The sequence below is a fragment of the Saccopteryx leptura genome, chromosome 1 (assembly GCF_036850995.1).
Source record: "Saccopteryx leptura isolate mSacLep1 chromosome 1, mSacLep1_pri_phased_curated, whole genome shotgun sequence".
Classification (NCBI taxonomy): Eukaryota; Metazoa; Chordata; class Mammalia; order Chiroptera; family Emballonuridae; genus Saccopteryx; species Saccopteryx leptura.
Window position 1 is genome coordinate 340,797,578 of NC_089503.1, and position 72,089 is coordinate 340,869,666.

The window sequence follows — 72,089 nt, forward strand, 5'->3', positions numbered from 1 at the left end:
GGCCCATGCAAGTTCACATTGGATTTGGACAGTCGGTAAAGAAACAACAGAGCCAAAAACTGGGGGGCCATCATCTTTAATCCTAGCTTGCACCCAGCGGGCAAGTAAAAACACACACTGGGCTCCAAAACCCACTCACATTCAGTGCTCACAAAGCTACTGACTTATCTGAGTTTCCTAGAATCAAAGATTTCTAGCTCACCAGACTTATTCACCTCTGTTTCCCATCTCCTTCCTTCTCCCTGCACAAACTCTGCACAAACTGGCTTCTCACTCAACACTCCACCATCTTGGCTGCTTCTCCTGGCCTCCTTCACGTGGCCTCTCTGCTCTCCTTTCTGCTCTCTCCTCTAATATTAATCTCAGGAACCAAGAGAGCAAGCTGCCGTTCTGCCCCCATTTTATAGTGTAGAAATCAAAACCTTTAATCCAATATGCAAAGTAGGGAAGTCTCTAATACAAAGTCACTTATCTGAGGCATGATGGGATTGTACCACCCCACATCAAAAAGGGTGGGAAAGGCTTAGTCCTAAAACCAAGCCCCAGGCTACAAGGATCCTGCCTGCCCACAACCAGCCCCCAACACACATTAATAACACCTGGGCGACAGGCTTCCATGTGGGCAGCACCATCTTTAGCAAAGTGAGCATAATGTATTTTATCTGCCCAACAGTTGACTAGAGTTTTGTGGACAGAATAGGGATCACATATTAAACCTGACAAGCTCAGGAAAAGCCTGCATGGTGGCTTTGTAAACTCAGAGACCTAAAGTAACCACACAGGATGGTCTAAAATAAGAACTTTCTAACTAAAAGAAGTTCATGGTGGGCCCTGGCCGGTTGGCTCAACGGTAGAGCGTCGGCCTGGCGTGCGGGGGACCCGGGTTCGATTCCCGGCCAGGGCACACAGGAGAAGCGCCCATTTGCTTCTCCACACCCCCCCTCCTTCCTCTTTGTCTCTCTCTTCCCCTCCCGCAGCCAAGGCTCCATTGGAGCAAAGATGGCCCAGGCGCTGGGGATGGCTCCTTGGCCTCTGCCCCAGGCACTAAAGTGGCTCTGGTCGCGGCAGAGTGATGCCCCGAAGGGGCAGAGCATCGCCCCCTGGTGGGTGTACCAGGTGGATCCTGGTCGGGCACATGCGGGAGTCTGTCCGACTGTCTCTCCCCGTTTCCAGCTTCAGAAAAATACAAAAAAAGAAGTTCATGGTGGGTAGTCCTGTCCTCGGGGAGGTATTTTTCTTTAACAAAGGTCAATACTTATTACCTTAATTGAGCCTGTTTGTTGTCTTTTGCATCTACAATAACTTATCTGGTAACAAGTCTTTGAAATACAAGGGTAATCTTTTCCGGCCACCCTCAGGGCAGGTATCTCACTAGAGCAGAAACCAACAAACCCTCTCATTGTTATTGTTATCATGTTAATTGTTAACTGTGTTAACTGTTAAATATCTTACTCTCACCTATGTAAAAGAAGTTTCAATATATACATTTTTACTTTTTATCCAATTTGAGAGATCTTCCCAATTTTCTTTCTCCTCCATTTCTAATCGATCACCAATCAATTTCATGGAACCTCCTTACATCTTTCCCTTTAATTCTAATATTAGCATGAAGTGGTAAAACTGGCATTTTCTCAATTCATTGAGATTTTGCTTTCTGCTAATTGTTGACAGTTTGACTCAAATAAACTCATAAAACATTCTTACATGTTTGGCAGTTTTTTACGTTGACAGTTTTAAATATTTCTGCTAGATTATGTAAGATGAGAATTGAAAAATGCCCTTTGGATTTAGTGATACAGAGGTCAATGGTGACCCCATGGAGAGGTTTTAATGAATGGAAGAATGAGAAGGAAGCCAGATGAGAGTTGGTTGAGAGGTGATGTTGGGCAAATGAGTTTGTAAAATTTGTATTTTTTTAGTTTGCTCACTTTTATTGTTACAAAATGGCACTGGGTAGCCACATGTGTGCTTGCCCTCAGAGCAGGGCAGTTGACTGCAAAATGTGGATTGATTTTCTGCTTGGGAGGGGCCATTGTTCTGCTAATGTTTGCTGGAGCAGGGGTTTTTGTGGGCCCAGCCAGTTTTGCAGAGAGAGTAGAGAGAATGCAGAATGCTGAAGAAGCCAGTTTGTGCAGAGAGAGAGAAGGTGAGCAGATGGAGAACCAGAGCTGAGGGGCTTTGGGAGCCCTACTGAGGCTGGTGGGAGCCTTTGATTCCAGGAGGAACTGGAGAAGATTCTCCAGGTTGTGGAACCGGAATGCATCAGGGCTTTGGGAGCTCTGAATGAGGACGAAGTGTTTTCCCTGTGTGTTCGCTTGTCCGCTGATGCAAGACTTTAATAAAGGAATGGCCCACCATCTTTTGGCTCCACTGTTTCTTTACCATCTGTCCAAATTCAATGAAAACCTGCATATGCATAGCCACAATGGCAGTGGCCTCTGGCCCTACAGGTGGCAAGTAAAAAAATTAGAGCACTTTTTAAAGAAGTTTTGCTTTTTGTAGGGAAAGAGACAGATAATTTGGGAGCTGGAGATGAGTATGTGTGTATGATTGTATGTATGTGTCTGTTAATGGGCAGCACCTCACCAATTTATCTGTTCTCATAAAAGGAAATTTTTGACTATACAGAAAAGCAACAGGGTAATTAGCAGTTTAAGGCAAAAAGTGTTTGACTCTAAAGCATTGTTAGAGAAATTAGATGGGTGGGTAGACAGAAGGATGTATAATAAATGGATGGAGTACAACATGCAAGAGGTAAGAGTAATGATAGAGATGAAGTCAGAGGCAGATGTTTGGTAAATGATTTGAGGGAATTTCCCCATGTAATGATTTCATTTTATTTTTTCTTTAAAGAGAGAGGGAGCTGTGGTCTGAGACTGAGTAAAATATAAAATCAGGGAGGTAAGAATGTTCAGAATATAAAATTGGGGGGATAGGAATTTTAGGTGATAATTTATAGCAAAGATAACTTTATTTCAGAGGGATTATTTCATTGTGTTATTTGAGTTTGTGAAATATCCAGAGTTTTGCTGAGTGTTTTGGTAGGAAGACCACAGAATTAAAGTGCAATTCTCATTACATCATATCCAGGGCAGGGCACATACTGTATGTAAGGTATTTTTCCCCGCCGAGGAAGAAGGAAGGGGCTGGAGCCACGAAGTGTGGAATAATAAAAGATTTTATTGAGTACAGCAAGCATCCTGCCCAACGAGGTTCCCTAGCCCTGGGGGCAGAGGCTAGGCAAGTTGCAAGGGGTGACCACGTGAAGAATATTTAAAGGGTCCCCAAGTGGGGTCGAGCTAATATGATGTGGTGAAATCTCACTGGCTGACGGAGGTGTTGCTTTTTTCCAAATGGTTCCTGGGAAGTTTCTTTTGGCTCGCCTGGTTGTGGGCGGTCCTAGCCAAAGTTCCTGGGTCTGACCTTTCCCCCATTATCCATCAACCTTACATTCTGACCTTTTGTGTTAAATAGAATAGGGGCACCATTTATTCATCTGGCTACTTCCTGCTGATTAGGGTTGTCGTGGGGAGGGGGAGATTCGAAGGTGGTGGCTTTGAGGGGTGTCAGGAGGAACACCTGTTTGGCCGTCAGTTGAGAAATTTCACAGATGTGGTCCTGTAAGGATTTTTTTAAAAAGAGGAGTAATAGGGGGATTTGTAGGGTCCAGCCTTTTGGTGAGCTGGAGATGGATGGAGTTCAGTGCTTCTAATTGCCAGTGGTCCGGTATGGAGGCAAGCTTGAGGCAAAACTGCACGTCAGGAGTGGTGTAAAAAGGGGAAAAGAAGGGTCACATCCATTCGCATAACCGAGACCCGTGAGGGAACTAGAGGTCCAGAGTGTGATGGCAAAACAGAGAAGGTAGCCTCTGTGTCCATAAGAAATGAGATGGACTTACCCACTAGTTGCAGCATACCCTGGGTTCTCCAAATCCAAGCCGTGTCCTAGGAGTTCGAGCGATGAGCCCACCTGGCTGGCTTGGCCTCCCATTTGGGTGGCTTGTCCTCCACATAGAGGCGCTGAGGAAAAGCCTGTTGCCCAAAGGGGCAATTGCTCCACCAGTGACCAAGCTGCTTGCAGTCAGGGCAGGGCTCAGTGTGCAACTGCGGGTAGGGGTCCTGCCAGGACCAGTGACCCTGCTTGCCACACTTAAAAAAAGCTGCTAGTGGCCCTGGTCGGTTGGCTCAGTGGTAGAGCGTCAGCCTGGCGTGCAGAAGTCCCAGGTTCGATTCCAGGCCAGGGCACACAGGAGAAGCGCCCATCTGCTTCTCCACCCCTCCCCCTCTCCTTCCTCTCTGTCTCTCTCTTCCCCTCCCGCAGCCGAGGCTCCATTGGAGCAAAGATGGCCCGGGCGCTGGGGATGGCTCCTTGGCCTCTGCCCCAGGCGCTAGAGTGGCTCTGGTCGTGACAGAGCGATGCCCCGGATGGGCAGAGCATTGCCCCCTGGTGGGCGTGCTGGGTGGATCCCGGTCGGGCGCATGCGGGAGTCTGTCTGACTGCCTCCCCGTTTCCAGCTTCAGAAAAATACAAAAAAAAAAAAAAAAAAAAAAAAGCTGCTAGTGAAATTTCTCTTTGTGGCTTGGACTTGGGTCGGGCACTTCTTGTGCCTTGCCTCTTGCTGTGCCGGCCTCAGGGCTCCTACAAGAGTCTGGGTTTGGAGCATTACCTTCTGCTGCATACGGGCCTGGCGAACAGCCTTGGCCTGTTTCTACTAGTTGGGACCATTAAAAATTTTAAATGCATGTTCACAGGTTCTGGATAGGGGTTTAGTGGTTGAGAATAAGAGGAGGGGGGCTCGTGGGAAGCCCAGCACCCTGATCCGGCAGGAAACGCTGGAGCCAGAGGCAGGACAGGCCAGAACTTCCTGCAAGCAGACTGGGGTTGGGTGTCCTGCAAACCAGTGTAAGAGCCAAAGATAGGCGGAGAATGGCCTGATGGAGGAGGGGTTTAAGAACACAGTGGAGAAGGGAGGGGCCCCTGGCCAGCAGGGGAGGAGAAAGAGACTGGTAGTGGTGAATAAGAAACAGGATTTTGCGAAGGGAGGGGAGGGGGCTCTTGGAGGGAAGAGACCCGAGCAAAAGAGGTCCACAGAAGGACCAGAGAGAAGTCCTGAGAGAGGGGCGCCCCTGGAGGTCAGGCAGGAGGGGGGGAGAGAGTTGGGAGTCTGCAGAGAAGGAAAGATCAGGAGTGGAGGTTTTAGGTAAGGTTTCTCTGGCCAGAAAAAGGGCCTGCATGGTGGAACAGGCAGCACAGAAATTAAGGACGGGTGTGCAAATAATTAGAAGCCATAAATGTAAGGGATCTCCTACCAGCTCCCAGCTTTTTTGGCGATAGTTAAATTGGTGAGGGTGTTAAAACCGAAAGTCCCTTCAGGAGGCTAATTCCATGGGTTCTGTAGCCTGGCCACAGCAGAGAAGAACAGTTTCTTCTTCTTTAGAGAGGGAGATTCCTGTGCCCCCATGGCCACCCTCAGTCCTCAGAGTGGTCAGAATTGAGAACTGGCGTCCCAAAACTCAAGCTCTGGCCACGAATGGATAAGGTAAAGTAGATGTGCTCGGGACATCTCCACGGGCACACATGCACTCAGACGGAAAGATGTCCCTGATGTAGCTACAATTTCAGACAGGGAGTCTCAGAGGAAAGAGCTGAGGGGAGGCTGGAGGCAGGGGACTTATCGCACTGTGCGCCAAAGTGGGTGGAAGGTCGGAGATCCTGGTTCTCTCTTGGAGGGGAAGGGAAGAGGAGCAGTCCTTGCAGTCTTCTAACTCCTCTCAGGTTTCAGCACCAAAATGTAAGGTTTCTTTCTCTCTGAGAAAGAAGGAAGGGGCCGGAGCCACGAAGTGTGGAATAATAAAAGGCTTTATTGAGTACAGTGTGCAACCTGCCTGACGAGGTTCTCTAGCCCCGGGGACAGAGGCTAGGCAAGTCGCAAGGGGTGATCTGCGTGAGAGATATTTAAAGGGTCCCTAGGGTGGTCGAGCTAATATGATGTGGTGAAATCTTACTGGCTGACGGAGGTGTCGTTTTTTTCCAAAGAGTTCCTGGGAAGTTTCTTTTGGCATGCTTGGTTGTGGGCGGTCCTAGCCAAAGTTCCTGGGTCTGACCTTTCCCCCATTATCCACCGACCTTACACTGTATACATGCCTTATCAATATTGATGTCACCCTTGATCACCTGGCTAGGATAGTATTTCTCAGGTTTCTCCACTGTTAAGTTACTGTCCCCCTGCCTTCCTACTTACACCTTTTGAAAGAAGTCAGTCACTATGTGCAGCCCACACTGAAGGAGTTGGGAGTCCTTCACTTTCTGGAAGAGGCAATATCTACATAGATTATTTAGAATTATGTTGTCTATTCCCCAACTTATTTGCATGTTTGCCAAATTTTTAGTGTCAGTGTGGGTACATGGTTATTTATTTTATACTTTCTGTTATAATCCAATACTGCTTCACTTAATTTTTGCTCAAATTGTTGTATTGATAGTATTGCCCACTGGGACCTTCTTCATTGATTCCTGTGTCCCTTGGATATCCTCATCACTGTAGATCGTTTTTTTGTTTTGTTTTGTTTTTTGAGTACTTCCTTACTTCTTGGCACTCCAGATGCTCCAGGTTTATCATGTACCTGTATATTCCCAAGCTAATTTTCCTCCCACTTTTCCACAACACTAATATTGTATTTTTTATATAATACTACATATATCTTAAAAGACTTTAAATGAGATACCCAAATAAGGCTTTTATTCAAATTTCCAAGAAAATTTTAACTTCATATTTGGTAACTAATAAAATAAATAAAAAACAACAAAAATCATAAACATACTCCAAAGATAAGCCAAGAATTGTGCAAGTATCCAGAAGATGTGAGATACAGGGAGCATCCTTTCTAAAAAATGGATCCTGGAAATTCTGCCTCCATATGGTTGACTAGTGATCCTGACAGACCTTTCTCTAAAAATAATTTTAAATGCTTGGTTCTTTTAAAAGCATCTTTTTCAATGCATCTGTAATTTGTTAGAAAGTAACAAATTTTCACACTCCAATAACTAGAAATAGCTCCTGTTCTGAAAGCTGACCCCAGGTTAACTTAAGCTTTAGTTTGCAAGGCTTATCAAGCTTTTGAGATTCAAAGTCCAGGATCCCCTTCCATATATATAGTTGATGCACTAAAGGCATAATCTCTATTACGATGAGCTGCAAATAAACACATCCTTCCCTCTTCCCCAAGGACATTGTCTTGGGTTTTAATGCTGGGAGAGAAGAGAAAATAAACTCCCTTGAAAATTTGTAACCATAGTTTGCTTTACATGGTTTATAAGCAATTTTGTCTACTTTGAAAATATGAAGAACCTGAAATTCAGATTTCAAAGTGATTCCAAGTTGGTGGTATTCACAGTTGACTAACAGAACAAGTACAAATCATCCCTAGAGAAATCCACCTTCAAACAAGTTTTCAAAGAATTTACTCAGGTGAAATTCCAAGGAACTGGAATTCATGATTTAATAAAATCCCCAATAGAAGCTAGGAAATAAGATACAAAAAACAACTTAAAAACCAACCAGCTATTGGTATCATCAAGCAAATTATAAATTAAGCGTGTCCTATATCAGTGGTCCCCAACCCCCAGGCCGTGGACCAGTACCAGTCCATGGGCCATTTGGTACCGGTCCACAGGGAAAGAATAAATAACTTACAGTATTTCTATTTTATTTATATTTAAGTCTGAACAATGTTTTATTTTTTTTTAAATGACCAGATTCCCTCTGTTATATCTGTCTAAGACTCACTCTTGACGCTTGTCTTGGTGACGTGATACATTTATCCGTCCCACCCTAAAGGCCAGTCCGTGAAAATATTTTCTGACATTAAACCTGTCCATGGCCCAAAAAAGGTTGGGGACCACTGTCCTATATGTTTAACAAAATAAAGTGGGAGGTTTAAAAATTATGTATGAGGAGAAAGAGCCTTTAAAATGGTGTAAAAATAGATGTAAAACACAGTAGAACTTCAAGAAAAAAAATATAATTACTAAAATTAAAACATAATGGAAAAGTTCCATAGAGCTGAAGAATAAATGAACAGAAAGACAAATGTAAAAAAGAAAATGAAATTACAGCACATAATGACAGAGTCAAAAGGAGAAAGTCAGAGAGACAGTTCAACAGTTCCCAAACGGAAGCAAGTAAACACGGGGAACAAACTACAATGTAACAGATAATGGCTGAGAATTTTCCATAGTTGATCTTATTCAATCTTCTTAGTCAACTGGCCTAAAAGTCCAAAACAGGATGACTATAAAGAAACCCAAACTTAGAGGCATCATGAGAGTATACAATACTTGAGTATAAGAGTAGCCAGAGAAAAAAGTCATTTCACCTAAAATGAAATGACAATTAGCCTATGAAATGACTGCCTAAAAAACAACTGAAGGAAAACGTGGAATTGTATCTTCAATATGTTGAGAAAAAACAAGTATATACCTTGAGTAGTCGCTGAACAAAATATATTTCAAGAATAACACATCAAAAAGTTTTCAGAGAAAAATTGAAAGAGTTTACTACCAACAGACACTCAACAGGGAATTTCTAAATGGTGTCACAGAGAGAAAGTAATCATAAATGGAAGATCTGAGATGCAAGAGAAAGGAATGATGTGCAAACAGAATGGTAACTAGGTGGATAAATCATCAGGTGCTGAGTAATAATCTCTTGCAATGAGGTGAAAAATAGATCTATAATACATGCCATCAATAGCATATATGTCTTTAATCTGGTGATTGGAGTTCCATCATTTTAAAGGACCTGGTAGTGTTCAGATGTAGATATAACTATTGGTTAAAGGTAGACTTTAATGTGTTAGGTATTCATGCTAAAATTACTGAAGTAACTAATCAGAATACAATATCACATTTAATTTCCCAATAAATATAAAACATAGAATGAAAAATGATATTATATCAATCCAAAAGAAATTTTTAAAAAAAATTACAGAAGAAACAAAGAAAACTTGGGGGAAAAAATAACACTTACTGTTATTACTTACAAATTTGGACAAGTAGTATCATACAAAATAAGTACAAAAAGACTAATTGATCCAGATAATTCAAATTAAAAAAAAGATTTAAAATATAATAGCATCAAAAATATAAATTTCCTAGGAATAAACCTATCAAAATACATTTATAAAAGCTTCATGGAGAGATTCATAAAATTTTATTGAAATACACTATATAAATGGAGAGATATGCCTTGTTCACAGAAATAAATTGGGAAAACAAGTATGGAATGCTATAGAACAGCTAAAAGCAACAATTTTTAATTCCATACAACACCATAGGTGAATCTCAGGACACAAGTTCAATAAAACACACAATTTACAGATATGTAATATATTGATCGGGAATACAAAATTACATTTAAATACAAAGAAAACTGAGAAGGAAAAGAAAGCCCTGAAAACTTCAGGCTGATGCCAACCCTGTGGAAGGGATGTATGAAGGTAGATGGAGAGGGTACGTGGGGAACTCCAACATGGTAGCATTCTCTGCCTTAATCTGGGAGAGAGTGTACAAGTTTTCAGTGTATCATTCCCATTCACACCCCACACATATTTTATTAACATTCTTTTTTCTTCTCAGTTGTTCAATTAAACAATAAAACAATCTTCTAAACACACACACACACACACACACACACACACACACACACACACACACACACATACACACACACACTCTAATCCTGAGGGTAGTTTACCCCTATTGCCCATATCCAACTCTTGAGCTGCAGCACCACCACCAAAGTTTATTGCCGAAGTCCAGATTAGTATGAGGATTTGAGAAAACTGGTAAAAGTTGTTACAGACCAGCCTTTGTAATCCACTGTCTCTATTATGTTTGGTGCTACTTATAATACCATTTTGTCAAAATCGTATTTTCTAACTTACATTGGAAGTGCTGTTCTTTTTAAATAACAGTCTTATATAATGTCCTATATCAGTAATGTACATTGTATTTTTTGTCCTCCCATTACTATAATTTAAAAATGCTTTTTAATGTCTGGTAGTGTAAGGGCAGTCACATCAGCCTTAGCTTTTCTTGACTATTACTTTATAAGTTATATATATAACATACAATGTTTCCAACAAGAATCAAGAAATAATTCATCATTTCTTATTATATCGTTCTGTAAAGTTTGCTACTTTCTTTCTATAGCCCCCAAAATTCTTTTGGAAGCTACTTCAATGTTTTCTCTCTGATTTTTTTGTTTGTTTGGTTTTGATTTTTTAGCTATTTAGAATGTTATATTTTTAATATCTTCTAACTGATTGTTTTGCAATATGAGAAATATGATTTATTTGTATTTATTTTGTCTAATAATTTTATTTAATATTGTTATTATTTCTCAGAGTTTCTCATTCATTTTTTTGTTTTTGCCAAGTATATAATCATATGGTCTTACATAAAGATGTAATCACTTCTCCAGTTATAATATTTCATTTAACTTTTCATTTCTAATTTTGTTGATTGGATATTTAGGAAAAAAATTAAATAGCAATGATCATGAACATTAAATTTCTCATGCTAACAGAAATGCCTCTACTACTTCACCATTAAATATGGTGATATTACCTGCTGAATTAAGCCAGATGCTCTGCATCAAGAAAATACCCTGCTTTGCCAACATTTTTTAACATTTAAATCAGAAATGGATATTAAATGATATCAAAAGCCTTCTTAAAAATCTATTGAAATTATCTAAAGTATATTCTTATTAGCCTATTGATGTAATGTATTAATAATTTTTCTAATGTTAAATCACTGTGCATTTCTAGGGAAAAACTTGATGGGTTGGCATAACCGAATCTTTAATATATAAATTTTAACATTTTCCACTCTTTTTAAGTAACTATTTTTTTCAGGCAAACAGGCCTGAGCCTGGCTGGATAGCTTGGTTAGTTAGAGCATTGTCCTTATATGCATAAGTTGCAGGTTTGATCCCCAGTCAGGGGACATAGAGGAACAGATCAATGTTTCTCTTTCTTACCTTATCTTTTCTTCTTTAGGTGAGAGAAGGGGAGATAGACTCCTGCATGCACCCCAATCATCTAGGGCTAATGCTCAAGTACCGAGCTATTTTTTAGTACCTGAGGCTGATGTGCTGGGACCAACCAAGCCATTCTCAGTGTCCAGGGCCACACTCAAACCAATCAAGCCACTGGTGTGGGAGGAGAAGAGTGAGAGAAGGGGGAGAGGCAAGAAGGGAGAAGCAGATAGTTGTTTCTCCCTTGTGCCCTGATCAGCAATTGAACCCAGGACATCCTCCATATGTTAGGCTGACTCTCTATCCACTGAGCCACTGGCCAGGGAATCTCTCTTGCCTTTTCTTTTTCTCAAATTAATAAGTAAAAAAAAAATGTTTAAAAGATAAACTGCCTATAATTTTCTTTTGAAGTTTAATTTATCAAATTTTGTTATCAGGATTTTGCTAGGATCACAGAATTAAAAATATAGGTCTATCCTTTTATATCCATTACAGCCGATTAAATAATATTAAATTATTTTATTCAATAGTTTAAAATAATAGCACATAGTTGAAAAATTCTGTGTCTGCTACTTTTTTGAGGTAGTTTTCTACTAATTAGAATTTTATTTCATATTTGAATGTCTATTCAAATATTATGTATAATTTAGTGTTTTAGAATAAGAACTTGATAAAACACAAAAGCATTTAATGTTTTCAATATTTTCAAATTCCTAATTATATCAAAGAAGAAGGTATAGTATACTCTTATTTTGTAAGTATTATATTTGCTTATCTCTTATTCCTCGATTATATTTATCAGGTATTTTTATATGTTATTTCTGGTTTGTTTGTCTTTTGCAGAAAAAACAAACAAACAATAAAAACCAAAAAAACATTATCTAGGCTTTTCAACAGTTAGCCCATGTGGAAATCAGTTTTTCTGAATTTTTCTACCGTGAAGTATTTTATAGTGTCTGGATAGTTAACAGCTCAGGGTGGTAAATTTGATGTGATCTTGTAACTGCGCAACTGGTATAACTTGTTGTTGACCTAAGTTTACAAAGTTATAACAAACCAATTTAGACAAGCTATACTCTTTAGAACAGTAAACCACTGCCCTTTAAAAGCAACATATCCATTAACTTTGTAACAACCTATCGATCAACTAAACTGTCAGATCTCATAGAGCAACTTTAGGAAATGTTGAAAAGAAAAGCTACAGTTAGAAACACTGATAGAAAAACAGGCAGTGGGAATTTTGGTATCATTTAAAAACAATCGGAATTCTTCTCTAAGTAAACCAAGTACATATACAAAATGTCAGGTTTGAAATTACCTTCTAGTCACAAATTTCTCTGAAAAAGGCCACAGGTGGCACAGACCCAGCAACCACGAGCAGCTAATATTTGTAAGTGCTCACTATGTGCTAAGCACTATTTAACTGCAACAAAATCTCTATGAAAAAGGTACTAGTATTATAGATCAAGGCTTTGGTTAATTAACTTATTAAAGGCAGAAAGTTCTAAGTGATAGAATTTGTATTTGAACATCAATTGATAGTTCAGTAATATTAATTGAGTACCTACTGTATGTCAAAATTTGTACTAGGCATGGGGGATCCAGAGGGACATAAGACAAACAAGGATCGAGGTGACGTCACGGAAATGGCGCCGTGAGCAGCGCGTCCGACAGATCTCCCCCAAATCACAACAAATTTATCAACTAGAAACAGGAAAATTTATCTTCGGAGCAAACTGAAAGCAAAAGGACTGTTATCACTCGAATCTGAGAGACGAGGGTGTGGAGGAAGCTACCGCAGGGACGTTCATTCAAGCCGCGAGAAAGTGCGCCTGTGGTAAGTCATCCCGCACTCGGAAGCCGCCGCCAGCCGCCACTAGCAGCGCCCAGGTCGGTTGCAGGGCGAGCGGCAAGCAGCCGCTGGCGCGCTCCCGGTCCGGTTGCAGACCGAGCATTGCAGACCGAGCACCGCTAACGTTCCCAGCGGCCCGCGCACGGGGAGCGGGAGAGGCCCCAGGGCAGTATTCCCTACTTGGGAGATTCTCTCCGCGGGCGGGGCACCTCACCCAGCCATTCAAGCTAACAATCAAGCGTTGGGGGAGGGGCGCGCGCAGGCAGCCTGAAATACCTTCGGGAGCACAGCTGCAACCCAATTACTAAAATTAACTTAACCCGTGAAATCTGCGCACCCTCGGTTCTAATTGATAAGATCTCTCTCAGTTCACCGACCCAAGACAAGAGGCGTGATATTTTTTGGTGCCTCTCGCTAAAGGGGCGGGGGCAACTTCTGATTGATAGAGCCTCCATATTCAGGGATAAACGCTAACAAGAAGGACTTGGCAGATAATAAGATCTATACTACACTAGTCGCAAGCAGAGACTAGTGCCTCTTCTTACCGGACAAAACAGGCTACAAAGAGTGGAAAGCCTGGGTTGAGAGGTCCAACGGAATGCTAGGCGCTGAACAATCACCTCGACAACAATTGACTCCCACCCCCGCCTGATTACACTGGAGGCCCTGACTGTCAGAGCCCTTCCCAGAGCCTTGCACTGAGTGGGGATAGAGTGGGGATTTCCCAGCTCTTTGAGTCTCTTACTCCCCAGGCAGAAGCAGTGGCAGCCTTGTGGCTGGATCGCCAGGCTGCTGGTTCGGGAGGGGGGGACTGGGAGATAGAATCCACGAAGGCGAACTCTCTCGTCGTTAGACCCTGCAGACGTCGGCAGGCCTTGACTACCAACAAGACTAAAGCCAATTGTGTGACAAGGCCATAGAACCCCATCAACTGCAAGTCCCTGCCTGGGTGTGGCGCAGGGGCAGGGCCTGGGGTGCAGAGCCGCCGACCGGGAAGAGGGAGAGAGGAGAAGGAGGAAGAGGTTGACATCTCAAAATCAGGAAAAATCCACAGACTTTGCAGCTTGTTCCACTGTTTGTTGGTTTTTTTTTTGTTGTTGTTGTTTTTTTTTTGTTGTTGTTGTTGTTGTTTGTTCCTTCTATGTTATTGCCTTTATTTCCTCCACCTCAGTCCTTCTATTCTCTGCCCATCTTATGCTTCCCTTTTCTTGAACTACACTACCCATAAGTGTTACATTTTATTTCTCTTCTTCATCCTCACCCTCCTTTGGGGTTATACTCCAGGACACTTAATTCTCACTCTCTCCTCTTTTGTTTTTTTTGCCTTATTTTGTCTTTTTCTCTTCCTTTTTTATTTCTTCCTTCGTTTTTCTCTTTTTCTTATTTTTTCCTTTCTATTCGTTTTTTCTTTTCTCGTTTTACTTTCCTCCCATTTAATCCTCAATCACGAACAAATTAGTTAATTTGGGACTCAAGGTTTTTTTTTGGCTTTGTTTTTCTTTTTCGGTTTTGTTTTTGTTTTTTTCTGGTTGGTTTGTTTTTGTGGCATTTTGGGTCCTCCCAACCCAAGGTCTCCATTGTATTTGGTCTTTGCTCCACTTAATACAACGTATTTTTACTTATTATTTTTATTTTTTCTTATTGATTATTCCTTTTTTTGTCCTTTTTTCTGGTTCCCTCTTGTCCCTCTCATTATATCTCTTGGTTGACCGTCACCCGCAGGGAGATCAACTTATGCTTGTCTAAGATTTTCTTCCTTTTTTTTTTTTTTTTTTTATTTATTTTTTTATTTTTTGCCCCCTTGAACTCTTCACCGCAAACCAGGCCCTCCATTATAGGCACGATATTTCCCTGAGGAGGGGAGAGGAGGGAAGGAGAACAAAGAAAAAAAAAAGGGGGGGAAATAATAAATTATTACTGCTTTTTTTTGTGTGGTGTTTTACCCTTTTTTTTTTTTTTTTTTTTTTGTTTGTTTGTTTTTTTGTTTTTTTTTGTTTTTTACTTTTTACTCTTTATTAATTCTAATTAGTGCTATCAACAAGACCACCCTCAGATGCCAATAAGAAAGAGGAAATCGAATATTATGGATACAAAAGAAAGAGAGGTAACACAAATAGATGTGGAAAAATCTATGGAGAAAAGACTTAACATATTGGAAGCCTTGGAGCTAAATGACAGAGAATTTAAAATAGAAATCTTAAAAATACTCAGAGATATACAAGAAAACATGGAAAGGCAATATAGGGAGATCAGAAAACAACTCAATGAACACAAAGAATATATTACCAAGGAAATTGAAACTATAAAAACAAATCAAACAGAAATGAAAAACTCAATTCACGAACTGAAAAACGAGGTAACAAGCTTAGCTAGCAGAACAACCCAGATTGAAGATAGGATTAGTGAAATAGAAGACAAACAACTTGAGGCACAACAGAGAGAAGAAGAAAGAGACTCAAAAATAATAAAAAACGAGAAAGCCCTACAGGAATTATCTGACTCCATCAGAAAGAATAACATAAGAATAATAGGTATATCAGAGGGAGAAGAGAAAGAAAATGGAATGGAGAATATACTCAAACAAATAATAGACGAGAACTTCCCAAGCCTGTGGAAAGAACTAAAGCCTCAAATTCAAGAAGCAAACAGAACACCGAGTTTTCTTAACCCCAACAAACCCACTCCAAGGCACATCATAATAAAGATGACACAAACCAATGACAAAGAAAAAATTCTCAAGGCAGCCAGGGAAAAGAAGAGTACAACATATAAAGGAAGGCCTATTAGATTATCATCAGATTTCTCAGCAGAAACTCTACAAGCTAGAAGAGAGTGGACCCCAATATTTAAAGCCCTGAAAGAGAGGAACTTTCAGCCAAGAATACTATACCCATCAAAGCTATCCTTCAAGTATGAAGGAGATATAAAAACATTCACAAATACAGAAAAAATGAGAGAATTTATCAACAGAAAGCCCCCACTCCAGGAAATACTAAAGGGGGTTTTCCAACCAGATTCAAAGAACAAAAGAAAACAACACCACAAGTAACAGCTCCACCAAGAACACAATAAAACCAAACTTAAACTGTGACAACAAAGGAAAAAAAAAAGGGGGGGGAGAGAATGGAGATTAACAGTAGCAAAGGACGATGAAGTGCAGAAATACTTATAAGATAGGGTACTACAATGAATATGGTAGGTACCCTTTTCATTACTTAATGGTAACCACCCTAGAAAAAACCACCACAAAAAAACATGACTTAAAAAAGGTAGCAACAGAGGAAAGAAGTATGGAACACAAACAAACAGAAACAAATGATAGAAAAACAAAAGAGAAGAATCAAACTAGATACAAAACTAACAGAAAGCAATTTATAAAATGGCAGTAGGGAACCCACAAGTGTCAATAATTACACTAAATGTAAATGGATTAAACTTACCAATAAAAAGACACAGAGTAGCAGAATGGATTAAAAAAGAAAATCCAACTATATGCTGCCTACAAGAAACACATCTAAGCAACAAGGATAAAAACAAATTCAAAGTGAAAGGCTGGAAAACAATACTCCAAGCAAACAACACCCAAAAAAAAGCAGGTGTAGCAATACTCATATCTGATAATGCTGACTACAAGACAGAAAAAGTACTCAGAGACAAAAATGGTCACTTCATAATGATTAAGGGGACACTGAATCAAGAAGACATAACAATCCTTAATATATATGCACCAAACCAAGGAGCACCAAAATATATAAGACAGCTACCTATTGACCTTAAAACAAAAACTAACAAAAATACAATCATACTTGGAGACCTCAATACTCCACTGACGGCTCTAGATCGGTCATCCAAACAGAGAATCAATAAAGATATAGTGGACTTGAACGAAATACTAGAACACCTGGATATGATAGACATCTACAGGACACTTCATCCCAAAGCGACAGAGTATACATTTTTCTCTAGTGTACATGGAACATTCTCAAGAATTGACCATATGTTGGGCCACAAAGACAATATCAGCAAATTTAGAAAAATTGAAATTGTACCAAGCATATTTTCTGATCATAAAGCCTTGAAACTAGAATTCAACTGCAAAAAAGAGGGGGAAAAACCCACAAAAATGTGGAAACTAAACAACATACTTCTAAAAAATGAATGGGTCAAAGAAGAAATAAGCGCAGAGATCAAAAGATACATACAGACAAATGAAAATGAAAATACGACATATCAGAATCTCTGGGATGCAGCAAAAGCAGTAATAAGAGGAAAGTTCATATCACTTCAGGCCTATATGAACAAACAAGAGAGAGCCGAAGTAAACCACTTAACTTCACACCTTAAGGAACTAGAAAAAGAAGAACAAAGACAACCCAAAACCAGCCAAAGAAAGGAGATAATAAAAATCAGAGCAGAAATAAATGAAATAGAGAACAGAAAAACTATAGAAAAAATCAATAAAACAAGGAGCTGGTTCTTTGAAAAGGTCAACAAAATTGACAAACCCTTGGCAAGACTCACCAAGGAAAAAAGGCACAGGACTCAAATAAATAAAATCCAAAATGAAAGAGGAGAGACCACCACAGACATCATAGATATACAAAGAATTATTGTAGAATACTATGAAAAATTATATGCCACCAAATACAACAATCTAGATGAAATGGATAAATTCCTAGAACAATACAACCTTCCTAGACTGAGTCATGAAGAAGCAGAAAGCTTAAACAGACCAATCAGCAGGGAGGAAATAGAAAAAACTATTAAAAACCTCCCCAAAAATAAAAGTCCAGGCCCAGACGGTTATACTAGTGAATTCTATCAAACATTCAAAGAAGACTTGGTTCCTATTCTACTCAAAGTCTTCCAAAAAATTGAAGAAGAAGCAATACTTCCGAACACATTTTATGAGGCCAACATAACCCTCATACCAAAACCTGGCAAGGATGGCACAAAGAAAGAAAACTACAGACCAATATCTCTAATGAATACAGATGCTAAAATTCTAAACAAAATACTGGCAAACCGAATACAACAACATATTAAAAAAATAATACATCATGATCAAGTGGGATTCATCCCAGAATCTCAAGGATGGTTCAACATACGCAAAACGGTTAACGTAATACACCATATCAACAAAACAAAGAACAAAAACCACATGATCTTATCAATAGATGCAGAAAAGGCTTTTGATAAAATACAACACAATTTTATGTTTAAGACTCTCAACAAAATGGGTATAGAAGGAAAATATCTCAACATGATAAAGGCCATATATGATAAACCATCAGCTAACATCATATTAAATGGCACTAAACTGAAGGCTTTCCCCCTTAAATCAGGAACAAGACAGGGTTGTCCACTCTCTCCACTCTTATTTAACGTGGTGCTAGAAGTTCTGGCCAGAGCAATCAGACAAGACAAAGAAATAAAAGGCATCCATATTGGAAAAGAAGAAGTAAAGGTATCACTTTTTGCTGATGATATGATCCTATACATCGAAAACCCGAAGGACTCCACAAAAAGATTATTAGAAACAATAAACCAATACAGTAAGGTCGCAGGATACAAAATTAACATACAGAAGTCTATAGCCTTTCTCTATGCCAACAATGAAATATTAGAAAACGAACTCAAAAAAATAATCCCCTTCACGATTGCAACAAAAAAAATAAAATACCTAGGAATAAACATAACAAAGAATGTAAAGGACCTATATAATGAAAATTACAAAGCATTGTTAAGGGAAATCGAAAAAGATACAATGAGATGGAAAAATATTCCTTGTTCTTGGATAGGAAGAATAAATATAATCAAAATGGCCATATTACCCAAAGCAATATACAAATTTAATGCAATTCCCATCAAAATTCCTATGAGATTTTTTAAAGAAATGGAACAAAAAATCATCAGATTTATATGGAACTATAAAAAACCCCGAATAGCCAAAACAATCCTAAAGAAAAAGAATGAAGCTGGGGGCATTACAATACCTGACTTTAAACTATATTATAGGGCCACAATAATCAAAACAGCATGGTATTGGCAGAAAAATAGACACTCAGACCAATGGAACAGAATAGAAAGCCCAGAAATAAAACCACATATATATGGTCAAATAATCTTTGATAAAGGGGCCAACAACACACAATGGAGAAAAGAAAGCCTCTTCAACAAATGGTGTTGGGAAAACTGGAAAGCCACATGCAAAAGAATGAAACTCAACTACAGCCTGTCCCCGTGTACTAAAATTAATTCAAAATGGATCAAAGACCTAAATATAAGACCTGAAACAATAAAGTACATAGAAGAAGACATAGGTACTAAACTCATGGACCTGGGTTTTAAAGAACATTTTATGAACTTGGCATAAAGAAGTGAAGATGGCAAGAGAAGTGAAGGCAAAGATAAATGAATGGGACTACATCAGAATAAAAAGTTTTTGCTCAGCAAGAGAAACTGATATAAAAATAAACAGACAGCCAACTAAATGGGAAATGATATTTTCAAACAACAGCTCAGATAAGGGCCTAATTTCCAAAATTTACAAAGAACTCATAAAACTCAACAACAAACAAACAAACAATCCAATAAAAAAATGGGAAGAAGACATGAATAGACACTTCTCCCAGGAAGAGATACAAATGGCCAACAGATATATGAAAAAATGCTCAGCTTCATTAGTTATTAGGGAAATGCAAATCAAAACTACAATGAGATACCACCTCACCCCTGTTAGATTAGCTATGATCAACAAGACGGGTAATAGCAAATGTTGGAGAGGCTGTGGAGAAAAAGGAACCCTCATTCACTGTTGGTGGGACTGTAAAGTAGTACAACCATTATGGAGGAAAGTATGGTGTTTCCTCAAAAAACTGCAAATAGAACTACCTTATGACCCAGCAATCCCTCTACTGGGTATATACCCCAAAACCTCAGAAACATTGATACGTGAAGACACATGTAGCCCCATGTTCATTGCAGCACTGTTCACAGTGGCCAAGACATGGAAACAACCAAAAAGCCCTTCAATAGAAGACTGGATAAAGAAGATGTGGCACATATACACTATGGAATACTACTCAGCCATAAGAAACGATGACATCAGATCATTTACAGCAAAATGGTGGGATCTTGATAACATTATAAGGAGTGAAATAAGTAAATCAGAAAAAAACAAGAACTACATGATTCCATACATTGGTGGAACATAAAAATGAGACTAAGAGACATGGACAAGAGTGTGGTGGTTACCAGGGGTGGGGGGAGGGAGGACAGGGGGAGAGTTAGGGGGAGGGGGAGGGGCACAGAGAACTAGATAGAGGGTGGCGAAGGACAATCTGACTTTGGGCGAGGGGTATGCAACATAATTTAATGACAAAATAACCTAGACATGTTTTCTTTGAATATATGTACCCTGATTTATTAATGTCATCCCATTACCATTAATAAAAATTTATTTAAAAAAAAAAAAAAAAGACAAACAAGGATCTTATTTTTATGCTTTTTGTTCTAGCAGAGGGAAACCGATACTAAGTAACTGGTAAATATTTATATGTGGTTATACACAGGCACATATACAGCAATTATTTCAGAAAATGAGAGAGCTAGGAATATCCAGACATATTCATTTCAAATGTAAGAGTGAACAAAAATGCAAATCCTTAATTAAACTAACCTTTTTGAAAAATTCAAAGAAACAGAGCTACTGAGAACAGAGGTTTTGTTGCTTAAAATAGAGACTGAAAATATTTTAAGGGAGCAATATTAGTTTAAATTACCTCCTAAGAAACAGTTAACATCACTCTGAAAGAAAAAAAGAAAAAGATGAAAAAGATACTGGGATGGCATTCTATATAGACCCAAGGCCTTAAGTAGCTTAGCAAAACCTCTGTAGTCTGTTCTGCTCATTTGGGGCTACATTTCCCCTCCCCCCGCTGCTCCCTGTCCCTACACCCCATTCATCACTTCACAATAGTTCATCCAAGAGATGATGAGCGCAAAGATGGTTCTGGCAGACTTTCCTGGCAAGGTGAGGTTGGAAAAATAATTTAGCCATTGATGTCAAAGGAAGTCAGGAGTTCGGAATGACTCTGGTTAGAACTTAAGGAATTTAAGATTTCCATCTCAGCCTCATAATTTGGAGGTAAACTTTCTCAATTCACAATGAAGTCCTAGTTCTTGCCAGTCATTGAAGTTCTTTCCCCTGTCAATCAGCATCACTTTGGTTGAATGTAAGCCATGTGGATTTCATCAGGACCTCTATTTTAAACAGAATATCAAGGAAACTGCTCTGTTTGGGTTTAGAACATATGTATACTGTATGCTCTTGTAAAAAGTAACCCTATGATAGAGGCATGTATAAGAAGGGAAATTTGTTTTATGATCTCTAGCTCTTCCACTGTTAAAAGTTAAATGGTACAAATGCAGTAATAAACTTTGCATTTATGTAAAAAACAATTTCTAATTGAGCTGCTCCTTTCACAACATGAAGACAGATGCCACTGCTGGCACTCCTGCAAGAAGTGTTTGCTGTCCCCTCAAAGCAGCTTGGTTTCTGGTGAAAAGTAATGAGTTTTACCATATAGTATTTGGTTTTGAGACTCTTTTCCTGACATACAGGATGCCAGAATGCCTTCCATCGCTCCTTCAGCAGCCCAGTACCTCAGTGAACAGATTTTATGAGAGGACACTAATTAGGCCTTTTATTAATCTTTGCACAATCCTGAGGTGACACCAATTTCCTAATTCAAGGATTTGTTAGTCTGTCTAGATAAATACTGACAAATAAACGTTAGCATATACACACATTTATTTATTTGTTCCTTGTCTATTTCCAAAACTGATTTAAGGCAGCCTGAAATAAAAGGAAAAGCAAACAATGTGACGCTGGCCTTGAGATCCTCCCAGGGCACTTTTATTCAATTCATGGTACTGCATTTCATAGAATTAGCAGTTTCATTGTTTCTGAGTGATGTCAGTTTTTTCTTCTTAAGTTTGATTATTTACTTAATTTATCCAATGTGTATTACTTTAACATCCTTCAGAAATAAAATAAAAAGTAAGAGGTCATACAATGAAGTTCGATCTCTGTCTCTATTCCATATTCACCTAGTTTCCTTTTCTTACTCTCAACTCAATGCAACAGGAGCCACTCTTAGGAATTTTCTGATGTGTCCTTTGTGAGTTTCCTTATGCATATTCAATATATATGTATATGTATATCTGTGTATGTATACACACACATACGCATTCATACATAAAATCTTTTTACGCTGTGCATCCAATGTCATGTCTCACTTTTTTTTTCATGTTAAGTATCTTGGAGGTACCCTCTCGCAGTACATAACAGTGACATAATTCTTTTTTTAGCTGAACAGTATCCCATTATATGTGCATCCTCTAATTTACTGACTTAGTCTCCTTTAAATAAACATTAGGTTACCAGGTCCAGTTCATAATTTTATATTTTCATGTGTTTTATGTGATTTATGCGTGTGTAATTTTGATAAGTGGCTCTTGATGAGTTGTTTCCTGTAAATGTTTATCAGTTTATACTCCCACCAAGGGTGAGAATGCCTATTTCCTCTTGATGATTTCTATGAACTTTTTTTTTCTTTGTATTTTTCTGAAGTGAGAAGCAGGGAGGCAGAGAGACAGACTCCCGCATGTGCCCGACCAGGATCCACCCAGCAAGCCCACTAGGGGGCAATGCTCTGCCCATCTGTGGTGTTGCTCCATTTCAACAGAGTCATTCTAGCCCCTGAGGTGGAGGCCACGGAGCCATCCTCAGTGCCTGGGCCGACTTTGATCCCATGGAGCCTTGGCTGCAGGAGGGGAAGAGAGAGAGATAGAAAGAAAAGAGAGGGGTAAGGGTGGAGAAGCAGATAGGCACTTCTCCTGTGTGCCCCAGCCTGGAATTGAACCCTAGAGTTCCACATGCCGGGCCGATGCTCTACCACTGAGCCAGCCAGCCATGGCTGAACTCTTTCTTTTTTTTAATTTACAGAATTAATTTTAACAGAGTGACATTGATCAATACGTGTACATAGATTTCAGGCAAATATCACTCCATCATTTGAATAGTCAATTATGTTGTATATCCATCACCTAGAGCCAAATCATTTTCTGTCACCTTATATTTGTCTCTCTTTACACCCTTCCCCTAATGCTACCTCCCCTTCCCCTACATCCTACTCCCATTGGTCACCACTGCACTCTTATCTATGTCCATGAGTCTCAGCTTTGTATCCCACCTATGTGTGAAATCAAACAGTTGTTAGCTTTTTCTGATTTACTTATTTCACTCACTATAATGTTCTCAAGGTCCATCCATGTTCTCCTAAGTGACCCTATGTCATTATTTCTTATGGCTGAGAGTATTTCATTGTATATATGTATCATATTTTCTTTATCCAATTATGTCTTGGCCAGTGTGAATAATGCTGTGATGAACATGGGGGTGCGTGTGTCTTTATGTAACAATGTTTTTGAGTGTTGGGGGTAGATACCCAGTAGAGGGATTGCTGGGTCATTAGGTAGTTCTATTCTTAATTTTTTGAGGAACCACCATACTTTCTTCCATAATGATTGTACTAATTTACATTACCACCAGCAGTGAACAAGAGTTCCTTTTTCTCCACTGCCTCTCCAACACTTGTTATTACCTGTCTTGTGATAATAGCCAATCTAACAGGTATCTTATTGTAGTTTGGATTTGCATTTCTTTTTTTTTTTTAATTTTTTTTTATTTATTTATTTTATTTTTATTTTTATTTTTTTTAATTTTTTATTCATTTTAGAAAGGAGAGAGAGAGAGAGAGAAGGGGGGAGGAGCAGGAAGCATCAACTCCCATATGTGCCTTGACCAGGCAAGCCCAGGGTTTTGAACCGGCAACCTCAGCATTTCCAGGTTGACACTTTATCCACTGCGCCACCACAGGTCAGGCCAAGGATTTGCATTTCTTGAAGAGCTAGTGAAGATGAGCTTTTTTCATATATCTGTTGGCCATTTGTATGTCTTCTTGGGAGAAGTGTCTGTTCATGTACTTTCCCCAGTTTTAATTGGTTAGCTTGCTTGTTTGCTGTTGAGCTTTGTGAGTTCTTTGTATATTTTGGATATTAACCCCTTATCGGAGCTGTTATTTGCAGTTATTTTGCTGTCAGTTTCTTTTGCTGTGCAAAACTTTTTAGTTTGATAAAGTTCCATTCATTTATTTTTGCCTTTACTTCCCTTGCCTTTGGGGTCAAATTCACAAACATTGTTCTCTACTGCCAAGGTCCATGAGTTTAGTGCCTATGTTTTCTTCTATGTAATTTGTTTTAGATCTTATATTTAGGTCTATGGTTCATTTTGAATTGATTTTTGTTCAGGGGGACAAATTGTAGTCAAGTTTCATTCTTTTATATATGGCTTTTCAATTTTTCCAGCACCATTTAATGAAAAGGCTTTCTTTTCTCCATTGTGTGTTTTTTGCTGCTTTGTCAAAGATGATTTGACTATATATATGTGGTTTTATTTCTGGGCTCTCAGTTCCGTTCCATTGGTCTATGTGTCTATTTTTCTTTCAATACCATGCTATTTTGATTATCACGGCTCTGTAGTATGATTTGAAGTCAGAATATTGGAATACCTCCAGCTTTGTTCTTTTTTCTCAGGGCTTTGGCTATTTGAGGTTTTTTTGTGGTTCCATACAAACCTGGTAATTTTTTTTCCATTTCTTTAAAAAATGAAATTAAAATTTTGGTCAGAATTGCGTTAAATTTGTATATTGTTTTGGGTAATACACCCATTTTAACTAGGTTGAGTTTTCCAATCCATGAACATGGAATATATTCCCATTTCATTGTGTCTTTTTCAATTTCTTTTAATAATGCTTTGTAGTTTTCAGTATACAGGTCCTTTTCATTCTTTGTTAAGAGTATCCCCAGGTATTTTATTTTATTTTTCTTTGTTGCAATTGTTAAAGGTACTATTATTTTGAGTTCATTTTCCAAAGTTTTTTGCTTGCTTATATGAAAGCAATAGACTTCTGTATGTTAATTTTGTATCCTGTGTCCTTACTATATTGGTTTATTGTTTCTATGAGTCTTTCCGTGGAGTCTTTGGGGTTTTCTATATACAAGATTATGTAATCTGCAAAAAGTAAATGTTTACTTCTTCTTTTCCAATCTGAATACCTTTTTTTTCTTTCTCTTGTCTGATCACTCTGGCTAAAACTTCCAGCACTATGTTGAATAGGAATGGAGAGAGTGGATAGCCTTGTGTTGTTTCTGATTTTAGAGAAAAAACCTTCATTTTTTTCACCATTTAGTATGTTATTAGCTGATGGTTTGTCATATATGGCCTTTATTATGTTGAGGTATTATCCTTCTATTCCCATTTCATTGAGTGTTTTAAACATGAAATGATGTTGTATCTTATCAAATGCCTTTTCTGTGTCTATTGATAGGATTATATGATTTTTGTTCTTTGTTTTGTTGATATGGTATATAATGTTAATAGACTTATATATTGATATATTGAACCATCCTTGTGCTCCTGGAATGAATCTTACTTGATCATGATGTATTATTTTTTAATGCATTGTATTTGATTTGCTAGTATTTTGTTTAGGATGTTTGCATCTGTATTCATTAGAGATATTGGCCTGTACTTTTCTTTTTTGTGTGTTGTCCTTACCAGTTTTTGGTATGAGGGTTATGTTGGCCTCATAAAATGTGTTAGAGAGTATTGCTTCTTCTTCTATTTTTTTTGAAGACTTTGAGAAGAATAAGAACCAACTTTTCTATGAATGTTTGGTAAAATTCACTAGTGTAGCTGTCTGGCCCCAAACTTTTATTTTGGGGGTGGTTTTTGATAGTTGTTTCTATTTCCTCCCTGTTTATGGGTCTATTTAGGCTTTCCACTTCTTGATGACTCCATCTAGGAAGATTGTGTAGTTCTAGGAATTTATCCATTTCTTCTACATTGTTGAATTTAGTGCCATATAATTTTTCATAGTATTATACAATGATACTTTGTATATTCATGATATCTGTTGTAATTTCTCATCTTTCATTTTGGATTTTATTTATGAGTCCTTTTTCTTTTATTCTTAGTGAGTCTAGCCAGGGGTTTATCAATTTTATTGATCTTTTCAAAGAACCTGTTCTTTGTTGTATTAATTTTTTCTATAGTTTTTCTGTCCTCTATTTCATTTATTTCTGCTCTAATTTTTACTATTTCTTTCTTCTGCTAATTTTGGGTGGCCTTCGTTCTTCTTTTTCTAGTTCCTTAAGATATAATGTAAAGCTATTTATTTGGAATCTTTCTTGTTTCTTGATATAAGCCCATAATGAAATAAACTTCCCTCTTATTACTGCTTTTGCTGTATCCCAGAAATTTTGATAGGTAATATTGTCATTTTTGTTAGTCTGTGTATATCTTTTGATCTCTGCTTTTATTTCTTCTTTGACCCTGTCATTTTTTAGAAGTATGTTGTTTAACTTCCACATTTTTTATGGGTTTTATTACTTCTTTTTTGAAGTTGAATTTTAATTTTAAAGCCTTATGGTCAGAGAATATGCTTAGTATAATAGCAATATTCCTGAGTTTATTGATGTTAGTTTTGTGAACCAACATATGGTCTATTCTTGAGAATGTTCCATCTACACTAGAGAAAAATGTGTACTCTGAAGTCCTGTGATAAAATGCCCTATAATTGTCTATTATGTCCATTTGGTCTAGTTTGTCATTTAAGGCTGATATTTCTTTATGGATTTTCTGTTTGGATGATTTATCTAGAGCTGTTGATGGTGTATTGGGATCTCCAAGTATAAATATGTTTTTGTCTGATAATTTAGTAGATGTCTTACATATTTTGGTACTCCCTGACTTCATGCATATATATATAATATTTATATTAAGAAGTGTTATGTTGGCCCTGGCTGAGTGGCACAGCAGTAGAGCGTCGGCCCAGAGTGTGGAAGTCCCAGGTTCAATTCCCAGTCAGGGCACACAGAAGAAGCACCATCTATTTCTCCATGCTTCCCCTCTCCTTTCTTTCTGTCTCTCTCTTCCCTTCCCACAGCCTCGGCTCTGTTGAAGCAAAGTTGTCCTAGCCCTTGAGGATGGCTTCATTGCCCCTGCCTCAGGCACTAGAATGGTTCTGGCTGCAACAGAACAATGCCCCAGATAGAGCATTGCGCCCTGGTGGGCATGCCTGGTGGACCCCCATCAGGTGCATGCGGGAGTCTGGCTGACTACCTCCCTGCTTCTAACTTTGCAAAAATACAAAAAAAAAGAAGAAGAAGAAGAAATGTTATGTCTGCTTGATACATTGTCCCCTTTATGATTATGAAATAACCATCTTTGTCCCTGGTTATCTTTATTTTCTTGAAGTCAGCATTGTCAGAAGTGAGTATGGCTACACCTGCTTTCCTTTGGATATCATTTGCTTGGAGAATCATTTTCCAACCTTTCATTTTGAGTCTACTTTTGTCCTTGCAGCTTAGATGTGTCTCTTGAAGGCAGCATATGGTTGGGTTTTTCTTTGTGATCCAATCTGCTACTCTGTGTCTCTTCATTGGTGAGTCCCATCCATTTACATTTAGGGTAATTATTGACATTTGACTGTTTCTTATAGCCATTATATGTATTGTTTTCTGATAGGTCTGTGTCTAGTCTGGTTCTTCCCTTTTGTTTTTCTGTCAATTGTTTTTGTTTGGTGGTATTCTGTACTTTTCTTTCATTTCTTCTTTTTTTTAAGCTATATGTTTCTTAAAACATTTTTTGGCATTTTTGTGGATGGTTACCTTTAGGCTATTAAAAGAAAAATTGTCATATTTACATGAGTCCATTATCACATGAGTACTTCTTCTCACAATCCTCCTTTGCTACTGCAGATCTTTATCCTCTCCCCTTTTATGTTATTGTTGTCATAGATTATCTTGGTTTTATTGTGATCTTTTTGGAGCTTTTACTTGTAGTTTTTTTTTTCTTTTTATCTGATTGAATAACCCCCTTTAATATTTCTTGCAGTGAGGGTTTTCTGGTGATAAATTTTGTCAGCTTCTGTTTGTCTGTAAAAGTTTTTATTTCTCCTTCATATTTGAAGGATAGCTTTGATGGATATAGTAGTATTCTTGGCTGGTAATTTCTCTCTTTCAGTACTTTGGATGTTTGGGTCCTACTCTCTTCTAGTTTGTAGGGTTTCCTTTGAGAAATCTGATGATAAACTAATGAGTTTTTATTTATATGTTATATTTTTCTTTTCCCTAGCTGCCTTGTGGATTCTTTCTTTGTCATTGATTTGTGACAATTTCATTATGTTGTGCCTTGGAGTAGGTTTGTTTGGGTTGAGATAACTCAGTGCTCTGTTTGCTTCTTCAATTTAAAACTCTAACTCTTTCCACAGCTTTGGGAAGTACTCATCAATTATTTGTTTAAATAGGTTTTCCATTCCCTTTTCCCTCTCTTCTTCTTCTGATATACCCGTTATTCTTATATTGCTCTCTCTAATAGAGTCAGACAGTTCTTGTAGAATTCTCTCATTTTTATAATTTTTGAGTCTTTCTTGTCTTTTTCTGTAGTATCTCTACTTGCCTGTCTTTGATGTCACTGATTCTTTCCTCTATCTGGCCTGTTCTATTAGCTAAACTTGTTACCTAATTTTTCAGTTTATGTATTGAGTTTTTCGTCTCTGTTTGGTTCTTTTTTATAAAGTTTCAATCTTCTCGGTGAAGTACTCTTTTTGCTCATTAATTTGTTTTTTGAACTCATTAAATTGCCTATCAGTGTTTTCTCACAACTCAATGAGTTTTTTTAGAACTTCAAACTTGAATTCTCTGTCATTTAACTCCAAAGTTTCCATGTAATTGAGTTGTTTATTTTTTCTGAAGATTTTTCATTATTTATCTGAACTATGTCTCTGTATTGTGTTTCTATAATGTATGATTTCTTCCTCCTTGATGGCATTTGGCAGTGGTATTGTTAAGAACCCTAACAAGAAGCAATTTTTTTTTCCAGTAGCTATTACTATACTACAAGTTTTGGCTCTGTGAAATTCTTGGGCAGACCTCCACTATTGTAATGATGTAGGCAGGGTTGCAGTTGCATTGGTGGGTGGGGTGTGTTATGGGGGCTGACTTGACAGTTTTAGCAGTGGCAGTTTCTGGTTTCCTGTCTTTCTTCTCCATATCTTAACAGACGAGGGGGATCATATGCAGAGCACTTCTACCACTCAAGGGAGAGAGTAGCTCCAGAGAGTCTTATTGCTTGGGGAGGGAGGTGGGATCTGGGAGACTGAGGTGCCCTTTTGTTTTCCCCGACTCTACACAGAGCATGGGCAGCTGGTAGAGTGCTGGCTCTGGCTATGGCAAGTGTGCAGCACCATGTGGGCTGATCTTCATGGGTTAAGCACCCAATGATGGAGCATGCACCTGGCAGCAAGAACCAGGCAGCGCCCAGCCCCCTGCGATGGAGCCAGCACTGTAAGCTGAGCGCAGCCCGCACATGTTGATCACAAGCCAAGTGACGTGAGCAGTCTTCGGTAACTCTGAATCTGATTGTGCCCACCTTATTTCAGCTTCTTCCCTCATGCCCCCCAGTCTCTCTGCCTCTCCTAGCTCAGAATAAAACTTTCTTCCTGCGTCTAGCAAAGAGAGAGAAAAATTTAGTTCTCTGTTTTTTCTCCTCTCCAGAGCCGACCACAGATATGTTTTATCTTCTGCCCCCCTTTCCACCCCATCCTAGCTTCAGTTCATTCATTGCATGGATCTTTCAGGCATGCCTGCAAGCCCAGCTGGGCTTCCTTCCTTGCATTATAGATTTTCAATCTGTTGAAATTTAAAGGGGAGAGATCAGAAGTATCTCTCACATTGCCATTACTCTGACGTTACTACTATGAACTCTTGATACATTAGAGAGATCAGCTTTATTTCTGTGATAAAAATTGTTTACTTTATTCTGTTTTGTTGTTGATTTTTTACTTTGCTTAAGGGGTGTTTTTGTTTATTTTTTTATCTAATCAGCTTATCAATCTTCCGTTTTTGGCTTCTATATCTTAACAAAGTTATAAAGACCTTCCTTATTCCAAGATATCAAATAATTTCTGCTATATTTTCTTCAATTAAATTTATTATTTCAGTTTTACATTTAAAATTCCTATCCATTTTGGAGTTTATACTGATGTAGAACATGAGCTATGGGTTCAACTTAATTTTTTTCCATATGGTTACTCAGATGTCCCAACATCACTTAATTAAAAGATTCATCTTGTATCATTAATTTGATATGCTATTCATGTGCTAATACAATAGCTTAATTATTAAAATTTTAGTAATATGTTATATAATTTCATTTTACTGTTTTCAAAGTTTTTTTATTCTTCTTCTGTTTGTTTTGTTTTCATTTGACCATTAGGATTACACTTTCAAATTTTTTAAAAATCTATTGGCATAATTATAGGAACATATTAAATATACAAATTGATTCAGTGTATATTGACCTCGTGGTTTTTTTCTTAAGATTTCCTGTGTAAGAAGATGGTATGTCTTTGCATTTATTTATGTCTTCTTTTGTATACTTCAGAAGTATTTTAAATTTTTCTTCATGTGTGTTTTGTATACTTATTATCATTCTTATGGGTATTTTTCTATCTGTTGCTACAGAAAAGTATTTTTATTGTAGCTTCTAAATTTATTGGTAATCTATTGTATGTCAAGTACAGTGGTAAACACTGGAGTACAGCACAGGGGAAAACAAACAAGCTCTCCACCCTCATGGAGCCTAAAAAATAGCAAGAGTGCCATACAGTAAATGAATGATCACCCCAGGAACTATGGTGATAAAGCCCACAGGAGAAAGTGCTGTGATGGAATACAAACAGAAAAATAATCTAGATTGGAAGGTCAAATAAAATTTCATGGAAAACATGTTACTTTAAGGTCAAAAGGAGGCAATCACACCTGTATTATTAGTAAATCTTAAATAACTTCTTGGGATCCATTTGTCCTCAGCATTAACACAATTTACTGTGTCTTTATATGTTTGAATTTGAAGCCTTGAAATATTGATATTTCAGAGAAGAAAAATCCTGGTTGTATTGTCAGTATTTTTAAACTTGCCAAGTTCCAGAAATGATAGTATCACAAAAAAGCACCTCACCCCCTACCAGAGTTGTTAGGTGAAAAACATATATACACAAACATAAATAGTGCCTGTCAATCACTCCCTTGTGCACTTAGAGATGTTTATTTTACAATTTCAATAACTAACAACTTAAAAAGGAGATCCATGAGGGTTTTATTTGTTTAGTGTGTGTGTGTGTGTGTGTGTGTGTGTGTGTGTGTGTGTGTGTGTGTGTGAAATTACCAAGATGTGGGCAAAATATACTGTAAGGAAAGTGAGAAAAATTAAAACAAAAAACAAATAAGAACACACCAGATGGACAAATTTGCTTAAAATCGTTTCTTCTATATTGAACCTCACTAATTGTGTCCAGGTTCATTAACAAGACTGGGCCACATTTGTTAGGGACTAACATTAGGAAAAGGCTTAAGAATGAAGTGTTTCTGTTTATTTCTATTAAGGGCACAGTTACTCCTTGCTGCACAAAGGGAAGCACCACTATAGTTATCCTGGAAAATGGCGTGAGGATCAGAAACAGAGGCAAACAGAAAGAAACTAGATACCAGCTGGTTTAAAAGGGGATCACGCATTTGGCCAGTCAACACAGAGAGTTTGTTAGCTACAGGGGTATCTACGACAAGTGAGCAGTATTTTCTGCTAAGCCCAAGTGAAGGCCAGTCTCAATTTTGGGAAAGTCTGAATTAGAGAATGTCTTAAATAACATTCAATCTTTATATTCTCAAGTATATTCAATAGTGCGGCTTTCTCTAAATGTGTAAAACAATCTCTGTTCTCTTACACAGCAAGGGTATCTTATGTACCCTCCTAATTTAGCTATAATTCTTCATAGATAGGACAGAAATGAACTACAGTCCTTGCCTTGTCCAAATGATCACAAGTATTTTATTAACGCAGTGCAGATAACGAGGTTTTCTCTGCAGCCTGACTCCCTTGCTCTCTTTCTTTCTGAAAGGCAGTTGTAGTCTGTTTTGCTACTTCTAAGTTCTCCCATCCTCTCCTATAAACTCCGGGTTGTTGTGGTAGAGGCATCCCAGGACGAAGTTATATCTGCAGTCCTTTAGAGAGTGAAGAGAATTGATGCTCAGTGAAATTAAAAGTCATAGCAGTCTGCGGTATCAGTATTTATTAGACTGTCATGCTGCTTGTCTCCTCCTGCCTACTTGGAATTGAAATTCCCTGTGATTCGAAATGACTTCCCCAGATGTTATTCTTCCAGAATCTCTAAGGCCAGGTGCTGCTTTGATTCAGGGGCTCAGGAAATAAATATTTTTGAAGTACCTTCCAGCAGAGGAATCCCTGCATCCAGGAGAGCTGTGGGAGACTGTGCTGAGGCTGACCAGAAACACTGGGGCCAAAGACTGGCAAAGAGGAGTCGCCTCGTGTACTGGCTCTGATTGGCAGGAACTGTCTGGAGCATGCCATGGAGAGAGATTCTGAAGCACAAGCGCAGTCTGTGGGAAGGTGTGATACCGGGGATGAGTGATGTCTGCTGTGGACCTGGAGGGGAAATACAGGCCGTACGCTAGTGATGTGTCGTTTCCAGTCACAATTGCCCCACAAATTACCTTCTGAAAAAGTCTTTTTCTTTAAATTTTTGTATTTATTGATTGATTTTAGCAAGAGAGGTAGGGAGAGAGAGAGAAGGACAGGGACATCAAGCTGTTCCTGTGTGTGCCCTGACCCGTGATCAAGAGGGCAACCTCTGTGCCTTCAGGAGAAAGCTCTAACCAACCAAGTGATCTGGGCAGGGCGACCTTCTGAAAAATTCTTAGTGAGCATCTAGCACTCTGCTGGTTGTAAAAACAAACAAACAAAAAATGAAAATCCACTATTCACACAAAAACAGAAAATAGTAAGAAGCTGTATTTTATTGAGAAGTTTTCTGCCCACCTTGGAAGAGAGCCCTGACTTTGAGGGGAGAAACACTGGCACATTCCTAGTGAGAAATGTAAGATTCAAAGGGGGGCGGGAAGATCCTTGTTGGCAGAGTCTTGGTGAAAAAAAAGAAGAAGAAATTAAGGGAAGGGTTATGTTTTTAGTTGCTAAATTTAAGGAAGCTTGCAGCAAGCCAACATGTTTCAACCCCTTAGCCGTTGATAATAATCATGTGGAAAAATCCACATAGAAAGAAAGGAAGTCTTCAGTTTCAAATGATGCCTCCCTCCCTCCATGCCCACCATGTGAAGAACTGTACAAATGTTTACTCGTTGGTTTCTCATCACTGGGATGTTTCTATTTCCTCTTGCTGCTGTTCCTTTTTAATATAACTCATATTACTTAGTAAAAAATGAATACAGATGTTGAAATTTTATAAAAACTGGCAGACTTTAACAATGACTGGTACTTCACCTGTGAGGGCAACCAGCCTTTAAATTATGATCGGGGCCTCCAGGTTATGAATGATTCTATTTAAGGCCTGAACCACTGCTTCAAATCATAGTTGCTACACCAGTCCGATTGGTGTGGATTGTACTCCAATAACAACACCGATGTACCAGACACTTGGCCCAAATGTTCCTACATGGCATCTGTGGCAAGAGGCAGTTCTCTTGGCCAGTCAGGATGACGGACAAAGCACTGAATATTTTTCCACCTATTGTGCCAAATGGTGCTTGGTTACTCAGAACTCATGTCTGCTTCAACACACTGGGTTGTGAAAGAATGACAGAGTATATCATATCTTTTATTTTATTTTATTTTAAGTGCTCACTTGTTGTTTTGCATTCTTTTAGCTATTCGACATGTTTTGGAGTGAGCAGCAGAAGGAAGAGGCAGAGACTTCCCCAGATGCTGGAAGCCATTATTGCTGAGTCAGCTACATAATGGTACGTTGGAGCCAGAACTGAGTTTAAAGACCTGAGGAGTGGTAACATGACTCACTGCAAAGTGAGAGGGCTCTTCTGAGACCCACAAGGTAGGCTTGAGAGAGGGGGGTGGAAGCATTACAAGGTAAAAGAAAGGATAAACAAGAGATTCACTCACAAATCCTGAATCATGGGTTTGTTTTGCTGGGATAGTCCAGTCATGTTGAGCGATTCCAGGTGTTTGGTTCTGCTTATTACTTCTAAGATTTTTGCCTTTATCTGGCAATATGAAAGCACAATCTTACAAGTCTGCAGAAAGAAAATGCCTAAATGCATTATATCTTTCTGAACTCTACGTTTCTTTAGACTTCTAAATTAAATGTCTGAGAGTGTCAAATGCTGCTCCTCCATCAAAAAGCATAGGGGAGCTATCCTAATATCTGTCACCCCTTCTTTTCCACAGCCAAACCCTTGTGTGTGTACTGTGGTGGCTTACTCACCAACTAGTCCCCAGACCTCTGAACCAGATACATAATCCTGAATTTGACATACAAAATGTAAAACCTTTTGGCAGCTTCAAATATTGACTAAAGATTTTATTCAACTGTCACTGTCAGATTTTACTTGCATATTTAGAAAGTGCTTTGCATAGCTTGTTCCAAATCAAATCAATGTAAGAACAGACCTATCATAGCATCTGCCCATAAGAGAGATTAAATATGCCTGTTGTAGTATTAATTGCCATAATGCTGATTATTTTGTGAAAAGGATGGTATAGCCTGACAAATCACCAGTATATCAGTTTCTTAATTTGAGACTGGAATTTTTATTGCTTTTTGTTTGTTTGTGTTTGTGTTTTCAAACAGAGTCTGTCGTTCTCATAGATTTGGCTTAAAAACAAATATCAGCCTTCAAGGCAGGCTGACCAATTCAGTGCTATTCAACCCCAGCAATCTAAATACATGCCACATGGTATGAAGTTGGCTAATCCCACTGAATGAGAGTCAAGGTTTAAAAATGACAACACAGTAGTCCGGCCAGTTGGCTCAGTGGTAGAGCATCGGCCTGGTGTGTGGAATTCCCAGGTTCAATTCCCAGCCAGAGCACACAGGAGAAGCACCCATCTGCTTCTCCACCCTTCCCCCTCTCCTTTCTCTTTACCCCTCTTTTCCCCTCCCACAGCTTTGGCCCGGACACTGAGGATGGTTCCATGGCCTCCACCTCAGGTGCTAGAATGGCTCTGGTTGCAACCAAACAATGCCCCAGATGGGTAGATCATCGCCCCGTTGTGGGCTTGCTCGGTGGATCATGGGGTTGGGTGCATGCGGGAGTCTGTCTCTCTGCCTCCCTGTTTCTCACTTCAGAAAAATACAGAAAAAAAAAGGCAAGGCAGTGATAAGTGACCACACCGGCCCCACCAACTGGTGGCCATGTCCCACAACAATTGTATCAAAATTTCTCAGGAATGAAACGCCTCTTGGGATAAAACACAGAATAAATACAATGAGAACAGTATCAATGACTGTATACATGTAGACATGTCAGCTGAATCTGGAATGACCAAATGAGAGCCAAATACCAATGGAAGTGGGGAAGTCAGGACACCTGAGGGTTGTCCCCTTACAGTGGAAAGAAAGGTGCACACGAGCTGCCCTGCAGTGGAGCCTGAAGGACCAGCGCAGAAGGGTCCCAGGTGTAGAGCCTGGCCGAGGCTCTCTGAACGCGTGTGGATGTGGCCATAAAAGGGTGGTCTACATTCTGTTTAGTCACATCTTGCAGTTCAAGGAGTTTTGCTTTGAGACTTCTAAATGAAAACATAAATGGAAGCCTTTCCTCTCTTCACATTCAGCAACTTCCCAGAGCAGTCAGCAGGATTCTCACCCTGTGGTAGGGACACCACTCTGCAGAGACCGTGGCTCCCCTGCCAGCGAATTTCAGGCTCAGCTCACATGGAGAGCAGCAGAGCTTCCTCTGAGCCACTGCCAGTAATGGCAACAACCCAGACCAATTCTAGAGGCACTTAAGACCCCTCTTGAGACTCCCAGAAATATCCTGGGGAAAGTTTGGAGAAGAAAGAGTTCTTATGCAATAAAATTTTTTGGATTGCAAGTGATAAAAACCCAACTCAAACTGGTTTAAGAGAAGGCTTTATTAGCTCACATAATGAGTCATCAAACGGGATGGTGCTGACTGCCAGCATGACTGAATTCTGGGTTGTAAACCTTGTCATAAGTGTGTGTTTCTCTGTCTCTGACTGTCTCTTTGTATCTGTCTCTATGCCCCCTCTCTGTCTTTTTCTCTTTTCCTCCCTTCTCAATTCTGCTTTTCATCAAGAAGTTTTTTCATGTCAGCAAAATATCCTCTGAGCTCATATTGTCTTTATAGCCAGCGTTCCTGAAAAAGAGTGCCATCTCCCAGTGTCCACATCAATTTTCAGAAGTACTCCAATACATCCAGATTATGTAATTTGCCCATCTGAGAATCAGTTATTGTGGCCAAGGGTTTGAAGTGCTGTAATCTGATTCTCTGGCCTAATTCATGGTACCTACTCCATCCAGGGTTAGAGGTCTTTGATGCCTGTTGGTTGACACTGCCTGGTATGGGAAAGACCCATCCTCAAAAAGGAAGGGGCAAAAAGAAGAAAACTAAAAACATTATATGACCTCTATACCGTATAAGCAGATTGAGGGGTGGAACTAAAGAATTAAAAGATTAACTACTAAGATAACACCAATAACAAATCTGAGTACAAATAAGACGTATTTGATTTCCACCTCTGAGCAATTTTTACTATCTCAGTGCTAATAGTCATCCTAGTTCAGCTCCCCAAGCAACAGCTGCTTGGATTTCTTGCTGTTATCTCTAGATCCAAATACCATTTTTTTTCTCTAAAATTTATGAATTTACCAAAGCACACTTGGATTGAATATACACATCTATTTTTTATTTTTTCTGATGATGAATAATGAAACAGTTAGCTGGCCTCCTTGCTGGTCCTTCACATGAAAAGCAGCTTTTGCCTCAGGGCAAAAGTATTGGCTACTCCCTCTGCTGGGATTATTTTCCCCCCAAATGTCCACATGCTTAACTCCTTCATCTTCAAATTTTTGCTCATCCTGACCATCCAATTAGAAATTGTAAACAAGTCCCTTGATCTCCCACCTACCCCAACACTTCTGATCTGGTTTGTTTTTGGTTTTTTTTCTGTAGCACTTATTACTGTATAAAACATTATGAAAATTACCTATTTATTATTTTTCTTTTTTTTTTTTTTTTTATATTTTCCTGAAGCTGGAAAGGGGAGGCAGTCAGACAGACTCCCGCATGCGCCCGACCGGGATCCACCCGGCACGCCCATCAGGGGGTGATGCTCTGCCCACTGGCGGGGGGAGGGGGTCACTCTGTTGCGACCAGAGCCACTCTAGCGCCTGGGGCAGAGGCTAAGGAGCCATCCCCAGCGCCCCGGCCATCTTTTGCTCCAATGAGCCTTGGCTGCAGGAGGGGAAGAGAGAGACAGAGAGGAAGGAGAGGGGGAGGGGTGGAGAAGCAGATGGGCGCTTCTCCTGTGTGCCCTGGCCGGGAATCGAACCAGGGACTTCTGCACGCCAGGCTGACGCTCTACCACTGAGCAAACCGGCCAGGGCAATTTTTCTTTTAAATTGTTTGATTCTCACTCAAATGCAAACTCCAAAAAATAAAGATCTCTATTCTAAGCACCCAGAGTAGTACCTGGCATGAAGTAAATACTCAGTAAATATCTGGTAAATGAATGAATTCTACCAAAGCACCAAAAGCAAAGCAGAATGTTATTAAAATATTGGAGATTTTTGCACAATACAAATAACAAAGTCTAATTAAATATTAGATATATGTTCTAAAAATTCATTAAGCAAATCTTGGCCAATTTCTCTCCTTTGACCCCAGTTTATTGCCCTCATCATGGATTTATTTTTCACAAGCCTTCTTGTTTTCTGTTTTCTTCCTCTTCTCCACTTTAAGACAACTACTAGAAAATTATAGTTTTTCCACTTTAATAGAAAGAACAATTCAGTCCTCTCTTTTATTACCTATTCAGCTATAATATGCCCAAGACACCTCATCTCTGTCAGCCAGAGGCACCTCTCAAAAACCACAATGGTGTTTCCCAAGAAAAAATTCCCTAGCTCTGAGAGGACACTGCCCCTCTCCAAACTGTGGAATGCTTAGTGAATTTTTTGCTCTAAATAAAACTTTCTTCTGCTGCATATATCAGTATATCAGGAAATGTCCATTTCAAAACAGTAAATTGATGTAAAAGACTAAAGGATGTATTTTGCTTTTTTCTTTTTGCTTATCTTATTTTTTATCTTTTCCAAAGCAAATACATAGTACTTATGTAATAAGGAAAACATTTTTAAAATTACTCTTCTGTAATATGAGTGTGTACATCTAATAAGTAAGCAAATAGCTCTCAAGACATCTTGGTCACAGGCAAGGTGAGTAGAGCATAGGTGTGCTGAACACAAGGCAGGACAGAAGGAGCAAAGAACCACCCAAGATCAACGAGGCAACTACCATTTCTAGTCCAGATGAATAAGAAAGACCTCTCTCTTTAAGCAATTAAGAAATGAAACAAAACATATAAATTAATGGTTTTCAGACACTGGACAACAGGCAGCACAAGACAGTAATCCTTGGGGAAATGGGAACAAATGTGGCAAGCCCTACACCGGATGGGAATAAAAGGAACCTGGGAGAAAATTTAAGGGGAGAGTTTCCAGGCCACAGAGCAGGGTGGGGAAACTTAGAGCCCACCTGTTTCCCTGAGAACTCAGGGAGTGCAAGGCAGCTAGAATTTGAAGGGTAGAGTACTAAAGAGGAGAAAGCTTCATGGAAAGGAGGGAGTTTCAAGGAAAGGAGAGAGCTGTGCAGAAAGAGAGCACCAGAGAACTGTACATAGTTCCCTCGGATTTTTAGCTGAATTCTGCTCAGCACATGTGAGAAAACTACCCTATACTAAAGAAGGCACTGCAGGAAAGAAACCAGCAGGAACAGTTTGTGTTCCCACCAACCACAGAAAAAGCATCATAATATACAAAGCATCAGACAGACTAGTCAGAAAGGTATTGCTTCAGCAGTGAGTAAAGTTAGCTCTAGACCAAATGCTATTCTTTTCCCACATAACAAAGCTTAAAAGCATACTTTCAAAGGATCAAACATTTCCAAGTAATTTAACTGCATGGTAAAACAAAGTTAACTAGATAGAGGGTGATGGAGGACAATCTGACTTTGGGTGATGGGTATGCAACATAATTGAATGACAAGATAACCTGGACATGTTTTCTTTGAATATATGTACCCTGACTTATTGATGTCACCCCATTAACATTAATAAAAATTTATTTATAAAAAAATTTAAAGAAATAGAAAAACATACAGCACCCAACCAAAATACAGCAATTATATTGCATATAATTTTTATATGCAATAAAAAATTACCAAAGAAGCAAAAGAATATAACTCGTAACTCAAAGAAAAATCAGTCAATAGAAATAAACTCAAAATGACATAGATGACAGAATTAGTAAGCAAAAAACATTAAAATAATTGTTATAAATATATTCTTGTGTTAAAATGATAGTGAAAAATATAAGGACAGAAAGTATAGATATAGAAGTTTTATTTTAAAGACCACAATTGACATTCCAGAGTTGAAAATGACTAGATGGGATTAATAGCAAAGTAAACAATATAGAAGAAAAGGTCAGTAAATTTGAAAACAGAGCAATAGAAACTATCTAAAATGAAACAATACAGAGAAGAGAGACAAAATTAAAATAAAAAATGAATAGACTATCAGGGAACTGGGGGACAGCAACTTCAAGCAACCTAATATAGATGTAATTAGAAGTCCCCAAAGAAGAAACAGAAATATTTGCAATAATAATGATTGGAACATTTCAAAATTTGATGAAATCTACAAATCCAAAGATTTCAAAAGCTGAAAGAACCTTAAGCATAAAAGCAGTAAAGCAGATTATACAAAGGCAAATAATAATCTAATTACTTAACTAGCAATAAAGAAAACATCTTAAAAGTATCCAGAGAAAAAGACATGTTTTGTACAGAGAAATAAAGACAATGGATAACTTCTCATCACAAACAGTGTAAGCCAGAAAACAATGAATCAACATGCTCAAAGTGCAAAAAGAAAAAACAAAACAAAACTGTCAACCGAGAATTCTATACAGAGAAAAATATCTTTGAGAAATAAAGGTAAAATAAAGATTCTTTTCAGACATACTAGAGCTCATAGAATATATCTGAAGACTTTAAACAGACACACACACACTCAGGAAAGAAAGTCCTTCAAGCAGAGAAAATAGACAGCCAATGGAAATATGAGTTTACACAGAGGAATGAAGAACTTTGGCAATAGTAAACATGGTGGTAATTTTTTTTAAGAAAATAAGATTTATAGGATAACAACTATTATGACAGTTTAGAATTCTCTAATCAGCTATTGGTGAACTCATTCTGCACACACATAAAAACTGTGGCTATTCAGCAATTATCAGTGAGCTTTATAGGGTTGCATACTTTCCCCAGTGTCTTTGCAGGAAAGCAAAGGTATATTGCCTCCTGACACCCTCTGCCTATGGAGCCCTCTCTCTCACCCTCAGTTTGGGTCCTCATGACCAAACAGTAAGTGGGAAAGGTTGGTGCAGCAAAAAGACAGAATATATCCAGGGTTCAGGTAATGAGGTCTTTCTACCCCACTAAATCCTATCCTAAGAGTGTTAACCCACCACATCTTTTACTTCTTGTTTCTTGCTATATTTTCTAAATTTATTCAATGTATTGTGTGATTCATGAATCTTAATTTGGTTGGTGGGTCTTCCTGTGTCTGTTTGGTGAGTCTACTGTAACTTCAAGGTATTTCCCACTATAACATAATCAGAGGTTCATTTGAGGGGGACATGGAAAGAGTAGTGGTTTTCACCCTGTATTCATTCATTTTGCCTCTGACTCACTGATTATTATTTTTTGTCAAGGTGGTCTCTTTGCAAAGATATTCTATGTGCTTTGTCAGATGAACTCACTGGTAAGAAATTTCTGGCCCTGGCTGGTTGGCTCAGCAGTAGAGTGTTGAACCAGCTTGTGGAGGTCCCGGGTTTGATTCCCTGTCAGGGCACAAAGGATCAGCAACCATCTGCTTATTCACCTCTCCCTCTTCTCTCTCTCTCTCTCTCTCTCTCTCTCTCTCTCTCTTCCTATCCCACAACCATGGCTTGGTTTGAGCAAGTTGACCCTGGGCACTGAAGATGGCTTCATGGCCTCAGCTCAGGCTCTAAAATAGCTCTGTTTCCAAGCAACAGAGCAGCAGCCAAATTTGTCAGAGCATCGCCCAATAAGGGTCTTGTTGGATGGGTCCCGGTTGGGGTGCATGCAGGAGTCTGTCTCTGTCTCCCTGCCTCTCACTTAATAAAAAAAAAAGAAAGAAAAGAAAAAAGAAAAGAGAAGAGAAGAGAAAGAAAAGAAAAAGATAAGAAAAAGAAAGAAAAGCAAATTTTCTGTGATAAACTGCATTTCATGGGCTATACTTAGATCGTTGGCCTTGAAAACAGAATTCTGGGTTCAAATCTTACCTTTTTTCTTTCTCCAATTACTAAAGTTCTCCAAAAATCATTATTTCAAAATCTACTAGAACTCTAAATTTCTCAGATATGGAAATCTATGGAATTAGAATTTCCCTTCTTGTCAAATTGTTGTAATGATTAAACCAGTGTTTTTCAACCACCAGTTCGCAGACCAGTCTGCCAGAAATTTTGAGCTGGTTGACAAAAGTTGACTACCCTGATGTTATATATGAAGATTATAGACCCAATAATCTTAGTCGAATTTGCTTATGTTGAAGGTGATTTCTGCCTTAGCAATCCCCAAAATAACTCTATTTTCTCCAATCCTCACGTATAAAAATGTCGAAAGCCATTGCATTAAACAACTTAACACTGTTCTAGCACCTACTATGGAACTTAGCACATGATAATATCCAATGCACTCTACTTTTCTTCATTTCCGTCCCCTGCCTTAGCAACATTTCTGCTGAGCAGATAGTCCCTCCTTTCCTTTCAGCTCTGGAAGTGGGGCACAGGAACCCCAGCCTGCATGCCATCTGCATCATCTTCTGTCTCCAGTTAGCTCCCTCCTCCGCTCTGGAATGCTTCCATTGGTGGGCTACACCCTCAGCAGCCTCTGCCTCGGCAAAAAGCCATTTCTGTGGTCCACACACTTGTTTACTAAGAGCACTGAGAAAATGTCAAAGCCCACACTCCTCTGCTTTTCTTGGCTTCATTTTCCTCCTCTTCTTCCTCTTCTACTGAACCCATTACAACTTACCAAAGACAGAAAAGTCAAAGGTCTGTTGCAGGCCCAGGTCAGAAATTTGTAAAAGGCCTGACATAATTTAATTATTTCTAACCACTACATATAGCTGGCAGCTATATTCTTGCTACACTATTCAAATTCATTTTTTTTTTAAATTTTGATTTGGAATCCAAGACACATTTCATGAGAAAAGGGTACCATTTTGAGTGGCTGTTGCTCACCATCCCTCACATCTCTTTCCATGGCTTTCATTCTACACTTTGCTGGGTGAGTTCTCTCTACTGAAAGCGATGTCATGGTAAACCTGATTACTCAGACCGTATCTTACATGGTTTCTCGTTAAGAAAATGGAAACTTCTTGAAATTAAAAGGAAAACCAAATTTAAGCTTTCAAATTCTACTCTGATGTTTCATTTTAAAAGATGAAATGGTATTCTTTTTCCTTTAATGAGAAAAAAGTTATTGAAAAAATAAGCATGCAATTAAAATCAAGACAATTAGAGCCACTTAAAAATAATAAACTGCACATTGATAGCCAACAGAAATGTCAGCCAAACCTGTGTTTGTGGGTTGATTCTGATTTTCAAATTGTTTTTAGTGTGCTTATATTACCTTTATAATAAAAAACACTCATAAAGTTTTTCAAATAAACATGAACATAATGAACTGTTAAACTTCCTTAAGGTTTTGCAATAATCTTTTGTTTATCATTCAGATGCAACAAGCATACCAATTTAAATTAACATATGTGAAATTCTTTAAAAGTCTTTCAAGTATTTTATTCTTTATTCTAAACTAAGTCTCAATTAAGACTTTTAAAAATAAAAACTATTTTACATAAACAGGAATACTAGCTTCTTGAGATCACTGAGGAAAGAAAGAGCTATGCTGGGAAGATGACACCCAGCGGCACCTGAGGAGCCGGGCTGGATCCGGAATGCTCCTTAGTTTCCATAGGCAATGGGTTCTCCCAAGAACACAGGCTGGTCCAGGGTTGCTAAAAGCCACTCTGCCTGCCTTTTAACCATTTATTGTTGTTGGAAAAGATATCAGAAGCAGCCCAAGCATTTTTCTCATTTTCCCCAGTGGTCTGCTTTAAAGGAAAGAATACAATATTCACTATCCATAAGGATACAACTTCTATGATTGCTGTCTCTCTAATAACCAGAAAAGAGCCTGATATAAGTAATACCATAAATAATGTGTTGAATAGGTAAATGTTACTGAAGAAATATGCAGTATTTCTTTCAGGGTTCACGAGCTTTTGTTTGGTTTTGTTTGTATATTTGTTGGTTTTATTTTCAGTCTGTTTGTTCCCAATACAAAGTAAACTCTCTTAGGGGCAAAAACATAATCTGCTCAGTATCTAGTACAGTATTGGTACATAATTAATTTTAAGGAATGCCCAAAGTTCTTAAGTTACAGGATAACACTATGGAAATAGGCAGTTTAATCCAGTGGTTAACAGTTCAGACGCAGGAGCCCAGACTGCCTGGTTTCAAATCCAAGCTCCACCCTTGGGAGCTATGTGACCTTCAGGCAGGTGACTTAACATCTCTTTTAAAATAGACATAGTAACAGCGCCTACATTACATGGAAGTTGCAAGAATTAAATAAGTTGAAACACCAAAAATGTTTAAAACAAATAATAAGTATGATATAATGTCTTCTATATTATTGTTAACTTTTAACATCAAGCTAGGTTTGAAGTCTTCTAACTAATTCTAGCCTCTAGGTTTTTTTAGTTCCTTTTCCCTCAGAAAAACACAACTTCCTGTTTCTGAAGAAAGACAAAACTTTTAAAAGTTATAAAAATACTCAAAGACTTTTTGGACATCAAATAGCTCTTACAAAACAGCATTTTGATGAGTTAAGTATAAGAGAATCAAAAACATACGGATTAAATTTCCTTTATAATACACATGGGCTTAAAATGAAGAGAAAAGTGCTTAGCAAAACACACTTTGGGTTTGCCAAACCCAAAACACTGAAAAACAGTTCAAGACATTCTGCAGGCTCACAACAGAACCAGGTACCCCCCACCCCAATCAACAGTTAAAGTCCCCACTCATCTGGACCATTGAGCTCCACAGCTTGTCATGTTTTGATCCATCTTCTCAAAGGATAACCTTCTCCCTGATTTATAAGGCAGTATGCCACACCTCAGAAGTAGTACCTAAGCAGTTTATAAAATTAGAAGGCACAAAAAAAGGTTATTATCAGCATATGATATTTATTTTAATATTTTATTGAACATCTTCATCCATGTGAATTAAATAATATGTGCTGCATTTACTAAAATGAAGATGTAAACAAATAAGTTGGTATTATATTTTTCTATCTGCAACATAACCATGAGTAAGAGGCAAGTTGGATATATGCAAGTATTATTCAGACTCAAATAATATCCTAAAATTTTTGTCTGCATAAAAATGTTTTTCTAAGATGATTTTCACTTTGAGAATCTTGATACCACACTGTTGGCATGTTATCAGGACAGGAAAACATGTAATTCCCTGACCTGGACACTCTTTCCCTCATGTATTAAGTCTATGAGATGTTCTGTAGCTCTAAAAAAATAAATGTTTCAGGTTTTAAATTTCTTCTGAAATAAATAATTTTCTGAACTAAATCCCTTTATAGGCTTTCATAGAAGAGCAAAGAAAAGCAGACTGAAAAACTGATACCCCAGAAAAGAAGACAGACATCAAAAACCAATGTTAATATTAATGACCTGCTCCCATCTAAAGAAGTAATATTTTAATAATAAAGGCAGATATAATGACCTATTATTTTTTCCAGTTAAACCCAACTACACTTGAGTTTTCCTGTAGTAACCTGAATCCATACCACAGGATATAATACATCAGTTAATAAGTATTTCTCTAAATAAAATACAAAAGGAAATAAAAAAGAATTTAATGTTTTTGAATATATCTTACATTCAGATGTAGGATGGCAAAACTAATCTAAAACATATTTCTCTGTTTTGAAAGTTATTACCTTTACATTTTTCCTATTTTTCTTTCTTAATGAATAAAGTAAAAAGATATTAGCCTTAAGAGCATTTTTTCTTGTTTAAGAGCAGTGTGAGTAGCTCCTTCTTTTAGGGACTGTCAGATTATCTTTGAGTAGAAAGTTTGCCACTAAAAGAACAATCTTAAGGACAAAATGTTGGTCTTATATGCATATATATTGTATGATTTTTAGAACTAGTTAAAAATTTGATGAATACATACACTAGTTTGTATTCCACTAGTTTTGTGGAAATGTCACCAAAGAATTCAGTACAGAACCCATCATAATCCCCACTAATCTCCTATCCTACGCTCTGCTTGGGTTTGCCTAAGAATCTTCTTTTTGATGAACTCAGAATCAGATTTTCTGAAGACAGATTATCTTGGTTTACAGGGGGCCCTTGATCAGTCATGGAAAGTATTTCAGTTGTAAAATAAAAGTAACCACTCTAAAAGTACAACTGTATGATGACTCATTGCACTTTATTTACATTTTGATTTCTTATGACCAAAAAGATAACCTATCTCTGATGTCTACAATTATTGCTCTGGTAAAATATGTCACAGCTCATGAACTGGAATGACTTTTAAAATCAACAGCTATAAGAATATCTTGTGTCTCTGACTACTTATCTCACTCAGATATGCAAGTATTTATATAATGGTTGTTTGATTATATAGAGATCTTTAGAAAGCATAGTAGCACACGCCAAAATAAAATCTGTAAGTTCAGAATGTCTGTTGACAAAGATTCTAATTAACTTCCTTTCTCTTTTGAAAGCTGATAAAAAAGGACTCTAGGTTCACTTATTCATCAAACATGGGTGAAGATCCAGTAGCCACCCAGGAATCCAAAAGAAGTAACATATCACTGTTTAACCACAGGTTATAATTTATTCAAAATTAAGACTTGCCTGACCTGTGGTGGCGCAGTGGATAAAGTGTTGACCTGGAACACCGAGGTTGTCCATTTGAAACCCTTGGCTTGCCTGGTCAAGGCACAAATGGGAGTTGATGCTTCCTGTCCTTCTCTTTATCTCTCTCTCTCTCCCCCCTCTCTCTAAAAATAAATAAATAAAATCTAAAAAAAAAAAAACATTAAAAAAAAATTTTTAATTAAGAGTTAAAGCTGCCCTGACCAGTTGGCTCAGTGGTAGAGCGTCAGCCCAGCATATGGATGCCCCAGGTTCAATTCCCAGTCAGGACACACAGGAGAAGCGACCATTTGCTTCTCCACCTCTAGCCCTCCTCCTTTTCCTTTCTCTCTCTCTCTCTCTCTCTCTCTCTCTCTCTCTCTCTTTCTCTCCCCCTCCTGCAGCCATGGCTCAATCACTTCAAGTGCATAGGCCCTGGGTGCTGAGAAGGGCTCCATGGAGCCTCCCCCTCAAGCACTATAAATAGCTCAGTTGTGAACATGGCCCCAGATGGGTGTTGCTGGGTGAATCCCGGTTGAAGCACACCCAGGAACCTGTCTCTCTATCTCACCTCCTTTCACTTGGAAAAGAAGAAGAAAAAAAAACGTCAAAGCTTGCCCCCACCTCCCTTTCCCTCTGGTAATCACCATACTGTTAGGGGAGGATAGAAGAGGCTAGAGTAGGGATAAATGGTGATAGAAGAAGATCTGGCTTGGGGTCATGAACATACAATACAATATACAGATGATGTATTATAGAATTGTACACCTGAAACCTGTATGATTTTATTAACCAACTGGCTGTATCCTGCCACACGTTGCTGTGGCTCAGTCTGGTTAAATGGAAAAGAAAGAAAAGAGAAAGCACATGTTTCTAATATGTTTAACTTCACAATGCTTGTGGGTATACAATATTTTTTTGTTGTTCTATTGTCTGTGCAGATATAGAGATTGTCTGGTTTGCCGACTCTAGAACACACAACATATAATTGTCCATGTGAGAAGCAATTCGTGTATAGATCTAAATTGCACAATTCTAAAGACTGGCCCTGAGCTTTGTTGATGGTGATTGCAAACGCCAATCGAATTGGGAATTGGAATCTCTTAAATTGAAATGGCATATCCATTGGAATCATGGAAATGCAAGGAATTAGGACATCTTCACCTTTGAAAGGTCCTGTCAAGATTGTTGCTTCTATAACGTTGCTCATTAATTTTTTTACTGCAAGTTGCATTCCGTTGCAAAGCTTTGGCTGGTTGGTATTTTGCAACATGATAATTGGCACGCTGATTTTCAATTGCAGGCTCATCTGGCTTGAGCAGAAAGCTCACCAGCTTGGACCCAAGGTCGCTGGCTCAAGCGAGGGGTTTCTTGGTCTGCTGAAGACCCGCGGTCAGGGCACATATGAGAAAGCAATCAATGAATAACTAAAGTGTCACAACAAAAAACTGATGATTGATGCTTCTCATCTCTCTCCATTCCTGTTTGTCTGTCCCTATCTGTCCCTCTCTCTGGCTCTCTCTCTGTCCCTGTAAAAAATGTTTGTAGATGTCTTTGTTCTTGGCTGCAAGAATAGCTCATTCACTCAGCCAATTGTGATTCGTATCATTGGTTTGACTATTGGGAAATACTTTTTCAACCAATTCTTCTTTTGATGTCACTAAATTGCAGAAGTTATGAGGCAATGAAATTCGTCCTGAGGTCAGCTCAACCGGCACCTTTCCATTCCCAATTTCCAGTAATTGATGTGAGAATATCTCAGCTGATCAATCGTTTTATAGCTGGACATGCATATTTATAGTTAATTTTAACGTCTTTATGTGTCGCCACAAAGTAGAATATTTCAGGCAAGCATTTATTTCATCCGCTGGTGTCAATAGAGGAATTACAGGTAATGTTTGCCTGAAATCTCCTGCAAGCAATATTAATAGGTTCCCAAATGGTCTGATGTTTCCATGCAAATCTTGCAATGATAGGTCAAGAACCTCAAGCGATTTTTTTGTGCGCCATTGTGCATTCATTCCAAACAATAATTTTGCATTTCTGCAATACTTTTCCCATGCTGGATGCTTTGGAAATGTTGCACGTGGGAGTTTCAATGAATTGCATGTTCAATGACAATTTCAAAGCGGAATGAGCAGTTCTTCCACCTGGTAACAATGTCGCAGCTATTCCAGATGACGCAAGAGCTAAGGCTATGTCATTTTGGGATTGAATTGCTGCCAGAATCAATCTAATTAGGAATGTTTTACTAGTTCCTCCTGGCGCATCTAAGAATATTTCTCCAACCCCGTTATTGACAGTTTGCATTATTTGGTCGTGAATGCCATTTTGCTCAAGCATTAGTTTAGGAACATTTGATTGCACATACGACAAAAGACCACTCGTGTGGTAATTTTGTTCATGATGCAATTCTACATCGAACGAAGCAACAGCAGATCAATTCGGTGATGGCATTCCCAATTGATTGAGAACTTTGTTCGTGATTTCTAAGCACAAATCTTCAATCATTATCAACGCTTCGTTGTAGATTTCTGCTGTGAAATCCATGTTCATATTTGAATTTTCCTTGTGTATTTGATGGAAAATATCTTCAGCCATGTGCGATTTATATTTCTCTCATAACTCTGTTGGAGATGAAGAGCAGGCAGTCAATATGATTGCAAACAATGCACAAATTTGATTTGGATGTGCCGTGTTGCACGCGTCGTTAATGCATACATCCCAGTGTCGGTCGTTCTCCAATAAATTCAGAGCTTGACATGCACTGCGGAAAGTGGCATGTGTAACGCCGTTGACAATTCTCAATTGCTGGAAAGACATTGGACTGGGCACATTTACCAATAGCATGTGAGGAAAGAAGCATTCATCTTGATTGGGATGCACGGTGTACAGTCTGCCTATCATAGTTTCTTTGAATATGCCAGGTTGTCTGTCAAGTTGCTCTTCTCATTTGTGTCATTTAAATGATTTTCTACTCGCATTCCATGTATAATATGTAGGCACTTCCAAATATAGCAGTGTTTTCGCAAACACGTCATTTTGACATAACGTGAAGAAAGCAGTTGACGTTGTAGCTGGTGGATTCAGGGCTAATTGTTGCACATTTGCAGCTGTGAAGTAAACTGTACTCACATAATGAATGGTATGGTATATGACACAGCTCAATTCCAACGCAATGTCACACGAAATAATTAAATCAAAATGAAAATAAATTGAAATCTATGAAAATTCAATTTAACAATGCAATCGGAAACACTGAAATAGAATTGTAAAACTGGAAATTTGGAAATTGTAAATGGATCGTAAATCGGAAACATTGAAATGGAATCGTAAAATATTTAGTACAGCGTGTGTTGCTTTTACATCCAACAGATGGCACTGTTTTTCAAAAAAAGCATGTTTTTACCTGTCACAGATGTGACATCTATATAATATTAGGTATATAAAAATGCATGTATTCGAATGCAATGTTGTGTCAAAATTTCAAAGCAATCGGTGAAGAACTTTCAGAAATTTAAAATTTTGAACAAATGAACATTTACATTTTTATTTATGTAGATGTCACCCCAATAAATTCAATAAAAAAAACCTTAAAGCCTGAAAAATTAGAGTCAAAGTATACCTCAGAGATCATTTAATCCAACCCTCTTCTTTAAGACCCAGAACAGTCAAAAGAGTTGTCCAAATTAAATACCATTTGATATGTTTAAAAATTGGAAAACAGTGATGCATAATTTATGCTCTTTGACATGTATGTAAAGTCTAGCACATTAGTTTATACAGCCACAATTTATAAGTTTATTGCTTCATAATTGTCTATGCCACTCTTTGGTGCAAAGGTGGTTTGTTTGCTGTTGCATTCAGTTTGGAATACTGCTACAGTTTAGAAATAACTGACCTAGGCCCTGGTTGGTTGGCTCAGTGGTAGAGCGTCGGCCTGGTGTGCAAGAGTCCCAGATTCGATTCCTGGCCAGGGCACACAGGAGAGGCGCCCATCTGCTTCTCCACCCCTCCCCCTCTCCTTCCTCTCTGTCTCTCTCTTCCCCTCCTGCAGCAAGGCTCCATTGGAGCAAAGTTTTCCCGGATGCTGAGGATGGCTCTCTGGCCTCTGCCTCAGGCACTAGAATGGCTCTGATTGCGGCAGAGCGATGCCCCAAGATGGGCAGAGCATCGCCCCCTGGTGGGCATGCCTGGTGGATCCCAGTCGGGCGCATGCGGGAGTCTATCTGGCTGCCTCCCCATTTCCAACTTCAGAAGAAAAAAAAAAAAAAAGAAATAACTGACCTATGTGTTTATTTATCTGTTCAATGTTTTAATTTCAAGCTTCTCCATATGTTAGGGGAACATGAGCTATATAGGTTTGCTTACCAGACAGAATATCTAATTTTATGATTTATGATCTAGCTTTTTAATTTATGTTTATATTTATATATAGATGCTAAAAAGTAAATGTTTAATAGGTATTATATAGAGATTAATGCATTTTTAATGATTAATTTTTTAAAAAACACCCACCCCATTTTTAATGGAAGCCCACTATTGTGACATGGAATGTTTCTATAGTGAAATATAATAAGTTAATATACAAAACTTTTTATAGACCAGAATTCTTTGGTTTGCACATAGCTCAAAAAAGCAAAATGAAAGGTATCTCCTATTTCTTGAGATCATAATTCTGTTCCCAGAGATGACAAGTATATTAATTTTATTCTTTGGATGAATATTTCAGTAGGCATGACAAAGAAAAGACAATCCTTGAGGTTTATAACACTTAAATAAAATATACAGAGGGAATTATAGAATCTACTTCCAGGGAAACCTTTAGAACAGAGATCTGCTCAGATGATTTATGTGTTTGTTGTCTAAAGGGAAGGATGTGGTTCCTTGGTTATTACTGACTTTGTGGTTATTATTCTTAAGTCTCTCACTTTTTTAAAGTCAAATATTAAGAAAAGGGTGGGAACAAGACAAGACAGGTGAAATGGAGACTTCATGTGGGGTGGTGAATGCCCCATACAGTGTATAGATGATGTGTTTTAGAATTGTGCACCTGAAACCTGTATAATTTTGCTAACCAATGTCACCCCAATAAACTCAATAAAAAGGTAAAACAAGGTAAAGGCAGGAAAATAATAATTGAGATCCAGAGACAAACAGAATTAATAGATTACATTAGATAGGTTAGGGTAAAAAACCTACAAGACTTTCTTTTCCTGCCTTTTTATAAGAGAACAAAAATCTTCAGTACAAATCCCATCTACAAAGACTCCAAAGGATCTCTCTCATAGAAAACAGTGGAATGATGAATATTAGCATTCCTGAGAGGCACAGACTTTTGAAATAAGCCCTTTCCTGAATACTGATGACCATGAACACATTAGCTGAACTCTTTGTTATTACCACAAATTAGATGTGACTGAGTTTCCATTACATATACTCATTCCATCATATGATTCCGCCATTGGGTGAATTTTCATTATTGAACCAAGAAATGGATAATTGGAAAGGAGGACACCAAAAATGGTGTCCTCTGCATGGCCCTACCTAGTAAGAAACTATGAATTTATTAATTTAGTTAGTTATTTACTTACTTATTTATTTATTTTAGCAAATGTTTGTGCACGTGCAAGAGAGAGACAGGAAGGGAGAGAGATGAGAAGTATCAACTTGTTGCAGCACTTTAGTTGTTCATTGATTGCTTTCTCATACATGCCCTGACCGGGGGGGGGGCCCCAGGCAAGCCTGTGACCCCTTGCTCAAGCTAGCAAACTTGGGTTCAAGCCAGGGAGCTTTGGGCTCAAGCCAGCAACCATGGGTCATGTCTATGATTCCACACTCAAGCCAGTGACCCAAAACTCAAGCTGGTAAGCCTGCACTCAAGCCCGATGAGCCTGTGCACAAGCCGGCAACCTCGGGGTTTCCAACATGGGTCCTCAGCATCCCAGGTCAACACTCTGTCCACTGTGCCACTGCCTGGTCAGGCTTAATTATTTTTCTTTTACTTTTCATATCTAACAAGAAATATTCATACATCTACAAAATAAAGGTAAAGAGGGGAAAAAAAGAATGAAACATTCAGGATTGAGAACCCATACTAAATGTTCCACTTAACCCACATTTCACATGCTTGAATTCTTACCCTTATTATATGTAGCTTCAGAGATCAAATATCCTGGTATGCTCTTCTCTCCTTCAAGCATATCTGATCTTTTCTGTTCTTAATATATTAATTAAACAGCCTGTTTCATGTTTACTCTAAATTGCCTCATCATTTTTGAAGTTGGATATAAACTAGAAATAATAAGTAATAAATCTGAAAAAAAATGTTTGAAATAGTGCTAATTAAGTTAAGGCTATTTAGATACTTGTTTGGACAAGTTAATTTGGATATGTGCCACTTCTTCAGTCTGACTAGGCATCTCATAAATACATTTGAGGTATTTAATCTAGGCAAAACATCACAGCTGAATCAAACAAAATCCATTAGCTTTTCTAGAAAAACTACTCAGTCTAAATACGCTATTGAAAATGAATCTGTTGGCAGAGCATGGACCTTATTGATAACTAGTCAAAATTATTCAGTGATTATTCAAGGATCATTCGATTTTTTTTCTCTCTAGTTTTCTCCTTATCAGCTTGCCTTGTAAGAGCAGCTAAAGTGACATCCATTCTCTGCTCATGTTCGGCTGAGTGTAGCTATTGTGAAAAATACATTAGTCACGGTAACTAGAAGACACTATTACTTGGCCTCCTCCTTCTCCCACAGAACCTCAGTTTCATTTAAATATTCATTACTCGGGGATGGTGATTCTATAAGCAACGGAAAGATAAATCTGCTTTAGTTTAAACCAATTTTGGTTTTCCCATACTCCTTGCCAATGATGAGTGCGGCAATGGCTATGTAAGAGGAAGTCTATGAGCATATATCTGGGAAAGGATTCTGTAGCTAGATAGTTAATTGATCCCTAAAGTTTAATTTTGCCCTTCTATAGTGTGTTTCTGGGAAACAGCTGCCCAGCCAGGTATTGCATTTCCTAATTCCCTTTTTTATATATAAGATCATAAGGTTAGTTCTAGCTGGTAGAATGTGATAAAAAGACCAAGATAGTCAAATATACAATGTGTGTCTCACCTCTTCTATCTTCCCCAATCTGCTGCTACCTTGGATGTCAGATATGAAGATGCAATATATTTATATAACTCTCCGGTTTGAGAAGAGGTGTCCATAAATATCTGCATTGAACATAAGTGAGAGAGAAATTTTGTGTGAAGATACTTCTCTAAAACCTACTTCTTATTCAAGAAATCATGGCACAGAAGAAAGATGAAAGGTATCCTGTCTTAAATCTATCTATATAATCAAGCACTGAAGATGTGTTATTCTGGGCACCTTTTCACTCTTGGCTTTGGCTTCTTTATTGGTAAAATGTCAGAGCTGCAACCAATGGTCTTTAAGCTTCCTATAAGATCACATTCTGTGATCTAGGATGCCAGTGTCCACCATTTATCTATTGTCACAATATGAGCAAAAGGAGCCAGCACTGATGATCTGCACGGAAACCAAGAGCTCTGGGGAGGACAGTTTCTAAGACAATGAGGCTGTGTGTTTTGAGGACCAGGGCTACATATATGCTAACTAGAAGCTGTGACATTGGGAGCCTGAGCTCATTTGGCACGGGACACTTATACCTAAGCTTAAGCTGGCAAAAGGAGCGTGTGTTTCGCATAAAACCCAAAGAACCACTGCAGGAGACACAGCTCAGTAAGCACAGCTTTGCAAATGACTTTTTAGCTACATTGGTTTCAACAGTCACATTGGCTCTCCACCATAGAAAACTCGAAAACAACACTAAAGACGTAGCAGGGCTGCCTTGAAATGGGAGGTTTGAGACACTGAAGACTGTGACTACTCTCCCTGTAAGATGCTAGTGGGGAAGAAGAGTGCCTTATGGACCAGAATAAGCAGTCTTGGGCTGCTAGGGAACAATGTTACCACAATAAAATTTAATAAAAATAATTTTTAAATTAAATAATTTTAAAATAAAAGAAAGAACCAACATTTATATTACCACTCCTATATGAACTATACTGTTGGGTAACTAAATAGTAGATGAAAGGAAGCATCTCCTTACAAAATTATGCCAATAATATTTTTTTCACTAATAGGAGAAAAAGTGATATAATCAAATATTATTATCTTTTCTGCAACCCTAATAAATTAATATATATAAACTTTGAACATCAAGTGCTATAAACATTGAAAAAGAGTAAAAATCAGACAGTATGTGACTTCTGATGAAAACCACAGCATTGCAAAGAAATTGAACCTAACTTTCATTGAGTGTCTGGATCCAGCAGTCAGTCTGCTGGAAATACAAAGAACAGAGGAACGTGTTGAACTGCACTGTGAATATGCAGTCAGCCAAATCCAGGTTGTTAATTGGATGAGTCCAGTGCTCTGGGTTCTTCACAGATAGATTGTAAAAAACACACACACACACACACACACACACAATAAAAAAGTGAAGAAATGGCTAGGAAAACTGTAGATTAAAAGGCATAAAAGGTGTACCAAGCTTTTAAGATGGCAAGACTGAACTTAAGTGTCTAAAGATTGAGTGATAAAAGCATAAAAAATGCAAGTGCTTACTATACACATTAGGACTATGTCCACTTTTAGGAGAAGAGAGGTGCTGTGATTGGGACTGGTCCATGAAGGCCTTTCTGGAGAGGCTTCCCTACTAGAGTTTTCTAGAGAAACAGTAGGATATGTCAATAGATAGATATATATGCTGGATATAGATATAGATAGATGATATAGATAGATAGATAGATATAGATAGATAGATAGAAAGATATATATAGATTATATAGATATAGATACAGTAGATATAGATATAGATTATATAGATATAGATAGATATAGATGATATAGATAGATAGATAGATAGATAGATAGATAGATATAGATATAGATATAGATATAGATAGATAGATATAGTATAGATAGATATAGATCATCTAGGTATATAGGCTTATATATGAATGGGGCTGAGAAGTGCCACTATCAGCCATCTGCAAGCTGGAGGCCCAGAAAAGCCAGTGGTGTGATTCAGTCCAAATTCAAAGCCCTGAAAACTAGGAGAGTTGATGGTATGAATCCCAGTCTCAGAGTGAGAGAAAATGAGATGAGATGCTAAATTCAATCTGTGAAGAAGGAGAAAAGGAGTGAATATCTCCTTCCTCTACTTTTTGTTTTATTCAGGTTCTCCATAAATTAGATGATGCTCACCCACATTAGAGGGCAATCTAGAAAAAGGAAGAAAAAAGTCTCAGATTTATAATTCTTAGGAAAATCACTGCATCTCTCAGAGCCTGCTTCCTCATCTCATCAGCTTTCTTTAATTTTCCAGGTTTTTTTGTTGTTGTTTGTTTTTTTTTTGTTTGTTTGTTTGTTTTTGCGAGGTGGAGGGGGAGAGAGATAGACAGACAGGAAGGGGGAGAGATGAGAAGCATCTGTTGTGGCACCTTAGTTATTCATTGATTACTTTCTCATATGTGCCCTGACAGGAAGGGGGAGCTTTAGCTGAGCCAGTGACCCCATGCTCAAGCCAGTGACCTTTGGGCTCAAGCCAGTGACCATAGGACTATGTCTATGATCTCATGCTCCTCATGCTTAAGCTAGTGAGCCTGCACCCAAGCCAGATGAGCCCATGCTCAAGCCAGTGACTTCAGTGTCTCAAACCTCGGTCCTCTACATCCTAGGCCTATGCTTTATCTACTGTGCCATCTCCTGGTCAGGCAGAACCTCACTACTTTCTAAAATTAAATTTATTGGAGTGACATTGGTTAATAAAATTATGTAGGTTTCAACTGTACAACTCTATGACACATCATCTGTATGTTGCATGCTGTGCCTACCACCCAGAGTCAAGTCGTCGTCCATCTATATATATACTGCTCACAAAAATAGGGGATATTTTGTCACTTTATATTCATTTTGTAATATCCCCTAAATTTTGTGAGCAATGTATTTGACCCCTTTACCTTTTATTACACCAGCCTCCCCTTCTCTCTGGTAACCACCATACTGTTTTCTGTGTCTATGGATTTTTTTGTTTTTCTTGTTTGTTTATTTGTTACTTTCAGCTTTTAGGTTTTTGTTTTGTTTTGTTTTGTTTTTAAGTGAGAGGAGGGGAGACAGTGAAGCAGACTCCTGCACTCACCCTGACTGGGATCCACCCAGCAACCCCCATCTGGGGCCAATCATCAAATCAACCAAGCTATTTTTGTTGCCTAAGGCTGACACTCAGACCATCCGAGCTATCCTCAGCATCTGAGGCCAATGCTCAGACCAACCTAGCACCCTGGGCTAACGCTCAAACCAACTGAGCCACTGGCTACAGGAAGGGAAGAGAAAGGAGAGAGGGTGGGGAAAAGAAGCAGATGGTTGCTTCTCCTGTGTGCCCTGACCAGGATTCAAACATGGGACATCCATACACCAGGTCAATGTTCTATCCACTGAGCAAACCAGCCAGAGCCTGCTTTCAGGTTTTTGGGTTTTTGTTTTTTTTTGTATTTTTCTGAAGCTGGAAACGGGGAGAGACAGTCAGACAGACTCCCGCATGCGCCCGACCGGGATCCACCCAGCACGCCCACCAGGGGCAACGCTCTGCCCACCAGGGGGCTATGCTCTGCCCCTCCGGGGCGTCGCTCTGCTGCGACCAGAGCCACTCTAGCGCCTGGGGCAGAGGCCAAGGAGCCATCCCCAGCGCCCAGGCCATTTTTGCTCCAATGAAGCCTTGGCTGCGGGAGGGGAAGAGAGAGACAGAGAGGAAGGGGAGGTGGAGAAGCAAATGGGCGCTTCTCCTATGTGCCCTGGCCGGGAATCGAACCCGGGTCCCCCGCACGCCAGGCCGACGCTCTACCGCTGAGCCAACCGGCCCGGGCCTGCTTTCAGTTTTATATCTCGCAAATGAATGCAATCATATGGTTCTTACTTTTTCTATCTGACTTATTTTGCTTAATATGATACTCTCAAGGTCCATTCATGTTGTCGCAAATGGCACTATTTCATCTTATGGTTGAGTAGTATTCTGTTTATATATACCACCTCTTCTTTATCCTATCATCTAGCAAAGGACACCTTAGTGGTTTTCATGTGTGGGCCACCGTGCATTATGCTGCAGTGAACATAGGGGTGTGTAAGGTCAGTGGTTGTGGCCATGCAGATCTGTGGAGCTGGAAAATAGTGGCCCATTCTGTTTATTAGAGTCTTGCAACAGCAGACAAACAAGCAGGCAGGAAAATACCACTTTCTTCTCTCTCTCAGGCTGTGCCCATCATATAATCTTGTGACTGTGCAACAACTGTTTTATTGGTAGCTGTTGGGGCCTTTTGTCTCAGCAGCTAGAACCTCTGTTCTGGTTTAAGCTGCTGCCAAAGCTCTAAAAAAACTTTATTAGACTTGCCATCTAATTTCTTTCTATCTTCCCAGCTGTAATCAAATCTACTCACATCTGGGTTTCGGTAACCTTTACAGGTCCATTTCCCTTGTTAGGTAGTAGGGGGCAGCATAGGTGGAAGCCCTCACTGCTGTACGATCCTGTACTGCCTCCAACTCCTCAAAATCTGCTAGAGCTGGCACAGCTGGCAGGATTTGGATCAGATTGGTATGGAGCCCTTGAAAGGTACAATAGAGGAGTGATTGTTGTTCTCCAGCATATGGTTACCCTAGGCTGTCCTTTTCGGGCTGTGGGCTGGGTGTTTTTTACAGCCCTGAGAGTAGAGACTGATTGCCAATTACTGTGTGAACTAGAACAAGTGCTGGAGAAGGAGGCCAACAGGGTTCAAGAGCTGCAGTGTGAGGTGCAGGTTGAGCACCAAAGTCCTGGAACTGGAACGGTCTCTGGATAAGGAATTATGGGTTTATAAGTTGCAATTTGTCCTGGAAACTGAATGTTAACAGCAACAGCTGTTGGATAAACAGCTGTGGATTTAAGAGCTCAAGTCTCAGCTTCCGGCTGAGAGCCAGCAGCCGCAGGAGCTAAAACCGAACAAGGAGTTGCATCTGTGTCAATGGAGTGTCTCTGAGTCAGTGGAAGCAAGTGTTTCCAACTCCTCCTCTTCTGAAGAGAAAGTTTGGGCTGAAGCTGCCATCCACAGACTCAGAGCCTGGCCAGTGGTCACCTAGAAGGTAAAAACCCAGCAGCCAAGAGTCCTTTAAGCACAGCCCCTTCCACAGGTAATGAATCACTGGAATTGGGGGAGCAATTCAGGCAGAAACACACCAAGCAAGCCCCTAGTAGTCTGGTTGCTGCAGTTGAGGGACATAGGGGTGGGTGGTATCATGCTCTCTAGAACAGAGATGGAGAAATTGGCTGCCATTACCACATACTTCTCCTTGAGGCAGCATCTTCAGAACTGCCATGACAACCCAGGAAACCATACCCTATTAGAATCAGTGATGGCCACCATTTGTACAGTCTGGCAGAATGCTGGAGACTTGCCAGGGGGCAGTGAGTGGGTGGCATTGCTATAGTGAGCTAGTAAAGGTCCTTTGGGAACTAGGTACGAGGGATACTGCTTTCAACCTGAGCTCCCGTGATCTAGATGAGGAAGTGTTTATGGCATGTATGAGAGACCTTATTCTCTGCAGTGCCCCATCAGTCCTTTTTGGGTCACTAGTGGTTATCTTGGGCCCCTATGTGGAGCATCCCATCAAAGTGGTTATGTAGCTGGTAGCAGATTTGGGGGAGTTGGAGGCAGCACGGGATCATAAAGCAGTGATGGCTGCTGCCCATGCTTCCCCCTACCCCCAACTAACAAGGGAAATGGGCCTATAAAGTTTACTCAAATCCAGATGTCAGTAGATCTGATTGCAGCTGGGGCAGATAGGGAGAAATTAGATGGCAAGTCTAATAAAGTTCTTTTAGAGCTTAGGTGGCAGCTTAAACCAGAACAGAAGTTCTAGCTGCTGAGACAAAAGGCCCCAACAGCTACCAATAAAACGGTTGGTGTGCAGATGGCACAGTTACAAGATTATATAATGGAGACAGCCTCAGAGAGAGAGGAAGTGGTTTTCCCTGCCTGCTTGCTTGTCCGCCATTGCTAGATTCTAATAAATGGAATGGCCCACCTTTTTTCAGCTCCATAGTTCCTTTACCATCTGCCTGAATTCAATGCAAATTTGCATGGCTACAACCACCAGCCTTACAGGGTGAATGTATCTTTTTTTTTTTTTTTTTTTTTTTGCATTTTTCCGAAGCTGGAAACAGGGAGGCAGTCAGACAGACTCCCACATGTGCCCGACCAGAATCCACCCAGCACACCCACCAGGGGGCGATGCTCTGCCCATTTGGGGCATCACTCTGTTGCATCCAGAGCCATTCTAGTGCCTGAGGCAGAGGTCATGGAGCCATCCTCAGTGCCCAGGCCAACTTTGCTCCAATGGAGCCTCGACTGTGGGAGGGGAAGAGAGAGATAGAGAGGAAGGAGAGGGGGAGGGGTGGAGAAGTAGATGGGCGCTTCTCCTGTATGCCCTGGTGGGGAATCAAACCCGGGACTCTTGCATGCCAGGCTGACGCTCTACCACTGAGCCAACCAGCCAGGGTTCAGGGTGAATATATCTTTGCAAATAAATGTTTTCAATTTTTTCAGTAGATACCCAGAGAAGGGATTCCTGGTCTTATGGTAGTTCTATTCTTAATTTTTTGAGGAGCTTCCATACTGTTTCCATAGTGGCTGAACCAGTTTACATTCCTACCTGTAGCAAATGAGGAGAACCTCATACTTTTAAGGACACTTTTACATTATGCAATTAAGTTTTGAACTTCACATAAATATCAAATGGTCTTCATTTCACAATGAGGTAGTTACAGTCACATTATATATTTGCTATTATAAATATTGTTACTTACTAACCTCATTACAAACAAATTGCTTTCTGTTATCATTTGTATTAGGTTATACCCAGTAATATTTTGTGTGAATTTTATTATTGTTATTATTTCCAGATTCTGGAATAATTTAAAAATTCACTTACTGTATCAGATCAATCTACCGCTATATGACTTTTTCTTTTTTCCTCCTTTTTTTCTACCTACCTTCCTTTCCTTCTGTCATCCACTGAACAAATAATTATTGGCTGCCTACAGTATGCAGACTCTATGCTAGACAAACACAGTGTGATTTTGCACACGGTTGAATATCACAAAATATGGCATTTGCAAAATAGAAATAAACACTGGGTGGTTTGGGAGCATAAAGAAGGACTGAACTCAGATAGGTCGGGAGGTGGAAAGTGACACACCTCTTTGAACATCACCACCGTCCACAATGAGGGGAGCTTTTCCAAAGCCAGTAGATAGAATCAAAATTTTTTCCCACAGGATTGTCTGCAACCGGACACATTTCCTTCCACAGCCCCCAACTCATTGCTCTCCCGAGCTGGTCTCCCCTCTTTAAAACACCACTTAAAAAATGTTGCCCTTAAAGGACTAAGATCAGGAAACTCACAGCTCACAAAGCAGTCTGCTGGCACCAAAGCTCAAAAGAACAGCCCTTAAAAGCAGAGGCTCCTCTCTCTTTCACCCAAACGCAAGTTGTTATAATCCCTTTCTGCCTTCTGTGCTTATATAATACAGGCCTTCTTCGATTACAAGACACTTTGAAGATCTCACCTTCTCCCATTACTTGTCTTCTACATAAAATGCCCACAGATGTGAGTCTGTTGGAATGTGTGAGAACTGCAGTTGATAATTTATAAACCAATACTTCTTAAGGTTTGAAATTTGTTAGGATTCAATGGTGTTGAAAGAGGGCAGGTTGCTGCAGGAGCACCCCCTACTGGCCTGAAGGAAAGGTGTTGTAAAACTGGAGGTGGAAGCTAACAGGCCTGGAAATAATAATATTCAACACTTTCTCACTAACAAGTATTTATTAAGTGATATTTTGTGATAAGAGGACTGATATTACACATGCAAGTAGCCAAAGTGATTATCTTTTTTTATTATTTTTACAACTAATATATTTAATAATTTGACCTCTTCTAGAACAACAATCACAAAAGGCACTTGTTGTTTGGCTGAATTTAAGTATCACAGAGGTGTTTTATTTCATTTTTTTTCTTCTCTAAATGTAATTGAATCAGGTTATGTACCAACTGAGCAAGAAAGAATGACACAAAGGAACGCCTAAGTAGACCATGTTCTTGTATGGGGCTATTCAGTAGTATGAAATCTCCAATTGTCCCAGATATATCTACAAATTTAACATAATCTTAATCAGAACCTAAATGGCATTCCTTAATAAATGTGACAAGTTTATTCTAAGTCTTATCTCTGAAAGAGTAGACAAAGTATTTTTCATTTGGTATATCAAATACTAGAACACAAAAGAAAGCTACAGTAACTAAAACATGATGGCACTGGCAAAGTCAATGCACCAAAAACAGATGCAGGTGTTTGGGAAGATTGAGAATTTAGTAAAGGTATCTTGTAAACCAATTGGAAAAGGATTTATTGGCTGATGTTGAGACAATTGGACATAATGTCTATGTTAAGACATATGCAAGAATCTTTTGCAGCCAGGTTAACAAACAATGCAAAAGAAATTATAAAAGCAATAGAAGAAAACGTACTACTACAAGGAGTAGGCTTTCCTAAACCAAACATAAAGTGAGTTGCAATTTCTAGCTCCAAGAAATATATATGATCTTAGAGCTTACACAATATTGAACATCTGCACAGTTTATTTTCTCCTTGCTCAATTCTGATTTCCCTATCCTATTCTTATTTTAAACTCCTATTTTACTATTGTTACTGATTGGACACCTTTTTTATGAAATAGGAAAAATGAAGCACATGAAAATGAATTTGCTTGGCTAATAAATATGGAGCCATGGATATGGTTTCAAGAATTCAAAAACATTAACTATTCTTTTAAATACTTGGACTTCCTTAAACTAGTTCAAAACTCAGAGATTCTAGGTAGATAGTTAGGTGTGTGGGGCTGGCTTTGAATACTCTATTTTCCAAAAAAAAAAAAAAAAAAAACCCCATATGTCTCACTCCAGAAAACCAACCAAAAAAAGCCAAAAAAAAAAAAAAAAAAGTGTAGAGACTAAATAAATCCTCTTCACTTCTAGAAAGAGCACAGGTGAGAAATAAAGAGCTTTAGCCACCAGAAAACTCACTTTAAAGCTAATTTGAATAGACACATTAATGACCATACTGATCTGTGGAAGAGGACCGCTTAAAACTTCACTGTCAAAACCGGTTAAGGAATCCGTTGAAGAAGCCACCGCCCACGATTTAACATTCCGGCAACCGCTCCATAAAAGACCTTGAGCCACTGTGTGAAGGAAATAGTCTAGACAGCCACGCTTCAAGAATGTGCCATGGTGTGTGTGTAGCAGATTGAGTTTACTCTCTAATCCTGATTCACAAAGGGGAACAAGTGTGCCAATGGGCCATGGGCCAGGACGTGGGTGGTTAAATAAGTGCCCTTGCAGAGAGCAATGTTCTTCTGGGAACCGCATCAGCACACCAGCTGATTAACAAATGCAGAAGTTTTGAATGAAGTTAGACAAGAAAGTAAATTCAACATGTTTTTTCCAGTGTGTAAAGGGGTGAGCATCCACCAAATTTCAGAATTTTTCTGGACCGTCAAATTTCCAGGCAGTCTGAGGAAGTATCAATGCTTCTCTGTAACAGTCACACGAAAAAGGGTTGTCTATGCCAATTATCTATGGGCATTATCCCTAAACTACTATATTTTCAAAACTACCTCTATGATTTGATTGTAGTACTATCACTACATTCCACTTACATTCAGATGGGAAGATAAAAATGGAGCAGGAATAAATCTACATGTTTCTAGGGCATTTGTAATGTATTAGAAGGAAAAACTCTCCTGCCTGAAACAATTCTTTTTCCTTAATTCATTACAAAAACATCTTAAATTCCACCTTTCTCATGAAGAATTTTATTGCTTAATGAAAAAGAGTTAGTAATTTCTTCAACATCCCAATTTGTTCAAATTCATTTCCCATAATTATCTATTGCAATATTTATTTAATACTTAAAGAATATATAATTTGCCCATGATTAATATAAACAATTTTATATTCAAGGTGTTTAAGTTCATAATACCCCTTATATTTTCTCATATCACAGCCTGGATTTTAAAGAAAAAAATCATGGAAAAATGTTTACATAATTCTCCCACAATTTACCTTTTTCCACCTTTGACAGAAATAATGCTGTTATCGCGAGATTCTCTAATGCAAAATTCTTTTCCCCATCAGAACAAACACAGCATTGAATAAAAGATCTTGATTCCAGTGAGATGCATGTCAGACCTATAGAACCGTAAGATAAGAAATTATTTTAAGCTACTATATTTGTGTTAATTTGTTACAGCAGCAATGAAAATGAATACAGATATCCTCCAGAAACAAGAGTTCTTCTTCACAAGGCTGAACATACACCCCAGGAGTCAGGGAAGCTGAAGAAGAACCCAGAGGGAGCTAGAGCAGTTGCAGGCCCGCTGCTGCTTTCTATCAGGGTGAGTCAGCAGATCAGCAATCGTGTGCATCACAAAGTGGCTCTGACTTCCTTTCCTCTTCCAAATCACCCAAGTCTTTGTGTCTCATGCTATACACAAAAGAGGATTCTGGGAAACTCAGTACAGCCCAGCCAATTGACTCATAGAAAAGGCATAGATAGCCCTGGCTGGTTGGCTCAGTGGTAGAGAGTCAGCCTGGTGTGCAGGAGTCCCGGGTTCGATTCTCGGCCAGGGCACACAGGAGAAGTGCCCATCTGCTTCTCCACCCCTCCCCCTCTCCTTCCTCTCTGTCTCTCTCTTCCCCTCCCACAGCCAAAGCTCCATTGGAGCAAAGTTGGCCCGAGTGCTGGGGATGGCTCTGTGGCCTCTGCCTCAGGCGCTAAAATGGCTCTGGTTGCAATAGAGCGACGCCCCAGATGGTCAGAGCATCGCCCCCTGGTAGGCATGCCGGGTGGATCCTGGTTGGGTGCATGCAGGAGTCTGTCTGACTGCCTCCCCATTTCCAACTTCAGAAAAATTAAAAAAAAATTTAAAAAAAGAAAAAAAGAAAAAAGAAAAAGGAAAGGCATAGGTGTTTCTTGCCATCAGTGTCACTCCTGATCTCTGATTTTCCTTCCTTTCCCTGGAGGAAATTAATATCAAACTGATTAATTTTGAAATCTAATCTTAAAATATTTAAATGCATTGAGGGTAATTTCTATAGAAATAGTAAAATAGCAAAAGATAAATACTCCCTGTGACTCTAGGGTACCTGTGCATAAATATAAATATGTGTTTTATATACAAATTTGCTTTCTTAATACTTACAAAAGGTCAGCTTTGCCTAAGCTAATGTCAGGTTACTTCAGGCAAGCATGGATCTCCCTACTGAGATCTCCCTACTGAGATCCATGCAGTTCCATAATGAGCATTTTATAATGCTCATAAGATTTCTTTAGCTACCTTCTGTTCCATGAAATTTATAACTTCAAATTATCTGTGATTTTCTGAAGCCAAGTGGAATATAACGGAAAGGATTATTATTACTATGAGGTGGTTCTTCTGTAACTGCTTGATATACAATCAGTCCTTGTCCATGATGGAAGAAAACCACAAGGGGGACCAGATAGGCAGCAGCCATCAAATCGATTTTTTGTTGTTGATTTTTGTTTTATTTTTTTTAAGACCTGAACTTGGGGGGGGGGGGGGGAGAACAACATTAAAATCTCTGGACATGCTAAAGTGTAGTCTATTTGGCGCAATCATAAACTCTTGAAACACATGGGAAAGAACCTGACTTTATCTTATCTGAGAAATAGCTTACCCTAAAAAATAACATAGCAGTATTAAAAGGAAAACAGGTATGTAGTAGATGAAGACAGTGAACCCTCTGAATTTCCATTGTTTTACAATGAGCCATAGTGACCTCAATCAGGTATATGCTTTTTTGATTTCCAACTTGAAAAAATAGCAAATTTTGGCTGTAAAATGTATTAAGAATATAACTTATTTGCCATATGTGTTATCTAAAAGAGAAAAAAAGACCTGCTGTGAAAACACTAAAGCAAAGTCTGACCACATTAAAAGAGTAAGGCACAAAAGGACAAAAGGATAATGATTTTTCCCCCTAAACTCCCGAACATAAGTCCTCCAAAAGTCCCCCTTACCAGATGGCTAACCCAGCAAGGGAAGACAGCCAATTTGATTTCAAATGTGAGAGTGATTTTCTTATTTAAATGAAAGATAGAAACTGTCTCGACTTCATTATATCTAAGAGGAGAGCTCAAATGTTCAGCATGTGGGTCTGGTTTGAGTAAAAGTTTGCCTTTTTTGAAGAGAAATCATATGTAATCCCAGGCAGTGGCCTGAACTATTTGCTAATACTAATTGTTGTTGGTTGAAAGTGGAGTAGGAGATTGTTAAAGTCTTCCCTGGCAGAAACCCGATCTGTGGAAATGTACTTCACAGGAACTGTGATGAGGTTTGCAGCTGGCAGGAGAGTATGACAGTGTGGCCATATGCCACATGCGTCTCCATCTTCACTTTGGCAACAGAACGGAGACTCACAATGAGCAACTCTGGGAGTTAGCTGATGGCCTGAAGCACAGATCTGGCCCTCTCTTCCTTCCCGCCCTTTCCTCTGCCCATGGTTTGATGACAAAAACTGAAGGGGGTTTAGGTATCCTTTCTAAGAACATATATATTCAAAAAATTATTATTTAATGTTGTGGCTACTTTGAACTATGATTAATATGAGTACATTTAAGATATAGCATTGGCCAGTTAGAAAACCACCAAGTAAGGCCAGATGTATAAACTGACTTGATATTTTAATTTAAAACACCACCATCAAGTTGAAAGGTCTTTTATTATATGAGCCAAGTCACAGAGAAGTCACACAGAAATTATGCTTACCTGTTATTCTTGGCACCTAGAAATAATAGCCTTAAAAGTATTGGCTAATGTATGCATCATCAAGATAAGTGGATTTCATTAGTTAAAATGTTGAATTATAAAAGTGAGCTTTTGATTTTTATGTTGGTCATGATAGTACTTGAGAATCCAATTATGTTCTATAAGCTATCATATAAATTATCTTATGTCTTAAGTTGTAGAACATGTTAAATTTTTTAAAATTACTCTTATATTCTTTTATGATTTAGCTTTTGGTCACTAATACCTACAAATTTCTCTCTTTCTCTTCACCCTCCACCCCCGTTAACACTATAGGAACTCTGTATAACCTGTCATTTCACTTGTATTGGACATTATCACGGATTCTTCCAGGTAATAAAGAATGGTACCTGAGCAAATGTAAGTAGGGGGAACCAACACATAATATCAAACAGATACTCTAAATGTACTTTAGAGTATCTAAAGTACACATGTTCCCACTCATACATTTATTAGTTTTATTTAATAAGCATAAAAATCTGCATACCGTTCTTTGACACTTGTTAGAGTTATTACTCCAGCTTTTCAACCAAACAATTACTATCACCATTTTACACTCAAGGAAACACAGTCCCAGAGATCCTGAGCAGAACTAGGGCTCGACATCTGTGCTTTTTCCATGACAGCTACTCATCTAATAAAGAGAAAAGAAAGCACAATTACAAATCCTAGTTTAGGAAAGGTTTAGAGTAATCCAAGGAATTATAATTAAGTAAAGTAATGAAGGAAAAATAAAATAAAGAAATAAAAATCAGTATGTATCTATCAGCCATTCATCAGATGTTGGCTAAAGATATCCTAATATCTTTGTCACATTAGAGATTATAACCCTATAAGCATGTTATTATTGGTGTATAAAATAAAATTTTGCCTTGCTGCCTGGCAAGAGCTCTTTAGTTCTAAACACTTAAGAGAAAACGATTGTCTTTTCCAGTAACTGTTCTTTTTTTACAGTATATTTTAAATAAATATTATTGTGTAGCTTTTATCTAGAAATGTATTGTTGTTTTTAAGCAATATTATTACAAAGGCTTTTGATTTGGGGGGCAGGAGCTTGGAGGGTTGTTTTGTTTTTAAATCCTTAGCAGTGTCTGAATTAGATAGGCAAACATAATGGTCAACTACACCCAAAAATGCAAGCCAGTTTCTTTGGCTTCTAATCCTCATCTAATAGAAAATATTTTTCTCTAGTGAATCCTTCTAGATTTATATTCCAGTTTCTCCAGCTACAAAGCATGACTACCAGCAAATATTGATCATGATATTCAATGATACACATTTGAACCAATGTTCCACACCCATCTATCACTCCTGACCATCTCCCCATCTTCCAGCCCCTGTAGGCTCAGTCTGTGCCCTAGAGCAGAACACACTTGAGGGCAGGGCCTATGTCTTAGCCCCTACTACCAATGAGTTGATTAATTGAAATTTGCTATTTCCATAGAATAGGTAATCCTAGTTTCTCAAACTGGGCTGTCAATTGGAATCACTTGGGGAGCTTTAAAAAATGTTGGTGCCTGAGTACCATTCCCTGAGAGTTTGATTTAATTGGTGTGGGATGTGATCTGAGGATCAGCATGTTTTAAAGCTCCCAGGTGATTTTAATGAGAAGACAAGTGTGAGAATTGCTCTAATAGCCAGGAGCTTCACAAAATGAGAAATGCTCCAAGCAATCCCCTGTTATAAGGTGACTGTTGTGTCTTAGGTTATTATGTACAGATATTTATTTTCCCTCTCTCAGTGGTCCCATTCCCTACTCTTTTGGAATAAAAGCAAAATGATTGATCTATAGTTATTGGTTTCTAAACCAGTAGTTAAATCAATGCAACATGCAATGCACCCAAACATTCAATGGGATGCATTTACATTGCATTTTAAGTTGGTTTTGAGCAATTTCTATTCTAGAAGAAAAAATATTTTATAAGTCCAGGCCCAGGAGAGACAAGGAACATAATTTGCAACTTTCACCTTCTGCCTCTGATATATAGAGGCCTTCCATGCCTGTAATCTAAAGAATGTTTGTATGCCTAAAACAAAACACACACACACACACACACACACCTGTTCTAATATAATTTAATAGAATAAGACCATACTGAGATGTTTTGGGAAGCCATTTTTACAAATAAATCAGCATGACTTCTAAATCAAGAGATAATATTCCTCTGAGCTCACTGGTGCTTGTGCACCAGAGTGAAATTAGCCTCTACTCAGCTATAGGATGACAGCCTACGCCCTTTGACATGGCTTCTGAGATGTTCTGTGTTCTGGCTGCTCCTGTCTCTTCTCATCTCTGTTGCTAACCAACCCCTTCACTTTCCCTTTCTCCCTTCAGCCTCCCTCTCAGCACTCTCCCCTCTGAGATGTCCCCATCCCAGGAATGCACCACTGAGCTACACTGGTGCCATTGCACTAATACTTCTTCATACTCTTGTCTTTGTCACTAGACTGTAAGCTTCTTGTGGCATGATTCCACATCTTAGGCATCTTTTTGTGTCAAACTCCTGGGAACTCTTTGTCCTGCTGAAGTGATCAGACTCCAAAATCCATGCTCTTTCTAGGACCTTTTACAAGGCCAGTCAGAGAAGGTTTGAATGTAGATAACTGTCCTAATCAACCACAGCTATGGTGCGACTTGAATATCCAGACATTGAGTCAACATGTTACATAATTCAAAGAAAAAAAAATATGAAAAGTGACTATTTGTGTCCTTACATTAGAATAGAAGCACCCTTATATTAGAATAGTAGCTGGGGTTAAGTTATATTAGATATTAAATTTGGCACTGCCTGACCAGGCAGTGGCACAGTGAATAGAGCGTTGGACTGGAACGTGGAGGACCCAAGTTTGAAACCCCAAGGTTAATGACTCGAGCTCAGGCTCACCAGCTTGAGCGAGGGGTCACTGGCTTGAGTGTGGGATCATAGACATGACCCCATGCCACTGGCTTGAGCCCAAGGTTGCTGGCTTGAGCAAGGGGTCACTCACTCTGCTGTAGCCGTCCAGTCAAGGCACATATGAGAAAGCAATCATTGAACAACTAAGGAGATGCAATGAAGAATTGATGCTTCTCGTTGCTCTCCCTTCCTGTCTGTCCCTATATGTCCCCCTTTCTGACTCTCTCTCTGTCTCTGTCCAAAACAAAAAAAATGGTATTATTTTAAACACTTTCTTGGTGGAGGGACTTTAAAGAGCCATTATCTTTATGCTTTCATCTACTTTGAAAGCGATTTAACATTGTTCTACTTCATCTCTTTCATTTCTTGATACCTGTCAAAGTTTACCCCCAAAGTCCATAGGCCATCCTCTTACTGGGAATTCTCTGGTGTTCATTCAGCTTGTCTTACTTATCTTGAATTGCAGTCAGGTGTTTTTTTACTTATAATTACTCACTCAAAAACAATTTGTGTTATCCAGTAGCTCCTTAGCACTCTTCCCCCATCTGTGGCAGAGCCTGCCAGCTGACCCCCAAAGTTGTTTTCTTCCTGGGCGAGCAGCAGGACTGCACTTTCTAATCCTGTGCTGCTGATATGGTCACATGATGCTAGCTAATGTTATATGTGAATGATGTGTTGCAAGATGTGCACTGAAATTTTTTTTAAGATTTTTAAATTTTAATTTGTTAATTTTAGAGAGAGGGAGAAAGGGATAGGGGGAGGGGGAGCAGGAAGCACCAACTGGTAGTAGTTATCTCATATGTGCTTTGACTGGGCAAGTCTGGGGTTTCAAACCAGCGACCTCTATATTCCAGGTTGATGCTCTATCCACTGTGCCACCTCAGGTCAGGCAGCACTGGAATTTTTAATGGGCCTGCACTACAATGGCACTTTTTCTTTCTTCTGCCACCAGCTTGATATGTGATGACTGAGATTTGGGGTAGATCCGTCATAGTGATAATATACAACCTGGCCTTGGTTCCCCTATGATAGAGCTCTCCCAATATTGATGCAGAAACACACGCCACAGCTGTCACTGGTGTCTGGGAGAATCAGCGCCCTGGAGCCCTCACTGCTCCCCCTCTGGGAACTTGCCCACCAGGGCAGCATCCCCACTAGGGCCTCTCCCAAGTTTCTAACCCCTTCCCTACTGCATGAGTGGAGCCGATTGTGGCAGGGGCTTCTCATCACCCATTCCATTTCAGAGTTTAGCAGTGGGAAAGAGCAGTGGAACACTTTTGAGCACACACTGTGCTGTATGTATTCCTTCATACATTGTCACTTCTTAAATATGGGGTAGGCATCATTATCTTCATTTCTCATAAAGGGAACCTAAATACACACAAGATTACCAGCTGGTAGTGACAGAATCTAGCTACGACTGACTCTTCTGCCTACAAAGCCAAGATGGTGCCCTTCACCACAGAGCCCTCCTGCACTGACACACATCCATTCTACTTCCCTGTCATGGGATCTCCCTGGGAGCCAGCAGCTTGGGGAAGGGCAGTGTGGGAGCCTCTGTGAGGAAGCCAAGTCATTTCACAGAGATCGGAGTGGGTGGAGGATGAGTCACTGGCCTCCTCATTTAAAACAAGAAATTCATTTTTCCACAAAAAAAAATATATACACATATATTATGCAGACATTCCATTTGTAAACGTATGTAATGCAAAATCACTTTGTAAACCATCAAGAAGTCTACAATAAGCCTATAAGGAATTACTACTCTACAGTACATTAGTACTATAATTCTGACACTTGGTGGATTAAATAGCCTTTTGTGAAGTAGTTGGAGAATTTAACCACTGACTGTTACATTGTCTCAAAGGAAAAGAAACATTCCAATAGCCAAACAACTGACTTACAACAGACATTTGGAACCTAACCCATTCACAAACTGAGAAATGCCTGGATGAACATGAAGAGGACACATCATCACCGTCTTCATCAAGTATTATTTATTAAGAGCAGTGCATGGGGTGAAGGCTTCAGGGTAAAGGGAAAAAAGAAGGGAAGTGTTAATCTAATTTTTAATGGCTACAATTTCACATCCCTGGTTGTGAATGAACTCAAGCTGTTCCAAAACAACCTTCTTATCTTTCTCTTTACTTCCCCTCATTTTGTTCTTATCTTCTCATTTCTTTTCTTTTTAGTTTCCTCTCACTATTCCAATTTTTGTCTGTCTTCCACATGTTGTCAATATTTATTCTTGTACTAACCAAATTCTTTTCAGGGGCTGACAGTATTCTCAGACTCGAGACAGTCTAGAAATACCAAGATGAATAAAACACAAAATACAGTTCTCAGTAGGGGAGACAAACCTGTAGACAAATACCATTCTGTCTAGTGGGATAAATACAAAGAGACAAGTAAGGAAGAGAGAGAGAGTGTTATCTAGGCAGAAGTCAAAGGAGCAATTCAAGTTTCCTTTTTGCTCATCTCACACCTGCATGCCCTTTGCCCTGCCTCCACAGTGGAAACCTAGATTACTTCTCTTCAGAACTACTCTACACTGGTTCTAGCCAGTCTCCTGGCTTCTGCCTCTCCCCACTGTGAGCCAATGAACATGTTGCTGCCAGATTAATGTTCCTTTGGGACAACTCTAGTTGTATAGTGCCCCCCTTCTTATGTCACTGACACATTTTGCTCTCAGAATTTTATAATATATCTTCATGTTGCATTTGGAGGTCCTTCATGGCTATATCTGTGGCCCATCTCTACCAGAGCTCCCATATTAGTCAAATTAAACTGCATGTTATTCCCCAAATATGTTGCCTCTCTTATGCTATTCTGTCTTCCTGCACAGTGCTCTCTAAATCACTAGCACGAAAGTCCATATCCTTTAATACTCTGCTCAGAAGCAGAGCATTTCCTAATGTTCTCAGCTATGGATCCTTTATGGCCTGTTTGATGGAAGGAACCAGTTTTTGCTGAGCATCTTCTATATATCAAGCATAGTGCTGGGAAGTTTTTCAGGAACTATCTTATTTAGCAATTACTATATCCCTATAAAGTAAT